Source organism: Lissotriton helveticus, chromosome 1_1 (assembly GCF_964261635.1).
Source record: "Lissotriton helveticus chromosome 1_1, aLisHel1.1, whole genome shotgun sequence".
NCBI lineage: Eukaryota > Metazoa > Chordata > Amphibia > Caudata > Salamandridae > Lissotriton > Lissotriton helveticus.
In genome coordinates, this window is record NC_136057.1 from 246,881,558 (window position 1) to 246,953,646 (window position 72,089).

The 72,089-nt window shown below is 42.9% G+C and overlaps 1 protein-coding gene across 1 annotated transcript; it reads right to left on the reverse strand.

The window, feature by feature from the left end:
• Positions 1-13,194: 13,194 nt before the first annotated feature.
• Positions 13,195-49,516, reverse strand: LOC144768938 (proto-oncogene Mas-like). Its single transcript, XM_078652945.1, has 2 exons — positions 49,413-49,516; positions 13,195-16,340 (listed from the first exon to the last, which is right to left on the reverse strand). The coding sequence occupies exon 2, from the start codon at positions 16,318-16,320 to the stop codon at positions 15,391-15,393; it is 930 nt and encodes a 309-aa protein (XP_078509071.1). The 5' UTR covers positions 16,321-16,340; positions 49,413-49,516; the 3' UTR covers positions 13,195-15,390.
• Between the last annotated feature and the right edge of the window lie 22,573 nt (positions 49,517-72,089).

Below are 72,089 nucleotides of genomic sequence, written 5' to 3' on the forward strand. Positions count from 1 at the left end.
GTGTGCACTACCGTGTTGCCTGTTGTCATTTTAAAGGCAGCACTGCTTTTCAGGCTACCTTTATATTAAATCTATATGCATATTAGCCTTTAGATTTAAAGGTCTCAAACTACCTTATGTTTACATAGAATACACCCCTATTGTCTCCCCTAGGTGGCCAAGGGGTAGGGTGCATTGTAACTATAAGCAAGGACATTTTAAAATATGTTTTATAAGCCCTGGTAAGAGAAAAACTGTCTCCATTGTAGAAAACTAGCTTCATAGACTAACATGGAAATATTTCATTTAAGTATACATAATGACAGGAGCAAGCTAGAAATGTCCTTCAAAGGCTTAAAATGAGAGTTCTAATAAATACAACTTTCCATTGTTAAATGTATAATTATAACAGAAAATAGTGTATATACCTTTCTTTTTTTGTAAGCCAAAATCTAGACTTCCAGTTACCCTCTCCTGATTGGCCAGCCTCTACCAGGCTGAGCTAATATGTCTTAAGGAGGTGTGAAGTGGCCTGCTAGAGAGACAAAGGATTTGCAGCTGTAAAGCAAAAGGAAGGATGGGATTGGAGTAGCCAGACTGGTCTTCAAAGGGAGAATGACACTTTATGACAGCACAGTCTCACCCCTACATCTTGGACCACAGTCACACAGGAGCGCCTGTTATTAGATTAGTGAAGGGGCTGAAGGAGAGCTTTAGAGAATCTTAGCCATACTAGTGGGTTGGCGTAGCCAGATCTAACTCTTTAGGAGAGCGTTTCTCCATTTTGGATTTTGGAAGAATAGTGTTTGCTGGGCAAATTGGAGAAAGTGGTCATATTTGAGGGTGGCACCCTGCATCCCATTGTTTGGTGGTGCCCTCCTGCTTGGCACCAAGGATCTCTGAATACATTTTGGAGATCTGCCCAGCAACGCAGTTCTGCTGCCTGAAATAATAAGGAGAATCGGACTGCCCTATTGAAACCCTGACCTGCACCCAAAAGACTGAACTCTGAAGGACTGCACCTGCTGCACAATCTGGTACTACAGCCCTAAGGACTTTGACTGGCTTCACAAGGATTAAGCAGTGGACTCCCTGAAAGCTACAGGTTAACATAGCCAATCTGCATCCTCTCTACCAAGAGTCTTCTTCCTGAAGTGTGTCCAGTGGACGTTTAAGGATTTGGGCTTGTGCATTGTGGGAATTGTAGTCCCAACAACCCAAGGACCATCTCAGAGATTCTAGACCCCTAGATTGGTGTTGTGGAGACTTTAAACCCACAAGAGGAACTTCAGGAAGAAATTCCACAAGTGTGGAGAAGTTTAGAGCAACTTTTGTAAAAAGCTCCATAGGTTGACCAGATGAATTGTGGGAGTTGTAGTCCCGGACCACAAGCGGCAAACCGGAGCATCTGAACCCTTGGCTGGTAGGTCAAAGGTCAAAGGTGAAAAAAGTTGATTGTATAATTAATTAAAATCATTACAATCTTCCCGTAATAAAAATAACTATATAGAAACGATTAATGTCAAGCAACATTAAATTACCCATACATTTTACTGCTAGCGTCCAAAAATATTATAAATACAATAGTTAAAATTTGGATCTAGGTCGGCTCCTGCAATCTCTGTGGGGGTCTTAATCGTCTTTAAATTCAGTTCGTGTATACCGTAAAAGTCCCAAGATAGGCTGGCCTGGGGGGCCTTCCTCCTCAGTGTTCCTCCTGCTCAGCTTGCCCCAAGCATTTTCTTACCTCTGCCAGGAATTTTACTCCCCGGCAGGCCAAAATTATTGAGGAGCCTCCCAGCCAACATATCACTGCCTGTCTGCATGTTCGAATTTTCAGTTCATTAAAGATAGGCTTCAAATTCTGTCTCCTCTGGACCATGACTGCTGGACATGCACATAAAAAGTGGGATAAGGATTCCGCTTTGTATCCACATAGACGGCATTGCTCCGTTTGATGGTTATGTTTCCAGGAAGGTAATAGATCTTTTGAAACAAGCTGTCCCATCTGATAAATATGCTTGCGGATTAAGTGATTTTTAGGAGGTGATGATGGTGCACCCATGCCGACGTTTGGAGATTGTATTTTTATCCTTCAGGATGGATTTCCTTTTAGCTGCCTCATTGACTGCTCTACTTATACCTGCTTTGTCTGCCTTAGTTTTCCATACTGTTTCCAATTCGAACTCGGTCAGACAGGTTTTCAAGTGCCTTCCCCAGGAGCTCGGAGTTTCACTGTCTGCCTGCTGTAATTTCTTCCCAGCACAGACTGTCCATGGTCTCTGGTTCGGCGGAGCGAAATTTTTGGCAGAGCTTCACAAAGCCGCTCATGCTCCGGAATTTCTGGTTTTGAAGTCCAAATTCGAGCCGCACTTGCGAAGGGGAGGCAGATTTTGGCAGGTTGAAAACGGCCTTGTAGATCTTTGTCTGCTGGTCGTTTAATAGATCAGCCTCCTTGCCGCACCAAGTTACTAGGCTGTAGGACAGAGTGGGCAGAATTTGAGCAGCCATAACCTTTAGAAGGTGGTTGTAATTTGGACAGTCCAGTTTTACTTTTAATAATTGATATGCAAAAATAAGTGATTGCGTTTTAGCTTTTATTACCGATTTATGCTCCTTGTGTTTTAATCCTTGTCCGATTGTAATTCCAAGGTATTTGTACGTTCATTGCTCTTCCACCGTTGCCCCATTCGCCGTCCATTTGTACTTGATTTTTTTTGGTTCCACTAGGCGACCAACTTTTGTTTTTGCTTTGTTTAATTCCAACAATTGGCTGGTAGTGTGGACCACTTCCTGCATCAATAAACACTTCTGGAAGTAAGTGTAAAAGTGTTACATCATGGTTGGCCTGAACTCTGGACTTTAACGTGGTCCATCGTGACTTTTTTCAACCCTTTTGAGTGCTATTTGCTTCTAAGTGCTAGATTTACTTCCAATCTTTAAAAAATCATATCTCTGGTTCCCTCCATTGGATGTTTGTCAAGTTGGTGTCAAATTATTCATAGAAATATGTCCCATGTTTTATACATTGGTGTTGGAGTTTTATTGTGGGTTGTGTCTTTTACTGTATTGTTGTTTTTAAATGCTTTAAACACCTGTCTCCTAAGTTAGGACTTCCTGCTTGTTGCCATCTACTAGTGGTAAGTCCCTACTATCTCTACTAAAAAAAACTCCCCAAAAAATCTAAGAGTGATAAAATAAATGTGAAGGGGGTAGGACAATTTAGAAATCTTGTTAGGGCATAAGACATGAGCAGAACAATAATGTAAGAGACAGATACAGAAGGAGAAGGAGAGGGAGAGACAGATAGAGATAGAGAGATTAACAGATGTAGTGCGCCATTACTAGTGCATCTCTACAACCTAGCTTCGTGCAAGCCGAGGCACTGCTGCTCTCAGCACCAGGCATCTTTCTCAACGTGTCTTTGCCATTACACCTGGGTGCTGGCCCTACTATTGTTATGCTTCACTTCTTTCTGAATGTTTGTTTTCCATTCAGCTGAGCATGGACCCTGGCACCACCCCTCCTGAAGCAGTGCGCATTTCTCAGTCCATCTCTGATCCATCCTGCAGGCGCATATCTCCTCATTAGGGTCAACAATTAGACAGCTGGCCCAACGTGTCAGTGAAGCAAAGACAATTGGGCCCCAGCACTAGTAGGGACCAATAACAGCAGGAATGAAGAAAAACAAGAATAGAGAGGCCCCTGCACTGTCCAAAAATGAGAAAGTAACCACGCACCAAGTAACGGGGAGGATAGCTACCGATAGAGGTCAAACTGAAAATCCAGATCATTCTTTGGGAAATAGGGAGAGGGTCTATTATGTAGAACTATAAAACAGCTTGAGAAGGTGAGGACTCAGGAGGGCCGCAGAGGAAGAGATTCACAAAGTTAGGAATGGGGCAAGGACAGGGGTAGGGAGATAGCGTACAAATATATCTAGACATAGATCTTCAAGCACACAGATGTGGAGTTTAGAAGAGTAAATTTATACTTACCTTTATAGGTACACACATTGATGATATAGCAGTAGTTAATATTCTGGAGACAAAAGAAATATGAGGAAACAGGAACCACTTCTGCATAAAATTCTCCTGTAAGAGCACTATCTGCACAAATCTGAATACTGTACAGACAAAATGCCCTTTTCAGTGAGAAACATGAGATGGTAAAAAAGTTTGGCGAAAAACCTGACACTTTGGGCCATATTATCAATCGAAGCCCAGGTTAGATGTTCACACATGAACATCTAACCTGGGCTTCGATTGAAATTCGAATGGCATATTATCAAGCCCATTATCGCCGCTTTATCGGCAGTTTCCTGCCGGTAAAGCGGCGATAAACTACCGCAGCTTCCTTGATAATATGGCCCTTTGTAACATCAACAAAGGCCTACACGTGCCCATAAAACGGTACTGCAATAATCAAAGTTATGAGGTTATGTGTGTACTAATTCATCAGAGAGAGAGGGGTGGTTGGAAAGAGAGCGATGCACTTGGAAAGAGAAAGAGGCAAAGAAAAAAATAGATGACAGAAGGAAAAACATAGAGAAAAATAAAGAGAGAACTACTGTGTGACAGTTGAACATCTAAAGATAGTGTGAAATAGAGATGAGAGAGTCTAAACAGAGAAAGGCAGAAAAGTGAGAACGAGAAAGACAGTAGGGTGCATAATTCAACATAGAGTATAGATAAGGGGCCACAGCATGGTTCTAAGAACCATATCTAATAAAAGTTTGAGGCCTGAATCAAGAAATACGAGAGGTAGAACAAGGAGAGGGAGGGAGAGGGAAAGAGACAGAGAAATCGAGGGAGGGGCACACTGTGTGAGGATGAGACAGAGAAATAGAGTATCATGGGACAGCAATATTTGCCCTGAATATTGAAGTGCCTCAGAGGTGTTTGACGAAGGTCTGGTGAAGGCTGCCATTGGGATCCTTGCAGGGACGGATTCTTTATTAGGGCTATGGGGCTGAGCCTCTCTAAAATTGCTACGTTACTGCAAAATGTAATAAATGGATCGATTTATTTAGAGATATGAGTGTATCTCAAAAAAATGTTATGCCTTTCAGTCTGGGCTTCGTCTGTAATGCTGCCTGCCCCACCTCACTCTACAATGAGCCAGAAGTCAGACTGCAAATCAACTTTCCTGTATGTGACCCACAATGCATGGCTTTCCTTTCTAAAGCCCCTCTGTGCCATTGTGGTCTATGGTGGTATCCACCGTAGACCAGTGGCGCTGTCAGTGTCATGGTTTTTGGGATTGCAGGCTCCATCCCTGCATAAGGCCAGTCGTTGTCCTTCATTCACTTGTATATATCCCACCCTTTCCCATTCATCATAGGATAGAACTGGATGGAAGCTCTGTACATGATATTTGGCACCTTGTCATCAGGAATGTAAGTCTTTTAATGCTACACTTGTATTATGTATATTGTGCTGAGACCCCTGGTCATGCTGAACCCCCCCCCTCCACCTCCCACTGTAACACCTCAGGCCATATCTCTAGGTCACTGACCCCTTTAGAAGTGGAGCTGCTGTATGCAAGTATATAGCAGAAGAGGAAATACACAAAGGTGAAAGGAAGAAGGCTTTCAGTTTGTCCGCCCCTGGTAATCATACAGGGTACCATCCCAACCCATGGTTTCTTTTGCCCATCATGCCACCTCAGGAACTGATTAACACAATTCTCACAGAGCAGCAGCTGCAAATGCTGCACTGTGTGAGAAGGAGAGAGCAGGAGAGTGCCATATTTACAGAAATATTGCACTCTCCTCCCCACCTAATAGTGTTGGCGAAAAAATATGCTGTTGTGCGCCACGGACACACCTTTGCAAGGGTGTCTCTGTGATTCTAGCATAGATTTTGTACTGGAAGGCCCTCACCAAACCACAACACAAGCAACCCAAGACTGTTTGTGCTCTGATAAGTGTTCATTACCCATGTTCAGCTTGGTCCAGTGGCACAGTGAGCAGGGGCCCCACATCTTGACATACCCTGCTATTGAATGTTGTGTGCTTAATAGCAAGCCTGCTTAGTCTTGATGTATGTATGTATGTATAACACACTTGTAAAGCGCTTGCTGTCACCCAACGGGCATCCTGGCGCTGAGATCTAACAGGTCCTGAAGCACAATCAAGAGAAGGATCAGAAAGGAATTATCCTAACCTGGGGAATAAATGAGTTTTTAAAAGTTTTTTAAAAGAAAGGAGGTCTCCCACACATCTAAGCGATAGTGGCAAGTCGTTCCACAATTTGGATGCCGTGAACCCAAAAGAGCGGCCACCCATTCGCTTTCTCTGGAATTTAGGAACAACCGCCAAGTAGGCGGAGGCAGACCGGAGAGCTCTAGCGGGGATGTACCATGTGAACATCTCCCGCAGGGGCAACGGTCCAGAATCATGTAGGGCCCGGAAAACCAAACAGAGCGCCTTAAATTCAATCCGTTGAAGGATAGGAAGCCAGTGTAAATCTCTGAGAGCTGCGGAGGAGGAATCAAAACGGCGTCGGGAGAGTGCTAACTTAGCTGCAAAGTTCTGTACTCTTTGCAACTTACCTATCGCCGTAACAGGTGCCCCCAGAAGTAGTGCATTGCAGTAATCCAGTCTGCTAAGGATAATGCTGCGCACTACTTCTGGTCTGGCATTAACAGGGAGCAAAGGAAGAATCTTCCTGAGAGAGCGCAAAAGGCCCATGCAGGTGGATACTGTTTTATCAATGAAACCGTCCAGTTGAAGACTTGGTTCCATTGTCACACCTAGATTCCGAACCGAGGTTGCTACTGCCGCCGTGCCCTGAAAGGAGGAAGGCCAAAAGTCCTGTGGCAAAGATCGAGGGACCCGGTCCACTGAGCAGTGTAACACCTCTGTCTTAGTGCTGTTAAATTGCAGCGAGTTGTTGCTCAGCCATGTTGCCGTGGTGACCATGCAATGGTGGAAGGTCTCCAAAGACACCGCATTCTCCCCTTCAAAGGAGAAAATGAGCTGGGTGTCATCAGCGTAGTTGGTGACTGAGATGCCAAATGTTTTTATTAACTTGATCAGGGGGCGGAGGTATAGATTAAAGAGGATGGGGCTGATGGCCGAGCCCTGGGGTACTCCCTGACCAATCCTCTTAACGATGGATTTATAGGGGGGGAGGGCAACCAGCTGGTGTCTATTGGCCAGGTATGAAACCAGCCAATCCCGGGCGGTGCCCGTCACCCCCACCTCCTCCAATCTCCTGATCAGGATGGCGTGGCTGACCGTATCGAACGCTGCCGACATGTCGAGCAGCACTAAAAAGGCTGCTCGTCCATGGTCGGCACGCGAACGAAGGTCGCTCAAGACAGTCACCAATGCTGTTTCGGTTCCATGCGCTGGTCTGAAACCAAACTGCGCCGCGTCCAGACACTGGTTACCTTCCAAAAAACTGGACAGGTGTCTTGTGACCAGTTTTTCCAAGATCTTGATCGGAAAGGGAAGTAACGATATAGGTCTGTAATTGGCGGGACAGAGGGGATCCAGTGAATCTTTCTTCAATAAAGGGGAAACCACTGCTAGTTTCCAGCTTTCCGGGACCTGGGCCGAGCTCAGAGATTGGCAACAAATTGCGTGGAGAGGAGAGTATAGCTCTTCTCGAAAAGCTTTCCAGATTTTGTGTGGGATTACATCCAGAGGGGACCCAGAGGAAACACTATCCACTAAGGCACCAAACTCCGCAAAGGATGGGAGCGGGAAGCTTTCCAGCCTGGCTTTCCCAGCCTCCAACTCCAATGAAGGAGTAGGAGCAGCCTCAGGTGTCATAGGATTTAGGTTGCTCAAGATGGTCGTGATCTTATCCTCAAAGGCCTTGGCCAAGGAGTCACATAATAGCTGAGAGGCTGGGATAACGGTAGTAGCACAGGCTGGTCGTGACAGCTCGTTGACAATTTTAAACAAAGTTTGTGCTTTGTTTGAGGCTGACAATAAAGTTTCCTCCAAATACCTCGCTTTAGCAAGCTTAATCTGCGCTTTATATGTTGCTAGTTCCTGTTTGAAGAGAGTTTTATCCGATGACAGATAATATCTCCTCCATCTCCGCTCCGCCTGTTTGCACTGTTGTTTAAGATGAAAAAGTTCCTTCGAGAACCATGGCATGGCGGTTTTAGTTCTGTCACGCGTTTTTCTTAGCGGAGCTAGACTATCCAAGGTGGACTTAATTTGCTGGGTAAGCGCACTCAGACTTTCATCCACATCACCTGCCAGCTGAAATCCCTCACCAAGCAGTTTTGGAAGGGTAGTGCCTCCAGAAGTCTAGACCATTGCCTCCCTATCCTAGTCGTTCCCGTACTAGTTTTGGAGCAGCCCGTCGGGAGAGCCACCGAAAAAAGAACAAGGGCATGGTCCGTCCAGCACTGCGGGAGAATACTGCCAACCTTCACCTGCCCGGCATCGGCGAATACCAAGTCCAAAACATGACCCATCCGATGAGTCTTAGATAGGACCAGCTGTTCTAGGTTGATACTACTACAAGCCTGTGTAAGATAGGTAAAGGCTGAGTCTGTAGGACCGTCTGACCACATGTTGAAATCCCCCAATACCATTAATCGGGCATGAGAGCATGAAAGATCATAGATTAGATCAGTAAGATCTGACACAGCCGCTATGCCGCCAGCCGGCGGTCTATAGCACAGGAGACCAGTTAGCAATACCCCACTCTGTCCCTTCATAGAAAAACCCATAAGTTCATAGTCCTTAATTTGCTGGATCTCTAGCAGGGAGAAGTCCAGTGAGTCTCTATAAATCAATCCTACCTCCTGCCTCTTTAACCCACCACCAGACACTCCCTGCCCCTTTTTCTAATTCCATCAGGTTTTTTTCTCAACTTCCAGGCGTATTGGCCCCATTATGTTTCAACATGTATATTAACATAACTTGAATGTGTAAAGTGCCCGTTCACCAAAACTTTGGGTCTCTTGCAGCTGAAATAACAGATGTTCATTGTTCATTGTTACTCAACCATGCTGATTCAATCTCACAACAGAAGGGCGGTGAGGCTGAGTGGATCCACCAGGATTCCACCCTGTGACAATCAGTTCAAACACAGATACCTGGAGTGAATACAATAGTCCACTGAGCCACCGACCCAACAATTTAAATCTCTGGTTAGAGCTTTGGTTTATCGTATAATCGAGCCCCCAGAAATGGGTGCCCTCTCTTACTATATAATGTTGGCATTGTATTACTTTCTTGTACCACCAAATATATAACAATGCCTACTGTCAAGTTAAAGAGATTATATAGATGCTCACAGTTTAACTAACTTTGTAATAAGGTGAAATTCTGTATAAATGTTGCGGGAAATCAATATTTATCCCATGTTTCCTGTGGTTTTTGATTCATGGACTCTGATAGGTGATAATGTTGATTTCTATGCATCTTGACTTCCAAAGAGACCCTAACTGTGAGAACGATCTTGTAGAAATATAATGGTGGTAACCTCAGACTCCATGCTTTAAGTGAACTAGACTAACTTAGCCTCTGTGTTCTGGTGTTAACCTGGGCTGCTATGGGAATTCACAAGGGCATATTATCAAGCCCATTATCGCCGCTTTAGCGGCAGTTTCCTGCCAATAAAAGCGGCGATAATGTATCGCCCTTTCTTGAAAATATGGCCCCAGTTTACTTAACAGAAATAAGATCTGACTTTATTTGGTATCAGCTGCAACTCATAGCAGGTCTGTCTCTTCTGTTTCTTAACAAACCGATAACCAATGCTTGGGTCTGAACAACAAAAGAAACATAAAATGTGTTTTATTTTTATTTATTTGAAGCATTTGATTTATTTTTACCTAGCAACATGAGCAGTGAAGGCCTTAAGAATCATACACTTTATATGAACACATGTTAAAGTAGGGGGAAGAGATTGTACAAGACAGGTAATTAATCACGAAGGGCTCTTTATACTACATTTCTGATAATAATTGGCTTCCAAATTACATAAAAGAGATCACTACTCTAGCCAAAACAATTTTAAATTGCATACATCATATCTGCTCTGTTCAAGCTCTAGTTTCTTCATATATATGCCTGGTTTGATCATGGCATTCAGTTAAAATATTTAAGTTGGAAAGGTCGACTTACACTAATATCGTGTTTTAAATATTGTGAAGAAGACATATCGACAGCAAGAATTTGTGGTCAAGAATATCGACTTTAAGGTCCGAAATATAAAGTTTAGAAATATATGTTGTTTAAAATATCCATTTTTTTTGTGTTATATATTTTAGATTGAGATTTTATAATGTTAATTGTATTTTTTGGGGGGTAAAAATCAGGTGCAGGATGTGGGGCTTATAGGGGTATAGGGTGGGAAGTAATTTATTTGTAATCAACAAATAATTGGTTATTAATTAATATTAAATAATTAATTGACAATCAATTACGGTAATTGTGTAATTAATTTTAGGTGTGGGTTGAGGAATTTATAGGGGTAAAGGGTGGGAAGTAATCTATTTTTAATTAATTAAGAATAAGTTGTAAATAATTAATTAATTGAAAATTAAATATGGAAATTGTACAATTAATTTTAGTTGTGGGTTGTGGGGTTGTTAGGGTTTCAGAGTGGGAAGCAATTTATTTTTGATAAATAATACTTTGTTGATTAATTAATTAATAATTAATTACGGCCATTGTTTATTCATTTTTTTGTGTTTGGATTTTGGGTTTATAGGGGTGAAGAGTGGGGAAAAAACGATTTTACTTAATTACGGTAATTGTGTAATTAATTTTAGGTGTGGTTGAGGAATTTATAGGGGTAGAGGGTGGGAAGTAATCTATTTTTAATTAATTAAGAATAAGTTGTAAATTAATTAATTAATTGAAAATTAAATATGGAAATTGTACAATTAAATTTAGTTGTGGGTTGTGGGGTTGTTAGGGTTTCAGAGTGGGAAGTAATTTATTTTTGATGAATTAATACTTTGTTGATAATTAATGTTAATTAATTAATTAATTAATAATTAATTACGGCCATTGTTTAGTCATTTTTTTGTGTTTGGGTTTTGGGTTCATAGGGGTGAAGAGTGGGAAAAAAACTATTTTACTTACTTTATAATTAGGTATTAAACACTTAGGGGTCGATTACTATGGCGTCCGTCCGCCACCCCCGAGGTGGAGGGACCGTCCCCAGGGACAGCGGCGTTCCCTCCATTGCAAATAAGATGTGACCGCCACCCTGGCGGTCACATCCCGTATATTTAACATTGCGGCTGGTGCTGCTTTAAGCAGCACCCGCCGCAAAGTTAAAAGTGCATGCTGTGCATTTGCATGCACAAAGCGGCAGGCACCGCGCGGTGCCTGCCGCATTGTGCATGCAACTGCAGGGGGGCCTAGGGGCCCGCAGGTGGCCCCCAGAAGCAAAGGTCCACATGCTTTTCCACGGCGGAAAAGCCGCCGCAGAAAAGCATGCTTCTGCACCCATCCTAATTGCGGTCCACACCCTGCGGATCAGCGGCGACGGACCTGCTGTCTGCCGCTGATCCCACCGCCATCATAATCTGGCGGTGGATGTTTTCTATGCCGTGACGGTGAATCCGCATCCTCCGGGCCGGCGGTGGCTTCCACCGGCCCGGAGGATGCGGATTCACCGCTATCGTAATCGACCCCTTAGTTATTTAATTGAAATTATCTTTAATTAACTTTTTTTGCTGTTTAATTTTAGGTGTGGTTTGTGGGGATTATAGGTGTAAAGGGTGGGAAGTTAATGATATTTTATATATTTTAATTTGTTTTTTAAATAATATTATATGTCGAATTGATAATTAATTATTTTAATTGTGCAAATAGTGTATTTTTATTTTTGAAGTGGTGTGTGAATTGTGAGTATTGATGCACTGACTGGAGTGGGAATAGTAAATTTACCCCTCCGCTATCCAACACATTCCCTACTGTTGCACTCACTGGAGTGGGAATAGCAATGTTTACCCCTCCGCTATCCAACACTTTCCGTACTGTTGCACTGATTGGAGTTGGAATAGTAATTTTTACCCCTACGCTATCCAACACTTTCCCTACTGCTCCACTAACTACAGTGGGAATAGTGAATTTTATCCCTCCGCTACCCAACACTTTCCCTACTGTTGCACTTACTAAGTGGGAACAGTAACTTTTACCCCTCCGCTATCCAACACTTTCCCTACTGTTGCACTCATTGGAGTGGGAATTGTAATTTTTATCCCTCTGCAAGCCAACACTTTCCCTACTGATCCACTGACTGGAGTGGGGATAGTAAATTGTATCCTTCCGCTATCAAACACTTTCCCAACTATTGCACTCTCTGGATTGGGAATAGTAATTTATACTCTTCCGCTATCTAACACTTTCCCTACTGTTGCACTCATTGGAGTGGAAATAGTAATTTTTACGCCTCGGCTATCCAACACTTTCTCTACTGTTGCACTGACTTGCGTGGCGAATTTAATTTTGAAGATTTTTAAATAGTTTGTTTATTGTTTTAACTTATAATAGATTTTATGTTATTGGTATATGTATATATATATATATATATATATATATATATGTTAAATGTGTAAAATATTTTAACATTATAAAATACATAAACATTATTAGTTTACTAATTGTTCTATATTAAATATATATATATATATATTAATTATTATATATGTGTGTTTAACTTTTTAAATTAAGTGTATTTGTTATATTTGTTAACATGTATATTAAATATATTTAAATTGTTTGAATTAATTTTAATTTTTAATATATTTAATATTTATTAATTTATTTTATATAAATATAAAGGCAATATTTTGTACAACTATATTTATGGCATTGATATATTGTTTTTGATATTTTTTTACTTACCATTATGAGTATAGGATGTAGATATTTTTGACATTGCTATTTTGGTCACAATGGTTTTGCATGGGGATATTTTGAGTGTCAATATTTTGTCAGTGTACCTTTATTTATATGTTTCAACAGAGGTGGGACTGCATCCAGTCCCCAGTGAATGCACAGAGAATATGCCACTTTCGGCTAATCTTACTCAATTCCTTTTATTCTTGTCCTTTTTATCCATTTCATCAAAAATCCTTTTAACCATACTTTATCCATGTTTTTACCGGGGCCACACGCTGCGTGTACACGTTATTTCCAAGTTTCTACTGCTCATGGTGTCACATCTGACTTATTCCAGAACATGAAAGATACGTGAATTCATGTAAGGCAGTGTTTATTTCAATAAAATCACCCAATGTGGGATAATCATAAAATCATACAATTAGTCTGCTGTTAACATAACTTCTCAACTACTACATCAACATGAGTACTGTGTATAGTTAATTACCCGGTCCAGAAAAAATTCATAGTGGAGTTAATGAACCAGCGCTGTGTTTCTCCCATCAAACCTTAATAATCTATTTTACAATCCAGCGGCTTGTTAATGACATTATGCCCCTTCTAACTTCCCATCGCATTTCTCTGTTAGAAATCTACTTCAACAAGTGGTGCTAAAGAGATTTGACTCGTGTTATGCTCTCAACATTCCTTCCTTGTAAACCATCCCCGAGAAACTAATTATTATTTCGCTCTGATGTGTTCACAATAATACTGGCGGTGCTAACACCTTTCTGTTTATTCCCAAGAAATCAAGAATTCTACAAGAGCTCTGACCGTGTTCTTAAAGTACGTTGACTATTCTCGAGTGTCACATACCTGGTGTTCATCTTTAAAAACACACCGCTTCCCTCATCGTTCTCTCCAATCCCCCTTCTACCTCCCACAATCCTTCTGCATTTTTAACTCATACCAATGGCCCTGATTGGTTCATCCTGTTGACTTTCCCGCTCTCACCACGTAACTTTTGATGCCTATCTTTATTTCTATGTGCCAGTTAGGTAGAGACTCAGGTCTGCCAGAACTTCTTTCTTAAAGACAATTGCTTATTTACTATCCTTTAACAACACCAAACGTAGAGCTCTTGAATAGTGAATTCCCTTAGATCATGCACATATGTGTATGAAATGTGCTGTAGCCCAGAGTTGTACCAACTGCATTCAAACATGTGAAAGTGAGAAATTTGCTGGTTCCATTTAGAATTTGGTTAACTGCCGACTGTCTATTAGTGGAACAGATGACAGTACATGAAGAACAAGAGCTTTAATCGAAGTGATGATCGGCCTCAGTTAACTAATATTCATTCTATCTCTACATGTAAATTTTAAACACTGAGCCAAATGTAAAACTTTACTCCTACACAGAGCCATAAAACGAAACCTGCTTATAACATGCTTAAGTTAAGGCGTACAATGTCCATAACTGCTGAACTGTTGGTAAGATTTATGTAAAACCACCTAGAATTGACATATCTTCTTTATGTGGTGTTGTTCTATGTCCTCAGTAGACCTCTTTTGATTTAATATCAAGAATGTGTTTCTTAATGTCCTACTATCATTTCACAAATTTTTGTTGGAACTTGATTACGCATTTCAACATGTAATAGTTGATTGTAGTGTCATTTTATGGTTTATGTATCAACTGCCAAGTAAATATATTTGATGTACAAAAGTGAGAACAATAAAATGAAGCAGTTGTAAAGGATACAAAGAGAATGGAGATATGTACCATTTGATTTCAAAAACATATAAAGCTGCTACGTTAATCATACAATTTCACAGCTGATACAAATAGGGTTTAGTCATCACATGTTGCAACCACTCTACTGTCCACGGTTTCTCCCGCCGTGTTTGTGAAAAACACACAATAACTCCAATTGCATATATTTCTCTGTGGCTACATAAGAAGACATTTTCATTGACACAACTGGCTTCCAGGATAAGTCTTGATCCACATTGTTATACCAACACTGCAGCAAATTCTCTTCATAAGCAGATGCTCAAGTATGACAACCTCATTAGAGTATTCTTATCAGACAATATTGAAACTAAACTAAACCAATAACTCCTTTTTGGTTTCTGAAGCACTATACTAGCTGTCCTTGCATGGGATGCATTAACTACATTGGCATACTACTAGCTCAATTATATGAAAGCCTATTCTTCTTTCCATAGTCAATACCTTCACTACAGACTGTTCTTCATTGGTGATCCAGTTTGTTTACATGAAGTTTGTTGCTTGTCACTCATTCATCACTTGTGCATGCTGGTAAATGAAATTAGAAGTTTTATGCAAGACAAGTTGATTTGTTATCTAATTGCGTGTTTTGCGCCACACATAATTTCCTGGCAATTATTTTTTAAATGTCAATAACCATTTTCAAAAATTAAAATATTGTGTGCCCATAATCTGTCCAGACTGCCCCTCTGAAGTTGTTTTAACGTCAATCTCAGGGTATCTGGGTGAGAAGGGGGGTGATTGTTATATGATATATATGGACAGTATGAAGGATGCCTAGAAATGTGGGGCACGGCGTATTATTGTTGCTCGAGTGACTCAGAATGTTCTTTAAATGCCCTCTTTAGAGCAGTAGGGATGGAACATTTGATCCGTTGACTTCTGAAACTTCCCACAAGGAAGTAAATAACAGGGTTTAGGCTACTGTTGATGGTACAGGATAAAATGGCTATGTGTAAGTATTGAAAATAGTAGATATCAAACCGGAGCAGGAAGTTGAACAGCGACATAGGAGCACAAAGAAACAGAAAGGCAGCAGCAGTGCTGATGATGAGTATGTACACTCTTGGTGGATGATGTCTTCGAGATTTCCTGCAGATCTGAATGACCAATGCCAAGTTGGACAGAAGAATCAATGGCAGGCAAATCATTAAATTTAAAATTGTTTGTAGTGCAGAAAATATTAACCAAATCTCCTCACTATCGCAAACATACTGCACTGCCATCGGGACACAAGTAAAGACCCAGGTAGCAGCACATACGATGGTGGACTGGTGCTTGTTCCTGCGGCATCTATACCAGATGGGGAACATGACTGAAAGCCACCTCTCCAGGCTGATGGCTGTAAGGAAGTCTTGGCTGGTGATGTACCCCAAAAGAAACAAATCCTCCTGAACGTCAGTAAAGAGATATTTCTTGATGATTCCATGAGCACGCAGTATAGACAATGTTATTAACAGGATGAACATGAGAAGGTAGATCAAATCTGCAATTGCCAGGTTTAGAATATAGACGGTGAACGGGCTCCTACGTATCCAGAAAGCAAGGTACCAGAGAACCACAGCGTTCCCGAGGACTCCGAAGAGAGCGATGCCAGCAAAGAAGCAAAGGAGGATCTGAAATTTGATATCAGTTTTGGGTCCGGTGGCATTATATCCCATATCATACATGTAATAATCTTCCAAGTCTGGAGCGTTGGTAGTGGTGGGATGAAGGTAGGACATGGTCATAACTCTAGGGCTTCTTTTACCTGCAACCAAGAAGGGAGAATAACAGAGGTAAGGAGAACTGCAGAACCACAAGCAGGACTTCCAGGTGTTCCTCCTTAGACAATCTGCTACGTCACATATACATGCAGAACATATTGGTGTCACAGGGATGGGCAAAATCAGTTTTGCATAATTCATACATTTACAGAAGTCTGTAATACCAAGACATTTGCAAATTCAAGTATATCTTTAAACTTCTGCAAAGCGCCAAGTTGGGGAAGTTTCCTTTTATTTTAAGACATACAAATTGTAATACTGGCCACTGCTCCTCAACAAACATACATCTCACTCAACTCACTGTCAATTCCTATAGGGTGTGATTTCTGGCGGTGGCGGAGGGGATAGATGTGTTAAGCTTCTATTCCTCCCGAGGTGAGGGCGATTTAAATTTAAATCTGTGGCAAGCAGATGCGAAATCTGCAGGCAGTGGAATAACACAAAACGCAGAATGTGGTGAGGGCCCCCGGAGTCTCCCATGTCTCACAGCTATTCATTGGTGTTAGCTTGAATGGGGGCCCCCCTAATGTTTTCGGAGCCCCTGAAAGGGTGGGGGCTGCAATATTTCCCTGCATGGAGGCAAAGGACTAACACAGTCTCCCTCGCCTCCCCCCTGGAAAAGTTGCGTCATGAGCGCTTTCTCAGTCCGGGTCATTGTAATTCCCCTAATGCAATAGGCATCATGATAATTACCCGACAGGGCCAGACAAGGCTCTGCAAAATGTTTTTCATTTCCTTTTGCAGTGTCTGAGGAGTAACTTTGATTTTGCTCTACAAGTGGGGGCAAATTTCACACTTTTGATTTTAAACAAAGCCTTTACCCTAATTGTGCTTACCATTTCTTATGGCAGGCCTTCGAGAGGGAGAGAAATGTAAACCGTTCCAGTATTTCCTGTTGTCACTCAAGGCAAAGCAGACTCCTGAATGGTAGTTAGGAGAACTCTGCAGTCAGATCTCTGTGACCTCACATGCCAGCTATCTGGAGCTAGACAATCCAATGCAGGGAATGCGGACCAGAGAAACTGGACTTAGCCTCAGGTAAATTCCAGAAACCTTACCACCTAGTAATATAGTTTAAATATCTCATACTCCTTACCAGAAGGGGCCCATTTCAAGCAACACTCAAATATGACACAATAGTAAGCCTATGATTACTTAGTTTGAAGGCATATTATTTGACTGCATGGTCCAACCACCCATTATTGAGCTGCCTGTTGATATACATGAAGAAACATGGGCAGGGAGCTGCTGATATCAACTAAGACAACAAAAGTAACTTTGTAAAACAGTGCTGTCTGTACAGAAACATTTCTTTTGCAGTCAGCATTGTGTAGTTTGAGACATTCAACACCGAATGGTCAGCAACATTACTGATGGAAATCAAAGGATGTGACAAAGCATTTCATCAGCTCCAGAACAATATGGGGCTCAATGCAGCCCAAAATTCCAGCTTCAAACAAACGTTTGACTGCTGGTTTCCTAGAACCACTTGGCCCAAGTTAGTCAGTGTGGTATAGGAAGACCTGGAGTATACAGACATAGAAACGAGTCTGTGGACCATATATTGTCAGTATGTAGTTTCCCTCACAGCACTGCACCGTCTGGTAGCTGTTGCCCCTTGGCCTTTCCAGGTCCTGAGTTCAACGCCCTTCTCCACCACATGCACCTGCCTGCACCTCAGCCCTGGTGGTCGAGTGGGGAGCATCTCTGCTCTGGCCTCTATTTCTCTGCCTTGTGACTTTTCTCCTCTCTGTCTTCTTTTCCTTAATTTCATCGTTTCTGCCTTTCTGGCACGTTCTTTCTCATTCTACACATCTGCACTTTTTGCACCTTTCGTCTTTCCTCACCGCGGCTCATCCCCCATGGACCTGCCACGTCTCCAGCTATGTTTTCTCACTTCCTGCTTTTCCCGCCTCCCAGCTGTCCAGCCCTTCCCCGCATGCTACTTAATGGCAGCCACCAGCATGCTGAAGGCAAGCCTGTCTGTGCCCGTCTGCTTCTGGACCACGCCCAGCACTACAAACTCTGGTCCTCAGGCCATCCACCGCAACAACACCAGCACCCTCCACACCCTTAACACTGGACGCCACTCCTCCTGCCACTTCACATCACTAGGAACACCCAAGCCACACTTGCAACTGCACCTTCGCTGGCCTCTGCACACCCAGACCGACCAACTGCACGACCCTCTAGAACAAGACCCATCCACCTCAGATGTATCCTACACAACACCCACTCCCTCAAAAGACACACCATGGAGATCTGGTACCTGCTTGACTCCACCTTCCCAGATGTCACCTTCTTCACAGAGACTTGGATGAACTCCAGCTCAACTCCAGACATCGCAACCTCTATCCCGATACATACAAAATCACCAACAAGGACAGTGTCAACTGCCCAGGAGGAAGGATTGTGCCATGGAGCACAAAAACACCATCTACCTCACAACCAGCTCCAATAACCACTCTCCCGACAGAGATCCAAACCAACCCGAACGCCACCGTCTGTGGCACCCTCATCTACAGACCTCGCAGGCCCTGCCTCCCTTAATCGAATCCATAGCCAACTTCATTGCTCACCACGCTCTCGCCTCAACGGACTACATCCTCCTCACCTCAATGGACGACATCCAACCTCGAAGACCACAACACCTAATCCCTACTGGAGACCCTTGCCACCATTGGACTCAAACATCTGGTCACAATGCCAACCCACTCTTGAGGTCACACCCTCAATCCCATCTTCTCTGCAAGCAACAACATCACTGTCAGCCACACCTCTGAGCCACACTTGACCGACCACCACTTTGTCCACTTCTAATTCACCAAATCCACCATACGCCACCACGCCTACCATGATCCTTGAAGAAGGTGAAACAGGGACACAGAAGACCAGCGCACCACCTCCCTCAACAACACCCCACCAGAGACATCCACATACGCCAACACCTCAGCACTTAATCCCCACTGCTAGATCTCTGAATGTGCCAACACACTGGTCTCCCCTGAAAAACCCCTCAGGCAAGCAGTCCTCGAAGAAAACCAGGTGGTTCTCCCCCACCCACCAAGAGTCCAGGCGTACCTGCAGATGGCTCAAGAAAAGATGGAGGAGCAGCAAGATCATGGCAGACCACGCAGCCCTCAAATTCACTGTCACCACAAACCACCACCTCATCAGAACAACAAAGAAAGCCACCATTGAGGAACGCATCAATATCAATGCACACAACAGCAAATAACTCTTCACCGTAGTCAAAGAATTTGCCAAACCCAGCACAGAGAAAGCAGACATTTCCTGTCCCAAGACCTCTGTGACAACCTCGCCACCTTCTTCCACCCCAAGATCAAGGAGACCTACGACACCTTCGCAACCAAAGACTCATCCAAACAATGCACAATTACTGCACCCAATGGCTCCAGCTCCCAGCAGACCTTGACCAACTAGACTACTCTCACCTCTCATGACACCTTCAAGATCATGAAGAGCATCCACTCCAGAGCCCCCTCGGATCCCTGACCTCACCACATCTTCAACAGAGCCAGCTCCTCCTTTGCACCAGTACTCTGCCGCACCATCAACTGCTCTATCGAGTCCACAACTTTCATGGAAGACTGGGAGCATGCAGAGATCAACCGTCCACTGAAGAAACCTACTGCCGACCCGACGGACCTCAAGAACTACAGACCCATCTCTCTGCTCCCCTTCCCAGCCAAAGTCATTGAGAAAGCCATCAACGCCTTACTCTGCGAGTTCATCGAACAAAAACATCCTGGAACACTTGACATCCGCATTCTCCTTGACTGAGGCGAGACTGCAGCCCTTCTCCTCCTGGACCTCTCAGCAGCCTTCGACACCGTCTCCCAACACACCCACTGTACAAGACTCCACAAGGCCAGCATCTGCGACAAAGGCCTAGGGTGGATCTGCTCCTTCCTCACCGGCTGAATGCAGAGAGTCAGACTTCCACCATTCAAATCACAACCCACAAAGATCAGCTGCATTCTCCGAGCCTCACTCTCTTCAGCATCTACATGGCCCCACTTGTATCCATCGTCAGAAGCCACGGATTCAATATCGTATCCTGATGCTGACGACACTCAGCTGATTCTCTACCTCACAGACAAACCCACAGCTGCCAAAAACAACTTTCATTACTGGATAAAGGCAGTCAACACCTGGATAAAGGACAGCTGCCGCAAACTTAACTCCGACAAGACCAAAGTCCTCATCCTGGGCTCCTCCCCCTCCACCTGGGAAACCTCTTGGTGGCCTGCAGCGCTCGGAATCCCCCTACACCCACGGACCATGCAAAAACCTCAACATCATCCTGGACTCCTCACTCTCAATGAACCGACAACTAAACGTGATCTCATCCTCCTGCTTCCACACATGCTGCCTCCTTCATAGGATCTTCAAGTTGATTTCCATTGAGTCCGGAAAAATGTTTACCCATGAACTTGTCAGCAGCAGACTCGACTGAGGCAAGGACACTATGCTGGCACCACCCAAAAACTCAAAAAAAAACTGCAGACCATCCAGAACGCCTCCGCTATACTCATCTTGAACATCCCACGCCACAACACCAGCCACCTGAGAGACCTTCACTGGCTACCTGTCTACAAGAGAATCACTGTCAAGCTTCTCATGCATGCCTACAAAACCCTACACAACGCCGGACTTGCATAGCTCAAACACCGCCTCTCCTTCTACACCCCCACTAGACATCTCCACCCACCCAACTGGCCCTAGCCACCATCCCATGGATCTGCAAGTCCACGGCTGCTGGAGGAAGATCCTTCTCCTACTCACTGTGAAGGCCTGGAACTACCTGCCTCTGCACCTCAGGCAATCACTATTGCTGCTGCATTTCAGGAAGTACTGAACGACATGGCTCTTTGACTGAACAACAGACCCCCTCCACCCAGCGCCGAGTGCCTTGAGACCCTCACGGGTGTGTAGTCATGCTTATAAGAAACTGATTGATTGATTGACAAATTGAACCAGAGAGTCAACAGGTCTGTGGTGAATCCCGCAAGTGGGTCAGCCAACCGAAAAATGAATTAAAATAAACAGAGTAATTATAAACGCTGAGGAGAAGCCAAATGATGGGTGGTGAATTGGGCCCATGGCCTTGCTGCCCAGCAGGCAGTTCAGCCAAACCTCACTACACATGTCTGAGAGCCATGCCCGGTTGGTATTTGCCACAATAGAGGTTGGGTGCAGGATGTGTCCTTGTCCTTAGCAGGCAAACCAGGCTATGTGAGCAACCTCAACTGTTCACAACCTTTAGCTGTATAGAGCGACATTTGACTACATGGTTAGATTAGGATCAAAGCATGGCAGCATAATGTACGTCTATTATTGTTAAGAAACAAAATCAAAACAGTCATATCAAAAGCTATAGGTTTGGCTTACAGTCGCATTTATAAGCCACTACACCTATTGACTTTCTGAAATGCACCTGTCCCAACTTTTGAGAAAGGAAAAGAAAAACCTTAAAAGCATCCCTTGGTTGTATGGCCGATGTCTGTGGCCAAATAAAAGGGCAACAATTGAAGGCATTGTACGTTGGTGGCGTGGCTGACTGCTACAGAAGAACAGGAGTAAGCACAGGATACTTTATAACACCAGCCTGAAAACTACATTATGTGCATATTATGATATATCATCTTTGTGTCTTGTTCCAAATCACTTCAACAGGATTTTGATTACTTCTAAGTAAATACTTACTGCGAATTATAATGTGTATTCATTTCCTGGCATTATCATTGTTTGCTACCTGGTTACATCTATTATTCTGTCGCCCTATTTGTTGGTTTTAGAAAGTGAATAACAACATTGTAAAGAAGATTCATCTAAAAGGAGCTCATGTCATTCCCCTGTCCAGGGTGGGGAGTGGAAAGGATCACACCAGATTCACTGCGGATGTAGAGGAGGGGGTTCTCTATAGGTGATATAGTATCCACTTTAGAGAAAGAACAAATTTGAGCTTCCACTTTGGCGTTCTCGTCTCGCTCTATGGAATTCTCAGATTCAGAGAACTCAAGATAATGGGAATAGGGCCCTGCAGGGAAAGTCACATAACTATCCCCGGAATATGTATTGAAACATACACCTTGTGCAGCTTTCAACACCATTTCATTGCAATCTTTGTGAATCGCAAATCCTTCACATAGGTGTAAATCTGAAAATATAGATGCCCTTGTTTGTTAACCTTGCCCATTTTTTTGTGATCATTTAGGCTTTAGAAAGCTAATGTAATTGCATGACTGGCCTCTTTGAAATGAATAGTGTGCAACATTTAATTTCATAAAGCATTGACTTTCTGCTATGACCTATGCCATACCTACTTTGGGGACAATTCGGTTAAGCATTTATGAGCATGGGAAGTAGTTCTACAACAAGTCTTTGACATACTTTTTCATTTTTTTGTGAATAGGCCCTGAAATATCCAGCTCTGTATTAGTAAAAGTACAAAGAGAATAACAGTCCTTCCATATCCCCATTTAACTCCAAGTGTACATGTTTTGTGCCAATTCACAAAGGCATGTAAGAGTAGGTAAACGATTTCTTACTACTTTATGAACTCTAAAATGCTTGTGTAAATAGGCCCCCCAACTAAGAATGTTAATTTCACGTGTTTAATTGCCAGCAATGTCAAGTATATTTTCGTGACTTTTCAGAGTGCTATTCTATAATGAGAACTACCTTTTCCATGTCAAGGACCCCAACTGAGCAGATGGCTAATATTATTTTTGTAAAGCTTAACCAAGCACTTCAGTGTATCACCAGAGTCAGAAAACTCTGCATAAAGGCTGCAACAATACAGTAAATTCCATCTGTACATTAAATTCCGTGAGCAAATAATTATAGGATCCCTAAACTTAGAAAACATGGAACAGACCATGGGTCGTATCATGAATATGGTGCACTTTCCCTATGTGCACCACAGCACATATTTCGAAAGGTGCACCAGGCACAAACAGGAACAGTGGGCCTGATTCACAGAATGAACTTAAGACTCAATCCTAAACTTACTAAGTCTTAAGACAAACTTAAGACAAAATCCTAACTTAAGTGAATACCAAAAGTAGTAAGTTCATTCTGTGAATGCCAAAAGTAGTAAGTGCATTCTGTGAATACCAAAATAGTAGTAAGTTTAGGATTGAGTCTTAAGTTCATTCTGTGAATCGGGCCCAGTGTGCCCTACTACAAAGACTGTGCTGTCCTTAGGGCAGTCGCAAACTTCCGCAGCCCTTGTGGAAGCACATTCAAGTTAAATATGGAGCGACTGCTTCAAAGTTGCTCCATTTCTCACAGTGTAGGAGGCATGAAGTGGAGAGAGAGATCCCCTTGCAGGCAGGTGCAGTGAGTGATTGCACCCTCCTCCAGGGGGATCTCTGGGAGGGGGAACCCTCTTTCTCCACTCAAGAGGGCTGCTTTTAGGAGGCACACTGCAAATGCACCACCTTTTTGTAGCACACTTTCAATGCCCATCCCTATGGCAGGTTTGCCTCTGCGTCCACATCCAAAATTCTGCGCAGGCACAGAGGCAAAGTGATTCCCTCATTTCCATGGATCCACACCCCCATAATAATGAGGGAACACCCTCTCATGATAGCGCTGGCACTAGATATGTGCCAGCACTATCAGTATGAGAGAAGAGGATGAACACGCATATGCAAGCACTTTTGTAATATCATTGTGACCCAGGGGCACACAAAGCAGTGCAAACACCCTTTGGGCCCCCAATCTCAATGGAGAATATGGACCGTGGAGGCGTGAGATTCATTGTACTTTTATTCTGTGCTGCAGACATGCTACAATCTGTTAAAAAGAACCTTGTTTTAAAAATACCATACAATAAAAAACAACATTAGAGCCGACAAGCAACCCCTTCATTGTTTTGTGCAAAAGCATGAAAACACTTCAGATCCGTAGGATCTGCACATTTGCAGACAACATCAAATTTGGGTGAGGTTCCTATACTGGTTCCAAGCAACCACACAGGATATGTTGGTGTAGAGACTAGCTAGCTCACAGTGCCACAACATGCCCCCTAACACTACCAGGGAGCAAATGGTTTCTGGACAACCGTGAGCCCTCAGGATCGTGGTAACAGATCAGAACCTCTCACTTAGTCATTCATGCTCTTTTGTTCTCAGAGAAATATACAGGGAATGCACAATTAGACGTTTTCATTATATTTATTGAACTAACGCTCTTCTTGTATAATACATATGCCGTGAAAACCAGTAGACAGAAGCAGATGAAAGTGATTACAAGCACCAAAAGAGTAAACAGTAGATAAAGTTCTACTAAGGTGCTAAAATATTGTGCAGGCAAATAAGCAAGGCAGTAATCAGGTGTGCTCCTACTATGCAACCCCTTCTCTGTGGGTACCTAGAGTGAGTGAGGTTTTAAGCTGAGAATCCCCACAAGGGAAAATCCAACCCCATTAACTGGTGGGAGAGAATGTACGACCCCGTCTTGGTTATAAACTGGACACCTCTCATGGAGATGTCAGACTGCTGTGTGTTGAAGTCTCAGCATGCAGAGACCTTCGGTGTCAGCTGAAATGCTTCTTCTGTTAAGCCCATGAGAGCATCCTTGCGATATGAGTATAGATTAGCAATGTTATGAATATGTAGATATGAATATGTTGTGTCGCCCCATGTTTGAAGATAGAACAACATTTGTACATATGTGCGTAAAGGCCTTGTACTTGGTATTCGAGGCACTGTGAAAAAGTAATGCAAAGCCTAATGTGTAAACAGAAGTCGTTTAGAGAAAATAGTCCAACATTGTCACATACGCAAATATGTGCAAAAGGACACAGCAGAAATGTTATTGTAGAAAAGAGGACAATGTACGAAATGAGCAGCTTCACTACATGGGCCTAACTCAGGCGCATTACACTTTCAATCAGGAGAGGTACTCTGCAACAAGAATGCAATCACTACAGACGACCATAAATGAATGCTTTACAATCAGCCTGATGTGTATATTGAAATATACCAAACAAGAATTACTCTATGAAATTCAAGTCCATGTGAAGGGCCCTTGAGCACTGACACCGCCACTGAATCCTGTGCGAGTATTCTTTAGCCTCTGCTCAGAGGACTCTAAAAACTTTACCTGCCCTTTTAGTTATGTTACTTCACACTACGAGTACTTTTACTTAGCCAAGGCTTTCTAATCAAACTCTGACTGCTAGGGCTCCCTTGAAGAAAAAGGGGAGAAAAATTAAAAGCGCCTGGTTAGTGCACTAACCTGAGGTCCGTATAAGGGTCGCTGCAGCATTGAACGGCAGTGAGAGAATGATGGTCGCAATCAAGGTGATGAGGGCATGGTGGTGCTGGCTGAATGACCAAGATACAAGGTTGTTGGATGCTATCACAGAGGACAGAGATTCATGAGGGGCTGGTGATCCCCAGCTTCCAAGCGAAGGTGACTGGGTTACTTTTTGTCTCACACAGCAGGGCTCAGAACGCAAAGACAGTACTGAAGAGAAACACAGCAGACAGATTGACGAAGCTTAACAGGGAGCTGTATTTGAAAACAGCATTTATAGTCTGTCATGCAAATGTTAACCTGGAGCCTTCTACAAGATTACTGAGTGTTTGGTCTCAGTTAAAAGACAGTCTCCTGCAGGAGACAGGGGCAGGAAAAAGAGTGCTGAGTAAACAAATACATTAGGTACCTAATGGTTACTGAAAACTACTAAGTGTTTTCTGTAAATTAGAAGACTGTCTTTGGCTGATATTTGGGGCTGGAAATGGAGGCCTTTAGTTAGATGCTAAGCAGTTGAACAAAAAAGCAACTATCAAGAAATTCAGGCAATATTTAGGTCAGCAGAAAACAGAGGCGTTTACTAATCATGTTTTCTCAAACCACAAATTCCAAGCATTTACACTTGGCTAAATAGGGCTTTTAACAGTGCATAGCAGAGCGTCCGACCCCTGCCTTACTGAAAAAGAGTGATGATAAATAAGAACAAACAGCAAAGGCAGACTCGGGTATGACAGGTAGTTTAAGTATTTAAGTGCATGTGATAGTGGTAGTAATGAGGGTACTATTCATGGTAAAGTGGCAGTGAAAGTAGTGCTATGAATGATGATTGGTAGTGGTATAACAGAGATGATTGTGGTGGTGTTAGTGATAGTAGTAAAATGGTTGGCAGTGGAGATAGTGGTGATAGTACTGGTGGTAATAGTAGTGACATGGCATTAGTGGTGACGTTTGTGATAGTGATGACATTGATCTTTTTTTAAAATACTAACCACTACTGCCCTACGGAATGATTCCGGTGGGTCACCCCCTTGTAATAAATAATTTGCGAGTCTTAAAAATTCAGGACAAAGTGCTGTAGAAAATGCTTTAAACAATTCTGCAGGAATGCCATCCTCTCCAGTAGCTTTACCATTAGTCAAGGAGTTGATAACCAAATCCAATTCTTCCCTCGTGAAATCGGCTAGCAGCAACTCCTTTTAGTTATTTTCCAAACTTAGAATTGGCAATTCCTGCAAAAATTGATCAATCATCTCTATAGGGACCTGATGCGATATTTGATAGATGTCTTTATAAAGTTCAAGAAATACTTCACCTATTAGTGGCGTAGTTTCTACACAGGTTTTAGTTACTTTGTGTTTTATACATTCAACTCTGTTCCTGACTTGTTGTTCCTTTGCCTGCCAAGCTAACAGTCTTCCTGTATACTCACTATCTTCATAACTTGTCTGAAGACATGTTCTACTTGACCTATCCCTTAATTCATAATAAAATTCCCTCATTCGTGTTTTGGCATTTGCTAATTCTTGCCTGTTCTCTGAAGTCCTGTTTCTAAAATATTCCTGATTTGCAAGAGTCAACCTATTTTCGAATGCCATTCTTTCCTCCTTTCTATCTTTTTGATTAGGTATCTCTTTTGAGGTGATTATGCCTCGTAGTGTAGCTTTAAAGGCATCCCATGTGATGTTAATGGGGGCAGAATCCTTGTTTATAGAAAAAAAGGAGATAATCTCATTCTCTAGATCTGTGCACCATTGCTTATCTGCTAAATGTATTTTATTAAAATACCACCTCCTCGATGCTTCCCCATCTTTATTCCCTAGATTTCCATCCTAATGAGGGCGTAATCTGAGAAGGCATTCACTATATGCTCATATTTGCTGATTTTCAAACTATGTGAGATTAGAAAAAAGTCCAACCTTGATGATGAATCATATTTTGCCGAATAGCAAGAATATTCACGTGTGTTTGAGTTATTCAGCCACCATTTATCTAGATCTGTTTTACAACTCAACAGCGCATTAGCTACTTGTTGTTTATTTTGCCTTCTGTCTTTTTAGTAGAATCAACCCCTGTGTTATGCAAAAAGTTAAAATCACCCCCCCCATATAATCTGACCAGGTATACCTGACAGTGCTTGTTTTAGCTGCAAAATCGGGAGCGGGTCATCTACAACTGGTGCATAGATTGTAGCAAGTATCACATTTGTGCGATTTATCTTCCCATGTAGGAATGTCCATCTGCCCTTTATATCGGAATAAGATGCCTCAACCTGCAATTGGACATGCTTACCTATGTAGATGCTTATGCTCCTCTGAGCTGTCCCTGACACAGCTGAGCAATGAAGGCCCGCCCAGTTTTTAAACAATTTACTAGCATCTGCTGAGGCTCATAGATGTGTCTCTAGTAAAAAGATCACATCCAGATGGTGGCCTTTTAGCCAGCTTTCTATTGCACAAGTTTTATGTCTATTGTTTAATCCATTAACGTTGAGAGACAGAATTAACAATTTGCTCCTGTTCATAAAGTCACTGGGAAGAGAAAAATATGGGCTGTATTATACATTAACACCCTATAGGATCCATTTTAACATGCAGTTTATACTATATGTGCAAAAACGCGTTTTTAAAGTGCAATTCAAACAAATATGCAACGCATATATAAACAACCACTTAATTTCTTGAATCGCTTTTTCCAAAGAAACAACAATAAACTAAAATACATATACCCCCTAGGGGTATTGATCTTAGCATGCAGTTTGTACTATATGTGCAAAAATTCATTGATGAGAGCAATGTGTTGCGGCAGTGACAGTAGTACTTATAGTGACAGTGGTAGTAGTGGTTATGCTAATTATTGCATTGGTGTTGATAGTGGATACCGTTATAGTGGTGGCCAACGCAGAGTTGGCATTGAAGGCAGTAGCAGCAGTGGTGGCAATAGTGGTTGTGAAGATGATGATAATCATGGTGACGGTAGTGATAGTAGTAGTGGGGATCATAATGCTCCTTGTCCTAGTTCTTAATGTAGTGAGGATTTAACAAGCATCAATTATTTGCAAAAACTGCAAATTGATGGTAAGAGCCAATAATTATTTCATTGCTGAATTCAATATTACAGGCCATGTAAGCTCTGGTGACAGATTTAAATCCAACATAGGAGGGTTTATTCAAAGATATTGTGAAAATGTCCACATGGCCACTCTACATAGTTCCATGAGGGAAGCTCCCCCTGACTCAAAGATATCAAAAATGGATCCTGTAGACTTCCCTGGAACATTAACTGGTGTATTCGAAGTTAGTTGTTCTATAAGCCTGTTTAATTGCCAACTTGACTGATTGTGTGTGTTCTTCATAAATAACCTAGGTGCAAGAATAATCTCTTGGGATATATGGAACTTGGAATGTATTTTTTATACAAATTCCGTGTCTGTTGTTAATACCACTTGAGCAAGGAAAAATCTGAGATAAGAATAAGATTTTACTAAAGCATGAATTCTACCAGTCTTCTCACCAAAGTTATGGCAATTAGGAAAGCAACCTTTGCTTACAGCCATGTATGTTTAGGTCACTCCAATGGTTCAAATGGTGCTGGCTGGAGCTCATTCAATGCAACTGATAGTTACCAAGTTGAGACTTGGGAAGATGCCACTAACTTCCTAAGTCTAAAACTTTTAAGTAGTGAACTATCCAATGGAGATTACTTTATTTAATCATCCGTTGGAGTTTGGAAAGACATTATTGCTGTCCATTGTGCTAATAAAGTTGCTGGGGTTGGACCTTTTATGAATAAATCCCTTAAGAAAGCAAGAATTTTATAGGGATCAATTGATTCAGATTTTAATCTATTATCCAAACGCCAAATTTGGAAAGAACCCCAATGCTTATTATAAGATGTTAATATAGACTGCTTTCTCAAAGTTGGGATATCCAAGACTGCCTAATTTGAATACCCTAGCTGCTCTAATGCTACCCTTTTAGGCTCTAAGCCACTAAGCTTAGCTGTTGAAGAGGTTCCGATGGTAGACTAAGAGTAATTGAGGAGGGTAGATTCCAACTGAGGGCATCTGCTTGAAAATGTTGCCCTGAATATAAACCACCTTCACAGCAAGAAGAAGTTTTCCTCTCAAAAAAGATATTTGTCACAGGTTGTTGAGCTTGAATCTCTTTGATCCTTGTTTTCTGTTGAGATGACATCTGGCAACTAAATTGTCAATTCTCACTAAAAGTTTCATCCCTTCCAACTGGACCTTGAAAGACTGAATTATTTTCCAAATTGCAATCAGCTCTCTCCAGTGTGACAATGTAACCTCTCTAGATCACTGGCCCTTTACCTCCAAATGTTGGATAACATCCCTGACCCCAAAGGCTCACATCTGTTGTTAGCAGTAACGGGATAGGAAGATTTAAAGGAATCCCTTCCAACAAGTTCTCCTCCACTAACCAGCACTGAAGGTCTTGGCAATGTGAGGTGTGATTTGGACAAAAAACCCACAATCTGGGAATGCCTGATCCCGATGATGTAAAAGGTGATTTAAAAAGAACATTTTTAGAGATTGCAGGAGCTCTCAGACGGAGGAACAATTGGGAGAGATTCACTCGCAGGTTGGATATTATTTTCTGCAGAAACACTCAACCCACTCGTATATCCAAAAGGTTCCCATGAAAGTTACTCATTGAGCTGGAGACAGATTGTATCTTGTCTCCAGTCCCCATTTCTGAACCAAGTTGCACACCATTGTCAGGTTTTAGTGTGCCTTAGAAAGAGAGGAATGCAAAAAGAACAATTGATGGACAGAATGCAGAACAATTTCATGTCAATGTCATACATTCTCCCCAATACAGAGATCTGGGCCTAAATCCATTTTTTGTTTGCTCACCATGCCATTCCAGTTTGGAACAGCCATGTGCAAATCAGTCTTGACCCTGCGCCCAACGGAAACAGTCTAGCCGGAACTGCCAGGCCAGGTCTTCCCTGGACTGGAAACAAGCATCCTAGGACCAGTTTAGGGCTTTCAGCCCTCATCAGCGAGGATAGCTTGACTTCAGTGGCATAGAGAGCACAGGACCCACGTCTAGGCATACCCGTCCCACTTGAGGGGAGACAAATGCAAAAAGAACAATTGATAGACAGATGGGGATTGGTACATGAGGCGGTGATGGCTTTGACTTGGGGAGTCATGTCGAGTTTGCTGTTGATGATGATGATTAGGAGGTTTTCAGCAAGGGTGGTGAGTGTGGATGTCGGTCCCAAATCGGTTGGCCACTAATTGGAGTCCCACAGTGCTCTTCCTGAAGATCACAAATTTGATCTGGTTAGCTTTAGACAGCTGGTTGTCATCCAGTGGGTGATTTCAGTCATGGAGCATTTAACAATTATTCAGGTACTGGGCTTCTTGTCTGTAAGGGAGGTAATGAGTTGCATGTCATTGGCATAGGAGAGGACACTGATGTTGTGAGAGTGGATGATGCTAACTAGAGGGATGATGTATGTGTTGAAGAGGGTTGGGCTCAGGGAGGATATGTGTGGAACTCTGCAGATGACGTTGTGGGCATCTGAAGTGCGCAGTGCCAGGCTGACTGACGGATCCCTTCAGTCAGGAAGGGACAGATCCATCAGAATGTGTGTCCTTGGATTCTAATGTTGTGTAGGTGTTGGATGAAGATGGAATGGGAACGGTGTCAAATGCAGCAGATAGGTACAGGAGGATGAGAGTTGCCGTGTCTCCTCTGGCAAGATGTCATTCATGGCGGCGATGAGGGCAGTTTCCTTGCTGTGATTGGGTCTGAAACCAGACTAAGGGGTCGATTATGATGGCGTCCGTCTGCCACCCCCGAGGTGGAGGGATCGTCCGCAGGGGCAGCGGCGTTCCCTCTCCGTTGTAATTAGGATGTGACCGCCACCCTGGCGGTCACTTCCCGTATCTTTAACATTGCGGCGGGTGCTGTTTTAAGCAGCACCCAAAGCAAAGTTAAAAAAGCATGCTGTGCATTTGCATGCACAAAGCGGCAGGCACCGCGCGGTGCCTGCCGCATTGTTCATGCAACTGCAGGTGGGTACCCCACACCCCCTTCACCCTGGGGGCCCGCAACGGGCCCACAAAGCAAGGACCGTATGCCTTTTCGTGGCGGCATTGCCACGACGGAAATGCATAGCCCCCACCATCCTAATATGGCTGGCGGTGTCTGATAGACACCGCCACCATATTAGAGCTTTTCCGCCGCGGTCATAAGGCGACCGCGGTGGAAATGCAGCGGACAGTCTTCCCGTCTGCCATGGTCCCCCCGCCATTGTAATATGGCGGGAGGAAATAGGTGGCGGGCGGGCAAGGAAGGGCGGACAGTTCGCCACCGCCTGCATGGCTATGGCGATCCGTCCGCCATCCTAATTGACCCCATAGTAATGTTGAGGAGTCGGTGGGTGTTGAGGTATGAGATGCTGTGTCTGTTAAAGTGCTGCGGCATTAAGTAGAGTGGTGCAGAGCAGAGTGGAGCGCAACAGCATATAGTGCAGTGGTATAGAGTAGAGTAGACTGCGTAGAGTTCAGTGGAATAGAGTGGAGTGGTGCAAATTAGAGTAGAGTAGAGAGGCATAAAGTAGAGTGGTGCAGCATAGGGTTGAACAGTAGAGAGTGCAGTGGTGTAGAGCAGAGGTTTTTAAACTGTGATTCAGGACCCCTGGGGTTCCACAAAACATGCTAAAAGGGACTGTGACAGCTAAGAAAATGTAGTAATATTAACACATTAATAAAGTCAGTATTAAAAAAGAGGCAAAAGTCGGACCTTATCATATCCAGATTAGATTACGGCAATGTGTTATATCTGGGCACTGCTGAGACAGCAATTCACCAGTTATAGGTAGCACAGAATGCTGCCGCTAGGCTCCTGTTCCAGCTCCCTAAATTTGCCTCAGCCTCCCATCTTTTTTTGTGAGCTGCACTGGCTCACCATCTCCAAGTGCCTTACATTTAAAACCTTATGCTATCTGTTCAAGGCTAATACAATTCAAATACGTTATTTGAATATGTATTGTATCCATAAAAGTACAATTAAAATTCATACAATTGATTACATTAAAAGTGATCATAGACATAACAAATACAACATACAATCATTAAAATACGCCCCCCTCAAAAGTGCATAAAGTGCATAATCAGACTTCAGACCTATACAGTAGTCATGGAGCAACCTGCTCTTACAGCTGATTTAAAAAAGGCACTCACAAATGGTTTCATCTTCATCTACCAGATGAAAAAGCAATTCTAATGCATCTTTCAGATGTTTGACTCTTCTTTTCTTTAAAAAGAGGAATAGAAAAAGTTTAAAATACCGAAGATAAGACACACATAAAAACATAGGACCTCATTTATGAAGGTCTTGTGCCACTGGTACGTCACTTTTTCCTATTTTGAAAGTGACGCACGGGCGGCGCAAGACCTACATAAATAAGGCCCTTACAATGTGACATTGATTGTCCGGTACATGGTAGAGAGTCTAGAATGTGATTATAACCCAATGGGAAACATAACAAATATTTTTCTGACTAGCCCTATTTTGAAACAAAAGGCTGTGTTCCCACCACCCTTTAGGTTTCCAAGCTCTTCTTCACAGATTCCTCGTGCAGTCTTTTGGAGGTTGCCTAATCGTATAATACCTGCTGCAACTGTTTTTATTGATATCTAAGGTATTGAGTAGAATGGCAAAAAGCCTATTGAGTGGAGGAGCAAAAAATGTTCAAGGCTAAATCTGTATGAGGGACACGCTACATTCAGGACTTGGTGGTGCCCTATCAGCCTACACGAGTGTTGATATCTATGAAACGAGCCTTGTTTACAGTTCCTAGATTGAGTCTGGCTCACATGAAAAAACACTCCTTTGCCTACTGAAACCCGACGCTTTGAAATTCCCTTTCAGAATATCTGAAAACTGGATGTCACTAATTGCGTTCCACAAGGTACTGAAGACATGACTCTCTAAATCGGATGCACCTAGACTACCCTCCTTTCTTGCTGTGTGCCGGGAAATCCTTCTGGGTAGCTGTGAGCATTACAAAATCTTAAATCAAATTAATAAAGATTGAAAACTGAACATTTTAAAACATCCTGCAAATGTGGAGGAATTTGAAACTGGAGAATAAAAATTCTGTTAGTTTCCTCAGAAAAATTTGTGGGAGCAGTGCAAGTGCATCAAACTAAGGGCCTCATTTATGAGGCCTTGCGGCAGTTTTGCGCTTCCGATGCGTCACTTTTTGTGACGCATCGGCAGCGTAAAACATGCCTCCTGTTGCGCAGTATTTACAAAGTGACGCATCTAAGCAGATGCGTCACTTTGTAAACCCCTGCGCTACATTATACCTGCGTCAGGTATAATGTATGCAGAGGGGGCGTTCACCCGCAAAAAGCCTCGTAATAGTGACGCAGGGAAATCTATGAGATTTTGCTGCGTCACTTTTAGGACGCTGTTGCGTCAAAATCTTGCGCCTGCCTCACAGCAGGCGTAAGACTGACGCAAGCCCTTTCAAATGGGGCATTCCCCATGTGAAAGGAAGCTTTGCTGGAGTTGCGTCACTTTTGTGACACACTCCAGCAATGCGTCACTTTTGCGCCTACAGATACGTCAGAAATACTGACGTATCTGTAACTCCTTGCGACATGATGCGTCATATTATAAATATGACGCATCAATCATGTCGCAGGGAGAGCGCAGTGAAAAGTGACGCATCGCTGTTTTCACGCAGCGATGCGTCACTTTTCATAAATGAGGACCTAAATGTATTATGGGCAATGAGTGTCTTGGAAATTAGAAAAGCTTCAATGTTCCCAGTAAAATGTGTACCTATTTGCAGTTTGTTTACAAATAAAATATATTATTTTATCGTTTGTGTATTTGTTTGAGGAGTGCTTGTTTCTGTATTTTGTGTGTATTGTTTGTGGTTCAAATCAGTGAAATGCTTAGGCCGGGGTCTCAAGATGTCAGCAATGTCACATGTCTACAATATTTTAAAACAATAACATTCATATATGAATTTTAGCACGAAAAAATGAATAGATTAACTAAAGCACACTATAATATTTAATAAACAATATTTATAACAATTATATTGCAGAAAATTATGTTAAACACATCAATGGACCACATGTAAAACATATTTTACTGGCTGGTTAAATGCATTTTCAAATGTACCAACCCTATTTTGAAAGTCGGTAACCTAATACCGACTCGCAAAATGGGGTTTGCGAATCCCTATTAGGAAAGGGCGTGCCAAAGGTGTCCCTTCCTAATAGCGAGTCACACTGGTATGTGGGAATGTTTTGAGATGTGAGTGTGGTTGTAAAACACTTGAGTTTACCACCAATTTCAAATTGGTATTTAGCCATTCAAACAGGACCCCTTTCCCTTTGTGAATAGGGCTTGCAGCTTTTTTCAGAGCATGCAGTGCTGCTACGGATCATTGTCAAAAAATGAAAAGAAAACTTTTAATTATAATTTTTGAAAAACATCCCATTTCCCTTTAAGAAACACATGAGGTATTTTTTTAAAACAGCTTTATTTATTTAAAAAGCAATAAACACACAAACAGAAGGGACAAGAGATAACGCCTTTCCTTGTTCTTCCAAGAAATCTTTATCACTCACTAAACGACAAGGATTCTGGACATGGGGAGAAAGAGAGGCTGGTCCCTGACTTAATTTGGGCCAGCTGTTCCCAAAAGGATGAATGGAAAGAAAAGGACAAAGCATAGAAAAATAAGAGAGGAAACCTAATTGGGATAAACCCAAGAGGTTGTAAATACTGCCTTAACCCGTTATAAAGTGCCATGATTTATAATAGTGCTGCTGCAATACCCTGGCGCAGACCAACATACAGGGTGGAGCACAAAAGAAAATCTTTTTTTTGTATAGAAAAAAGAGTCATCCAAGAACAGGGATCCCTGTTGCAGAAAAGAAAAAAACTGTCTGAGTAGGTACCATCTACTTTATTCTGGATCTCACTTGGCAGGGTTAAAAGAAATATGGGGTATATAAGCGAGGCAACGTCCCCATTACCCTATCTGCTGTATAAACATGTTTCTGCCCTTATTTGTCACCCGGTAGGGTCGATGGCATTCATCAGGATACAGATCCCTGAAATGTCTTATTAGTACTTCCCTTCTAGTATTATCACTGTCTAGTAGGGAATCCTTTGGTGGCAGTACTTGCCCTTAGTGGACACACATCATCTGTATTACAAAGTTCCATCAATGATGCTCCAAATTCAGGGGTAGAGTGGGGACACTGCCCTGCAGTCACACTTTCATCAAGGTGCGGGTGTTGCCTAATCAGCCACTCTACTCCTTATTATTTAAACAGCAGTCACAGACATGGTGGTCTGCTGACCCCTGCAGGCCATCATCCTTGTGAGTTCTGGCCATTCCCAATGAGTCGCAAATTGTGAACTGCCTCATGAATATTAATGAGTCAGGTCCCTTGCGACCCATTAGGCAATCATAAACAGTGTCTCAGACACTGTTGTACATCAGGTTTTACGACTAGCAAATTGTGAGTTGCTAAAAGTCACGATTTGCAAGTCGCAAACCCTGATGGTTGTACATCTGGCCTAATATCCTTTAAAACAGTATTACTTACCTCAAAAAACAATATCCTTGTCAACGATATTTGTGCATCATGATATTTGTGTGTCACGTTGTTTAATGTTTGATAGTTATGTCTGCCAATATTTTAACCTTGATATTTTGTCTGAACTTCACTTATAGCAAGCACAACTTTAAATACCCATAAATTGAAAGAAAAAAAAACTGACAGTAAATGCCGATTCCCCCTCTCTCATTACTCTAACAGCTGAATCTGATGAAAATTGGTGAAAAAATCTGGAATGAGCCCCAAGATTCCTGAGTCCCGGAGTAATAGCAACCACTGTGAAAATTACCATAATTCAGCAAAAATTGAGTCTCACTACTAGCCAACTGGTACTCTAGGCACCCTAGACTCATTTTCACTACATCAGAAAATGGGAAAAGTATTCAGTACAAATCCGAAGGGAACTTAAGCTTCTCACTGTCGTAAAACTCACTGCAAGAATATGAGACCCAGAGATCTAAATCATGAATAATCAAAGTCCACAAAAAGGAAAACATTCCAAGAACACTTGCACCAAAGTGAATTTGCTGCAATTTCACTTGTATTCACCTTCACATTTTGCAAATGTTTACTACCAGAATGACAGCTTTTAAACCCCCTACTCAAATGTTTAGAAATGTTGTCTCGTGATGGTGTGTATTTGCACGTTTACATTGTTCCATGCATTTAGTTTGGAGTTTCAATGAGCTACTGTTAGAGATTGGGTTCCTGCTTCACTGGTCAAGCAGTAATCAAAATCCTAGTCAGGGTAAGGCACAAGCAATCTCCTAAATTAACCAGTGCTCGCTTTCTGGTAGCTTGGCACAGAACAGTCAGGCTTTATTTAGAGGCAATGTGTAAAGTATTTGTGCAATGCTTCAAACAGTAAAACAGTAAAAACACCACACAAACAATTCCACACCATGTTAAAAATATATAATTTGTTTTAATAAATAAAATATGGCCAAACCAACAACAATCCAATAGGTAGAACTTTAGATATTGATTTTTAAAGCTTAAAGTAAAAAGTAGCACCAAGAATATTGCAGGATATTTGGCCACGCCAGACCAGAGAAAGTCTAAGGTTCAGGCCGACCGTGATGGAGATGGGCTGGCTACAGGGACCCAGTTAGGTCCCTAGACCAAAAGTACCTTAATTTTTGTTGTGGAACAATGAATGAATCTGTGCCAAAAATGATTTGCATAGTAGAGGCAAATCCTCGGTCCCAAGGCTGCTGTGCGAGGTCCTGATGCTTCTACAATGTGGATCCTCGCAACTTGGACTTCTGATTTGAAGTTTCGAGTTGAGGATGCCAGACCTAGCTGAGAAGATGTGCCAGTTCCTATGAGTGGTACAGCTCTGATGTGTTGGTTCATCCTTGTCGAAGTGGCAGCGGATGAGGGATGTGAGGAGCTTCTACCCAGAAAAGCATTGCACAGTGTCAGTTCGCAAGGTGATACGTCAGTTCTAGATGCAAGATGTGGCAGCTATGTGAGTCTTTTGCTACGGGTCTAATCCATGCAACAGCAGCAATGTATCGGTTCTGCTCGAAGATGTGCCGCTCAGCCAAGGAGATACACCGGTTCTCCTCAGGGATGCATTGCTCAGCAGAGGCTGTATCAGTTCTGCTGGAGAAACACCTTAGACTTACTTCCAGGTGTTAAGGACTGGGGTTGTACCACATGGTAGCGCAGACTCACAGATTGCAGAGTCCAGGTGCAGAAGCAGGTTGGCTGGTTCCTGTGATTTCAGATCAGGAGGCTAGCCAGTTACCCCTTGGAGTAACTCTGGATTCAAGTGATGCAGGTCCAGTCCCCTTACCCACGCAAGAGGGCAGCAGGCAGCAGGTCAGCACAGCAAGGCAGGAGTACAGCAAAACAGCTGTCCAGCAGAGTGGCAGTCCTTTCAGCAGCACAGCAGTCCTGCTTCTGGGCAGAGTCTTAAAAGGTCCAGAAGTGTACTGAAGTGGTGGTTTCAGAGGTCAAGTACTTATAACATGTTTGGACTTTGAAGTGCACAGAGGTCCTGCCCTGGTTCCAGACTCACAACAGGGGTTATGCAGCCCTTCTGTGTGAGCAGGACACAGCCAATTCAGGTGTAAGTGAGGTTGGGTCCAGCTCCTCCCTCCCATCCTACCAGGATGGTCCATGGAAGTCACACCTAAACTCCCATTGTGTGTAGCTGTCTAGGGGGAATACACAAAGCCCAACTGTAATTCATGCCAGACATATGATTAGAGACTGGCTGCAGGACCAAAATGGCTAAAGTATGAAAATGCCAACTTTCTGAAAGTTTCATTTCTTCAATTGGAATTTAAAATATGACTTTACCATAAATTAGGATTTCAAATTAGGATTCCAGAGACACCAGACATGGGGGTTTTATCTGTTCCTAACTGGAAAATACACTTATAAAATGTAATAAGGTAATCCTAATATATTATATGGGAGAGATAGACCTTGCTGTGGTGAAAAATAATTTTGAGAGTTTTTTATTACCAGGACATGCAAAACGTTACATGTTCTGCCTTTTAAATACATTGCACCTTGCCATCTGGGTTGTCCAGGGCCTAGTTTAGGAGTGACATAGGTATGAAAAGGGAAGGTTTAGCCCTGACAAAAGGTTTATTTTCACAGGTTGAAATAGTAGTGTAAATTGCACACAGAGGCTCTGCAGTGGCAGGTATGAGACATGGTTAAAGGGCAACTTACGTTGGTGGCCCAATCTGTGCTGCAGGCCCACTATTAGTATTTCATTTAGAGATTCTGGGGGATATCACTTTATTGGAGACTTAAAAGTAAATTAAATATGCCAATTGGGGATAAATCAATATTACTGTGTTAAGGGGAGAGAGCTCAAGCACTTTAGCACTAGTTAGCAGTGGTAAAGTGAACACAGTCCTGTTACCAGCAAAAACAAGGAAAAGAAAGGAAGAAGGCAAAAACTTGTGGGGTAGACCATCCTAAGTCTGTCAGGTGTAACAGTTACTGTGACTTGACCATACACAATATCTGACTTGTGAAGCACTGCTCTGACTGTGCTCTGGTTGGATCACATGTACTCGGAAGAGCTCTGTGTGTGCTTAATAATAATTTGTCAAGAGTTGGTGCTACGTAAAAGCTAGACCTGGGCATAATTTAAATGAGGCTGGAATAAGGAGGATCATTTTGGTAATTCTGTGGAAATTCTGCGTTATTCTTTGATGCAGAATTACCATTAATAACGCAATTACTTCTACTCACATAATTAAGAGTGATTTGGGAGAAAATAATCACAAGAGCACATTTAGCAATCGCAGGCACTTGATTTGTATTCTGATGTCTTGTATTCTGATGCATTTTTTGCTAATTCTAAATGCAAAATACATCCACACATTCATTTTTGACACAAAGATACATTTTACGCGAATAAAATAGCACTAGATGCCAGGAGTAAGTTGTGAGGGAAATTCTACACTGACAGCACTTTTAACTGTATTTCTTAACACAAAATGCCTTCTCGCTGGCATTTTGGACACAAAGGCATGAGCACATTTAGCAATCGCAGGCACTTGATTTCTATTCTGATGTATTGTATTCTGATGCATTTTTTGCTAATTCTGAATGCAAAATACATCCACACATTCATTTTTGACACAAAGATACATTTTACACGAATAAAATAGCACTAGATGCCAGGAGTAAGTTGTGAGGAAAATTCTACACTGACAGCACTTTTAACTGTATTTCTTAACATAAAACGACTTCTCGCTGGCATTTTGGACACAAAGGAGGCAGTTTGTGATAAGAAAATAACACTAAATGCCGGGGTTAATTGGGTGAAAATCCTACCCCAAGTGCACATTTAGAGAATGGGAGCAGCTATTTGTGATTGCTAATCATGTTAAGTTGCATTTAGCACTATTTCCTAGCACAAATTTCATTCTTGTACCAATTTTGCGCATGAAGGGGTATTTTTAAGTTAAGACTTAGCGCTAAATGCAGAATTACTTCTTGTGCAATTATGCATGATCTTGCAAATGTTTTAGGTATTGCAGCAGTGCAGATTAGAGTAGAGTGGCGCAGAGTGCAAAGTGCAGTGGCATACAGTAGAGTGGTGCAGAGCAGAGTAGGCTGCAATGGTGTAGAGTGCAGGGGCAAGAGTCCGGTGGTGTAAAGTAGAGTGGTGTAGACTTCAGTGGCATAGAGTGGAGTGGTGCAGAGCGGAGTGTTGTTGAGGAGAGTGGCTTAGAGTGCAGCAGCATAGAGTAGAGAGGTGAAGAGTAGAGTAGAGTGATGTAGAGTCAGTGGCATAGAGTAGAGTGCTGTACAGTAGAGTGGAATATAGTGCAGCAGCATAGAGTGTGGTGGAGTGGTGCAGCCTAGAGTTCAAAAGCATAAAGTGCAGTAGTGTAGAGCACTTGTTAACCTACGGTCTGGTGACCCCCAGGGGTCTGCGAAGCCTACTCAAGGGGCCAGCAACTGTTTACATAATGTAAAAATAATATTGATTAATAATGTGTATAGAAATAAAGAAGCAAAAACTAAAATTTAAACTTTTTAAATGTTCTGTAAATATGAAGGAATTTGAAATTGGAGGCTGGGAATTCAGTTAGTTTCATCAGATAGATGTGTGGAAGCACTGCAAGTGCATCAAACAAAATATTGTATGGACGATTAGTGTTGTTGAATTTAGAAAAGCTTTAAGTGTCCCATTAAAATGTTTACCTATTTACAGTTTTTTTATAACTAAAATATGCTATTGTTTGTGTACTTGTTTGATGAGTACTTGTTTCAGAATTTTTTTGTATTGTTTGTGGTTTAAATCATAGGAATGCTTAGGCCGGGGTCCCAAGATTTCGGTGATGTCACAGTTGGACTCTGGATTCTAATATGATTAACTGGGGTGTGGGGGGGACCCTGATTCCAGTAATGATTAAATAGGGGTCCACAGAAGGCAAAATTATATTACTACTGGTATAGAGTGTAGCAGAATAGAGTGGCTTAGAGTCAGTGTTAGAAGTGGGCGGGGACGGAAGGGCACGGTGTGCCCCTACTTTTAAATATTATTTCAGTCCGTTCCCCTACTTCTTTGTTTTTTAAAAGCATACCGGGACTGCAGGAATAGCACTTTTTTAAAATTACATCGTTCAGCCTGTGTGGTGCACCCTGCACATCGAGGAAGGCCTCTGCAGTGCCCCCGACCTCCTCCCCTTCCCCTCTGTGTCTAGGGTCCTGCAAAGTGTCACTGAAAGGGCCATCAGTCTAGCATAGCGTGAAAACGGCTGCCTCTGATAGCCCTGCTGCTGCAGATATTCACACCTCATTTTGTAAGGACTCCGCCTGCCTGCCCCCACTGTGACCAATACAGTGGTCACATCAGGATACTTTGGTGTCCCCGCCCTTGACCTCCGCTGCCATTTATTTTCGGGCTCACGCAGACCGAGGGACGCCACCTGGAAAAGAAGACAAACATTTGCAATGCAATAAGTCTGGCATTTCTGATACTTAGAGATATTGGCGTTGTTAATAATGTTTTTAATTAGGAGTTTTTGTTTGCAGTGGAGGGCTTATTCTGCCGGTTTTTGTTGTGTAGGTTTTCTACTTGATATAACGTGTCAGAAGGAGTGGAGTATAATCCTAATGATAAGTAAACTTCACTAATTATTAATATTTGGAATATAATGAGCAGAAACAGGTCCAAAAAGGTATATGTAGATAACAATGTAACACCAAGCAGGTGAGTCTAAAAATTAAAAATACTGCAGGACTATTACATATTTCATGGAAGATTGATTAAAAAGCATACTATTGAGCTAGGCAGCACAAACAGTGGTTAAAAACGTAAGCAATAAGGAACAACATGGGAACACAGCTATTTTCCTGATCAGAAGTGCACTGAGTAGCGGAATATAGTATTGTTATAGGAATACAATACGTGCAGGAACGATAAGCAGCTGAGACACAGATAGTAGCGGGAGATGGGTGAAGGACCCCAACCCCGCAGTGAAACAGATACAGTGTGATCTTCTTGTGATTAGTATAATTTTACGGGAGGGTATCCATGATTTTATCAATAAAAATGAGTAACATAGTCTATTGCAATTAAAAATCTGACGTAAATCTCACACATCTCAAACGGCACAGATATATGTTTTTTCAATATAACTTCATCACATTTATGTGGAATTTATTAACAACTTAAGAGTTACCACTGGACTATCATCAGCACAGTCCTGATTCACCCTAAACCCTAGGAAAGATTCCACTTGAGCAAATAAAACTCTTAATTTTGTCATCATTTTGCAAGCCAGAAACCATAGTTGAACGTACAGATAATTGCCAAATAGCTGGTATCACCGGGTTGTAAATATGTTTAATTTGTTAACTTTGCCACAAAAGGGTATAAAATGCTAGTGGCCTTAATCATAATAAGGGAGTAGCAGAGGCAAAGGTCCTTGATCAAGCGGCTCTGGATCATGTAGTGTAACCACAAATGTTGAGATGTATCAAAACTGCCCCTCAATAATGCAAAGCTCTCTCAATGTATGCGAAAATACTGAGCCCAGCTATAATGAAAATGTGTACTAACTAAGGTCCAAGGCAGGTTTTGAACGGTCTCATTGGACAAAGATGATACCAATGGGGATGATGGACGGAGCGTTTGAGCAAATCAAACACTCACCCCCAGTCAACTGATCTGGGTTTATCCATCATAATTTTTTAGCTCACTCCACCACCCCAGTTCAGACATGGCCATATGCAAATCAGTCTGACCCTGTGCCTCATGGGAACAGTCCTGCCCAAACTGCCAAGCCATGCCTTCCCTGGACCGGAAACAAGCATACTGGGACCGGTTTCTGGCTAATCAGGCGTCATCAGCCAGGCTAGCTTGAATCCAGTGGCAAAGTGAGCAAGGGACCCACATCTGGGCATACCCTGCCAATTTAGGGTGGACAAAGTGATACCAAAGGGAATCAAGCTATGCTGGCTGAAGAGGGGTGAAACCCCGAAACCGGTCCTAGGATGCTTGTTTCCAGTCCAGGGAGGACCTGGCCTGGCAGTTCAGGCTGGACTGTCCCCATTGGGTGCAGGGTCCTGACTGATTTGCATATGGCTTGGTCCAAACTAAAATGGCATGGTGAGCAAAAAAACTATGCATTTAGGCCCAGATCTCTGTACTGGGGTGAATGTATGACATTGTTCTGCATTCTGTCCATCAATAGTTCTTTTTGCATTAGTAGACAAAGATATCGGATGCCATGCCTAACCTGTAGTCAGTCACGCAAGTGTGCTTTTTTAAACGCATAAAATAATATCAACTCCTTAAGAAATGCAGCATTATGCCCACAATGCACAGATTTGTATACATATTTTTATCCAAATCTATTACGGACGATGTGTAACAGAGTATGAAAGGATGATAAAGAGCATAGGACTCTATGAAGTGCACACAGTTGCACGGTTCAACTGCAGATTTTTTTTGTTTACAGCATCATAGTCATAATCTCTATAGTTAAGTATTTGCAGACAATGAACCGTCTTTTGCTTTTTCGCTAAAGATAAACAGATTGCATTTTATAAACTCTATAAAGTAATATATTTCAATCCACACATGCATCTCAGGGGCAGATTCTGTGTAACCCTCCACTATCATAAAATATGATCTGCTTGTTACATCAATAAGTAAACCGGACGAGTTGTGTTACAACGTTTCTCCTCTATTTGTTAATTTTTTTGGTGGTTGAATATGTAAATATTGGCATTTGTACAGACAGCCCAGAGGCTGTCACTGACTCCATCCTACATTACCCATATCCTCCCACTCAAATTTATTAGGCGGTGCTGCACTGGCATCAATACCTGCGGATATCATAGTAGTTGTTATGACTAGACATTGATAGGTTGGGTGTCGGTTCAGTCTAGAAGCTCCGTGGTCGCAGATCTAATGCAGTCAATTCTTCTTCAACGATGACCAATGCTTAGCATAATGTGTCCACTGATCCCTTTACTGAAGAGACAGGCCACTTCAGAAATATCAGCACACTTGCCACCACAATTCCTCTCTTTGAACAGCACATTTTCTCTAACGACCTAATTTATGAACCTCTGTACAGCGATAAGGAGAAGCTCATATATACCCAAGCTGAAAAGAACTCAAAAATAGGTGTACGGCGACCAATTCCCAGCACAATTCTAACCTTTCTAATGACTGAGTTGCAGGAGCTTGGTGCACTAGTCCTGCTGGTTTACCTGTAGGTGTTCCAACAGGCTGTATCTCTCTCCCTGTAAGTGTCCCGACCAGCTGTATCTCTCTCCCTTCCACTGCTCCACAGGCTCATATGTTGATTGGCAGCCAGCCTTTCAGGCATTTCTGGTTTGAATCGAAAGCCGAAGGCGCACATGCAACCCAAACAAGATGGATCACTGAGCTATCAAACGTCTATTGCTGCAGAACTAATGTATTGTGAAGTTGGCGTGATAACACAAGTTGCAGAATGTATATGCTGTGCGTGACGTACTGCAGGACAAACAGCTTTAGCACCCAGCGCATCCCATATTCTCAGGATGGTGGTGAGAACTTTTTTAGGAAAATATAGCTCCTGGGTCAAAGCAAGTAGAAGAAGATCAAGGTAGTATAGAGAGAAATAGAACACACCCATGCAAGACCGGCATAGATAATTGCCTATTCTTCAGGTTTATGACAGGCTCGTACTTTCTCCATTTCCGATAGTGCATCCAAGTGCAGGGCTGAGACATCAACATTCACAACGAACCCTCCCAAGTCACGGGAACAAAGATAGTGTTGGGCTGTCCAAATGGGCCGTCCTTAAAGTGGACAAGACGGAACCCAAAAGCCCGATTGCCAATTACGCGCCATCATTTTAACATAAAAGCTGATGCAAGCCAATTAAAAAGAAGGACGTGGCCTAAAGTCCCCTTCTCAAACTGTATCGATTCCAAAAGGCCCTCGCATGGTGAGTGCAACACATGCCAGGCGAGACCTAAAAAGGGCTTCACTGAGGACTTTGTTGCTTGCTGTAAATCTGCTCCCCACCCAGCCAGAACTGAAAAATAGGGGGACAGCGGCTGCTGTAGAAGAGGCCCTCAGCTGGCCCAGCCCCACTAGCCTCTCCTGAAAATTCTTCTCTGTGCCTGCCCAGAGGTCCTGGGCCCCTCCTTTACAGCTCTGCTCTTTTCTCTGTACCAGGGCCTGCAAGAGGAGCAAGAGGAGCCTGGACTGCTTCTGAACTCCACAACCATCAAGTAAGTTGGGAAAATAAAACACCTGGTGCATTTTTTTTAAATAACCGGAAAATGTTGAATGGCTTATCTGCTGTTTTGTTGTTATTTTTTTAAGGTGTACCACTGCTTTGTCTGTGTTTAGGGATGTGGTGTATTAAAACAAGCATTTGCAATGCAATAGGTCTCGCATTACTGAAAGCTTGACCTATTGGCGTTGCAAATAATAATACAACACCAAAAGCTCAAACTTTCAGTAATGCGAGACCTATTGCATTGCAAATTGTTGCTTTTTTAGGCAAAAGGAGATTAAGTGATTTGCCCAGAATCAAAGGATGCTTGAGCCTCCTGCCAGACCCGAACGTGGTTACGTTAAATAAGAAGACTAGGAAACAAATGGTTTATGATTCCACTTATAAGCGTATTTGTAATATTCTGTGATTGAAAACATGTCCCTCATTGTAAATGAATTAAATGTCAACAACTTATATATTAAACCTCAAATAAACATGTTTATTGATTGTTTGAATTAAATACCGTTATAAGCTGTAACTGGTCAGTGAAATGCCAAACGTACAAAAAATTGGTATGTTTTGCTATTTCTAGCCACACCTCTGACTCCGCCCACTGATCCAATCCTCTGTTTATTCCCGCCCCCTGATTCTCGGCCCACAGTTCCCCTACTTTTTTTCCCCCACTTCGACCACTGCTTAGAGTGCATTGGCATGAACAGAGTGGTGCAGCGTATAGTTGAGTGTTGCACAGTGCAGTGGCGTCAAGTGCAGTGGCGTCAAGTGCAGTGGTGTAGAGTGCAGTGGCTTAGAGTACAGTGGCATAGAGTGGGATGGTTCAGAGTAGAGTGGCATAGCGTGCAGTGGCGTAGAATGGAGTGGTACAGAGCAGAGTAAAGTGGCATGGAGTAGAGTGGCATAGAGTGGAGGTGCATAGAGTGCAGTGGTGCAGAGAATATTAGAGTGGTGTAGAGTGCAGTGCTGTAGAGTGCAATGGAGTAGAGTGTTGCTATTATAAATACTATTAGTAGTATATCACTAGTAGCTATGGTGTTAGTGATAGTAATAGTAATAGTAGGAGTGGTAATGATGTTTTTGGTAGTAGTCATATTAGAAGTAGTAGCAGTAATAATGGTGTTAGTGGTACTACTAGTAGCAGTAATGTTTGTAGTAGTAGTAGTAATGGTGTCAATGGCAGTAGTAGAAGTAGAAGTAGTAGTAATGGGTTTAGTGCTAGTAGTTGTAGCAGTAATGGTGTTAGTGGTAGTAGTCACAATAGTACCACATAGACGTACCCTATGCACACACACAATATTTTTGTACACGTAGGTGGTAGTACATAAAATTCATAGAAATGCAAACATGCAGAAAAACAGTTATTATTGACAAAAAATGGAGAGAAAAAAAGGAGTGTGACCTGGTAATGGAGGTCCATTACCAGGAACACGGCGACCCGGGAACAGCTCCTCTGAGTACAAGAAGAAACTAACAAAGACATTCCACGAGGGTATAGAGCTACCTCTGATCCTCCGTCTTTATTCAGCGCTTCATTAGACCCTAAGAATTTCGGAGTGACTGGCTCCTTTTAGATATTTATTACAGTTCCCGGGCATAAGCAAGAAGCGCACTTCGCTTCAAGTCCACTTCCTCTCATCCATATTGGAAATTTAAGACGGTCTTGGGCCCCACCGGGTCGGAAGTATCACCGGCAGAGCGACCTTTGGCTCAAACACAGCTACCTAGAGTCCACTTCCTCTCATCCATATTGGAAATTTAAGACGGTCTTGGGCCCCACCGGGTCGGAAGTATCACCGGCAGAGCGACCTTTGGCTCAAACACAGCTACCTAGAGCCCTGAAGATTCGCGTGAGCGATGAAACACGTGTCGGCTGGCTGTTGTTAAGCCTTGAAAATTAAAAAAGGACCAAAGGATCATCCCTTGTCACACTCCTTTTTTTTCCATTTTTGTCAATAATAACTGTTTCTCTGCATGTTTGCATTTCTATTAATTTTATGTCGCCGTGTTCCTGGTAATGGACCTCCATTACCAGGTACACGGCGACCCAGGAACAGCTCCTCTGAGTACAAGAAGAAACTAACAAAGACATACCACAAGGGTATAGAGCTACCTCTGATCCTCCGTCTTTATTCAGCGCTTCATTAGACCCTAAGAATTTCAGAGTGACTGGCTCCTTTTAGATATTTATTATAGTTCCCGGGCATAAGCAAGAAGCGCACTTCGCTTCAAGTCCACTTCCTCTCATCCATATTGGAAATTTAAGACGGTCTTTGGCCCCACCGGGTCGGAAGTATCACCGGCAGAGTGACCTTTGGCTCAAACACAGCTACCTAGAGTCCACTTCCTCTCATCGATATTGGAAATTTAAGACGGTCTTGGGCCCCACCGGGTCGGAAGTATCACCGGCAGAGCGACCTTTGGCTCAAAGACAGCTAGCTAGAGCCCTGAAGATTCGTGTGAGCGATGAAACACGTGTCGCTGGCTGTTGTTAAGCCTTGAAAATTAAAAAAGGACCAAAGGATCATCCCTTGTCACACTCCTTTTTTTCCCCATTTTTTGTCAATAATAACTGTTTCTCTGCATGTTTGCATTTCTATACTACCACCTACGTGTACAAAAATATTGTGTGTGTGCATAGGGTACGTCTATGTGGTAATTGTAAGGTTTTGCCAGCTTGCTGACACAACCATTGAGTGGTTACATGGTTTTTCCGCTCACCCAGTTGCACCACAAATTACTGTCCATTAGTGCTTCCATACAGGCAGTGCACCCATTGCTAGATTGACCTCTAAAAACCATTCTCTCCTTTTCGTAGTCACAATAGTAGTGTTAGCAGTAGTAAAGATGGTGGTAGCTATACTTGTAGCAGTAATAGTAGTAGTAGGAATAGGAGTAATGGTGTTAGTGGTAGCAGTAGTAATGGTAGCAGGAGTAGAGCTGATGCCACAGGCTTACTTAGCCTCAGTTTGAGTTCTGCGGGGTCTTAAAGAGAAGCCACTTTCATGGGTTTGGTCAATGTTTCACAGAGGCCCTGCACTGGCAAGGAAGGTATTTTGGAGAGAGAAAAACAACTGGGCAGACACAAAGGGCCCTATTCACAGAATGAACTTAAGACTCAATTCTAAACTTACTACTATTTTGGTATTCACAGAATGCACTTACTACTTTTGACATTCACAGAATGAACTTACTACTTTTGGTATTCACAGAATTTAGGATTCTGTCTTAAGTCTGTCTTAAGACAAACTTAAGACAGACTTAAGACACACTTAAGACAGACTTAAGACAAAATCCTAACTTCTGTGAATACCAAAAGTAGTAAGTGCATTCTGTGAATACCAAAATAGTAGTAAGTTTAGGATTGAGTCTTAAGTTCATTCTGTGAATCGGGCCCAATGTTGTACTTGTTAAATGATATTTGGGGATAAGAGATAATGTTGCAGTGTTCTTTATTTAGAAGGCATGCAGAATCACGGACACAATTTACAGTAAAATATATGTTTTCTGTACCACAACAATGGACCTATCGGCTGTTATAGATCATCCGATTTTCTTACATTTTTGGGCAGATGGGTGGGAGGGAAAAGAAGCAAAGTGTAAGGCATGGCATATTTATGTTTCTAGGTTTACTAGTTCTTAATAAATCTGGGAATGCGCCAAAGACTATGGGTTGATGCATCAGAACGCCCAATCTCCACACATGGAACGCCTTCCCACCGCAGAGTAAAGCAAGACAGTGACTTGCACTGTCTTGCTTTACTCTAGATATACTATGCCCCGATGGGCCACGTAAGGTGGCTCTGCGTGGCATAGTGAACTTGTCTTAAAGGATTGTGTCACTCATGTCCCTGATAAATAATCTAGCCCTTTTTTAAAGCATGCCTCTCACCACCACTTACCGTCTAAGGCAGAAACTCTCCGGCTGGAAGCCGGTAAGGCCCTGAGGTCTGAAATGAGAGAATCCCAAAAAGTCCTAGAAGAGAAGGATGAGGCTGCTGCTGTCTGTCCCAGTACAAAACCATCTCTAGCCGGAGTCACACCCTGAACCCTAACATGAGAAGATATATCAGCCTTGAGCGGACGCCTCTGCTCCTGATACACATCAGGCCTCCCAGAGTGAGACCATTAACTCTCACCCTTCCGGGGTGGGCAGCCTTCAGACACAACGCCTGGTCTGCCTTCTTCAGATTAAATTTCTCTTCAAACAAAACTTTCTCTTCCACAGTGTGGGTGAATTTGCTCAGCGTGCCACGTTAAAGCGACTTTATCAGCCAAAGAGATTGTAGACGATCGGACGCCAAGATTACTCCAGACTTAGATCATCTGGTGATGTTTCCAGTTATATTAACCGCATGCGTGCGGGCGGAATTCCGCCCGTACGCTGGGTTTTTCGTAATCGCACTTTACGTGACGAGCTGGGCTCGTCATGAGCGTGCGAGGAGGCTACGCCATGACGAGCCCAGCTCGTCATGAGCGTCGAAGGGGTTAAAGTCAGGGCTGCAGAAACCGACATTGAAGCATCAGCCAATCATCCTTCCTGAGCTGATGCACTGACAGCAAAATGATTCATAAAATGCGCTGCACTGACCTTGGGCAATGACACACGCCCTTATTCCCGTTTGTGCTGTTAAATACTTATATTTATTGTCACTATCATTGTGTATGTGTGTAATTACGTGATTATATGTTAATTGTTTTTCTACACAGCACCAACTCTCGATAAATTGTTATCACTAGTATTGCTATTATAATTACTATTAGTAGTGGTAGTAGCTGTGGTGTCAGTGGTAATAGTAGTAGTGGTAATGATGTTAGTTCTAGTAGTCATATTAGGAGTAGTAGCAATAATAATGATATTAGTGATACTACTGCTAGCAGTAATGGTAGTAGTAGCAGTAATGGTAGTAGTAGCAGTAGTAGTAATGGTGTCAATGGAAGTAGTAGAACTAGAAGCAGCAGTAATGGTGTTAGCGCAAGTAGTTGTAGCTGTAATAGTAATTGTCTTAGTGGTAGTAGTCACACTTGTAGTGGCAACTGTAGTAGAGATGGTTGTAGTGATACTCATAGCAGTATTAATAGTAGTAGGAATAGCAGTAATGGCGTTAGTGGTAGTAGTAGTAATAGTGTTAGCGCTAGCAGTTGTAGCAGTAATGTCTTAGTGGTAGTAGTCAGGCTAGTAAGGGTGGCAGTAGTAAAGGTGGTGATAGTGATATTCATAGCAGTAATAGTACTAGTAGGAATAGGGGTAATGGTGTTAGTGGCAGTAGCAGTAGTTATGATAACAGAAGTAGAGATGGTGTTAGTGGTACTCGTAGCAGTAATGGTGTTAGTGTAGTAGTCGAACTCGTAGTGGTAGCAGTAGAGATTGTGTTAGTGGTGCTAGTGGCATTAAGAGTAGGAGTATCAGTAATGGTGTTAGTGGTGGTAGTGGTATTATCATTGCATTCCTATCAACGCCTTCATCCACCATAGTGTCATTAGACCATGTGTTAACATTATTGGGCACACACAGAGCTCTTCCAAGTGCATGTGATCCGACAGGTGTACAATCAGGGCAGTGGCTAGACAAGTCAGGTATTGTGTATGGTCAAGTCAAAGTAACTCATTGAAACTACATACTGGAAAGCAATTGACTATGTACAAAGTGCAAAGAAACACTATTATGATGCATTGCTTTTAAACATCTGATTGGGGGTTTAAATGGTGTCATGCTGATGACCAACGTTTGCAATACGAATGGTCAATACAAATGCAATTGAATGAAATTCACTTTTTGCGTGTGCTCTCGGATTTTTTTTCCTATTTGTGGACCTTGATTACTCGTGATTTAGACATCTGGGGGCACATTTATAAGAAAGTCACGCTGCATGACAGGAAAAGAGCAGGAATGCTTCATATTTAAAAGAATACGGAGCATCCTTGCCTTTTGCCCTGCCCTGGCGCCTTTCTCGCAGCCTTGCAACAACCAAGGCACAGACACCCTTGCACCAAGGGTGTCTGCATTGCATGCAGGATTGTTTTTATGCAGGAAAACACACCTTCTAACACAAAAACAGTCCTGAGAGGCATAGTCCTCTTTCTATGTGTGCCACAGAATGCAGCACTCATAGAAAGAGGAAGTAACAAGGAGAAATAAAGATATTTCTCCTCATTATGCTTTCCCTGATAAGGCATAGCTTTTTTTGGGCATTGCTGTCGTGTAGTTCCTATAAAAAGTATGCAGGATCTCTGCATTTAGACAACATACATTGTAGGATTGGTGTCAGACGAACTCTAATCACCCCCACCGGGTATGTTGGCCCTTTTGTACAAACTAGTGCCGCTAGAATGTCCTCTTACCAAGGAGAGAACCATTGAACATGACAACACTGATCCATTACGACTATGGATTCAATATACTACCTTTTGCTCAGTTACTCGTGCTTACTTAGTTTGTCTCAGAGATATACAACGAATAAAACAGGCTGGGAGTTTTAAACGAGCATTTATTGAACAGTTGTTATTCTGGTTTAAAATAGATGTGCTGCAACAACCGTTAGACAGTATAACATATAAATGATTAGCAGTATTATAAAGGTAATAGAATGGTATAGTTCTACCATCTTACTAAATTCATTAATACAGTCAAGTATATAAAACACATGATAAAAGATGCATACTCATACGATGCCTCCCTAACTAGATGCACCTAAGTGTACCTTGCATGGGTGTAGGTGTTAAGTCAAGAATCCCTCTAGCATTTAGTCAACCCCATTACCTGAAGTATGAGACTGTGGGACCCCATCCTGGTCTCGAGCTGAACACCCTGCAAGGAATGTTAGACCACTGCAAGCTGGAGTGTCTGCATGCAGGAACTTCAGCATCTCTGGTCAGTGTGTCGGTTGAGAAGTCTCGGTCTCCTCTGTCTATCTTAGCAAGATTGATGTATATATACCCATTGGTCTCCCCAGGAGTCCTACCTTGCTGTATTATTGTGTCGGCCTAAGGATGACATTGGGCATGAACTTTATACGTAGACATTACACAGGAAATGGCAGTCCTTCTGTGCTCCCAATAATCCTCATGCATAATGTATGAGAGTTCAAACTAGGGAAAACACATGTTCTGAATGCAGTGTACTATCTAGGCAAAAGGTCAGTCCCTGTAAACCGTGACAAGTTTAATGTAGGGAGAGAATATTGGTGAAGGGTAACGAGTTTACCGAGGCCTATATTATGGTACCTATATGAAATATAACATTGCCAGGTCTACCACTTTTGTTAAATCTGGGAAGGAGTCAAAATACATGGGAGCTGCCTGTGAACACCCACGCAACCTCCATGGAATGCCTTCCCAGGTAAGAGTAAAGCACGCCCTGTGTTGTGTCACTCTGGATTTATGAAGCCACTCAGAGTCATGCAAAGTGGGCTTGCTTGGCTTCATCAATCGGATTCTGGGCTAGTGCCGTGCATTCACAATGTTGCGTGGTGCAAGAGCATCAAAACCGCAGTCATAAATATGTCCCTCGGCTCCCATGTGCTTTTAGTGAGCTGTTGGGCTCCAGGAATATGCAACCACTCTCCGATTTGTACTCAAACTTTTGCCCTTTTTCGGATGTAGGGGAAATGATTCTGGAGAACAAGTTGGCTAGGAGTAAGACTCAATATATGCAGAATTTGGGAAATTTTCAGTTTGGTTGCTATTACTCAATGGACTCTGAGAAATGTGGGGCTGGCTCCAGATTTTGTCATCAATTTGTCATCACATTTGGCTTTGGTAATGGGTGAGGGATGCTTGGTGTTTACTGTAAGGTTTTTTTTCCCTTCAAATTATGGGTATTTTCAGTGTGCGTGCCATAAGTCTGAGCAATGTGGGTAAATTGAAATTGCCCTCACACTTTTTTCAAATTGTATATTTAACTGAGGGTATTAATAGTCTGCAACATAGTGAATAAGGGCCCGATGTAGGTAATTCTTATTTAACACTTCTTAAATACCAAATTTTACCGATTCGGTATTTAAGAAGTGGTAAATATGAAGGGGGGAGATGTAGGTATTTCCAGATGTGTAAATACCGAATCTTTAAGATTCGGTATTTACCGAATCGGTAAATACCGATTTTCACAAGGGTGCAGGGGGTGTCACTTTGACAACCTCTGGCCCCCCCAAAACAGGCTTGGGTGCCATGTGGCAGGCATACATGCCCTAAGGGCAGGTCTGCCTGTCATATGGCATAGGTGTGCATGCACACATGTGCATGCACACCGGAATCGGTATTTTACCATCAAATTGGATTTGATGGTAAAATACCGATTCGGTAAGGCTTTAGGGACTCAGAAGAGTCCCACCTACATCTCAGGTTTACCGAATCGGTAAAAATACCGATTCGGTATTTTACAGAATCGGTAAATTTACCGAATCGGTAAATTTACCGATTCTGTAAAAATAAGCCCCTACATACCATTTCTTCAATACTGGTCCGTAACGGCCGAAAATACCGATTTTCGGCCGTTACCGACCAACCTACATCTGGCCCTAAGTCCTGTCTCAAAATTTTACCTCAAATTCTCTACATATTCTGCTATGGGTAATGTGCTATCAGCAGTTTAGGCAAGACATGACAACCATCTTTAACTATATATTTCCTAGACCGTTCTGGATGAGCAAGGGCTAATTAGGAATGAAAGGCCTACTTTCAGATATAACATTACAGGTAACTTGTCAGGCTAAACACATTTTTGAAAAATTCTGTGATATATCTACATTGCATTTTATCTGTTGCATTGGTAATGTCCAATAGAGGCAGAGATTTGGATTTCTTATTCAGTTTAGCCTGTGGTTTCTTCCCTGACCTGAGAGAAGTTTGAAAAACTGAAGAGGGTCCCAAAAAGAAGATGCAAAAAAGTGGCCGCTACCAACAATGCTTCCAATACTAATAATGTGCCACTTGTGACCAGATTTTGTCTGTTCTTGAGGAGACTATACATCAGAAATATATTAATATCTTCCTGGTAATTTTTGGAGTCTGTCAAGAGTCTGTCAAGAGCCGGGGAGTCCAAAGAAATATTATCTGGGACAGAAAAAATAGTTAAACCTGTGGGAGAAGAACGGCACCCTGCTTCTGCTGAAGATGCAAGTAGTGGTCAGGAAAAGGATAAAAGTTCTGCTGCACCACCTTTACCTTCTCTTTTAAGACCCCTGCATCTCCAAGCACCCTTTCGGAAGATGGCTCTTGAACCTGTGATTGCTTGGCGCAGTTTTCCTTTAACCTTGTGCCTTCCTTCATCCTGTTTTTGCTGACATCGTTTTTGCTGGCCTTAGGACTCTTCACACTTTACTGCTGCTAACCAGTCCTGAAGTGCTTGTGCTCTCTCCTTTACACATGGTTACATTTAGTTACACCCAATTGGTACATTTAATGTACTTGTAACTCCCTAGTAAAGTGCTAACACATATACTTGGAGCCTGTAAATTAAATGCTACTAGTGGCCAACAGCACTGATTATGGCACCTACTTAGGTAGCCTTTTAAGTATGTCTCAGGCCTGCCATTGCAGCCTGCATGTTCAGTTTGAGACTGCCATTTTGGTCCGGAAAAATAAAGCTTTTGCCAAGCCGAAACTTTCCTTTTTACATATAAATCACCCCATATTAATCAATAAACAGGCTAGAGGGCAGAGTGCAGTATATTTAAAAATGTGGCTATGTACTTATTAGGTTTACATGTCCTGGTGGTGAAAAAACCCTTAAATTTGTTTGTATTAAGAAAACTCTGAAATTAGTTTTCACTACTGCAAGGCCTGCCTCTCCCATAGTATGACATTGGGTTACCATACTAAATTTAATACATGCTAACTTTCAATTGAGAGCAAGTGGGTATGCAGTGTTTGGTGTCTTAAAGAATTGTATTTTTAAACCCTCTTTAATGGTAACATGACTAGGTGAAGCTGGCAGTTGGTCTTTGTGTATTGCTCCAAGAAAGTGAGACAATGGGAGAATGTGTGTTGGCAGGAAGGGCCATCTCTGATTTGATAGGGGGGAAAAGCTGTCATCTTCCATGCTTCCTCATCACAAAGAATCTGCTTGAGCGCACTCACAAAGGGTTTGACACTAGTCTTTTGTACCCCCAGACAAGCTGGGGCAGGGAAGCAGGAGGTACCAAGTACCTCTGGGAACAGGGAGGCAGGAAATTCCAAGCACCTCATGGGGTAGAAACGTCCAGAACCTTCTCCTACTTCAAAGCTGTCATCAAATATAAATATTGGAACCTCTCAGTCAACTCTTTATTACAACGCTAGACCTGTGGAAGACTTAGAATAACTGTTGCGTTGATCTGCAAGAAGCAGTGCTGCTCAATTTCCTTGCTGACCTGATGCCTGAGTGAAAAGGACTGGGCAGGCGATCTCGTGGAGGCTCTGGGGCTGCCCGACCAGGACTCCTGCTGGGCTCATGTGGCTCGGTGCTCAGCAGGGGCCAGAGGGCGGTGGCTCGACGCTCCATCCGGGGCGGCAAGGGTGGCTTGGGCAGAGGCAGCACAAGCGCGGGAGACGCATGCTCTGGCAACGTAGAGAGTTTGCCGGTGTTGCGTGCTGGACAGGAGTCTCCTGAGCCCGTGGAGCCCTCTAAGACCGAGAGGACTACTAGGTACACATCACAAGAGGCAGGTCAGTCACACTTAGGTGGGAGAATTGATGTGGGAAGAAGTGCTGGGGAAATCTGGAAGGGGAAGGTTGTGATGTTAACAAAGCCAGGATACACCGTGTACTCCAAAAGAAGCATAAAGCACCTCACTGAGCATAAAAGCTAGCGGTGACCCAAGTGTGGAAGAGCTAGGGGAGAAAATCACTCTGCTTGGCGGATATACTTTGAGAAGGTTTGAGGCAAGAAATTGTACAACGAGTACTCTGAATAGAACCCATAAAAACATTTGTGGGTCAGAACCTGCCCCTTCTTTGAAAACTAATGAGGGAGAGTGGGTGACACGAAAAAGAGAAGGTCGAGAGGGCTTAAAAGGGAGCTACAGACATTGAACTTAAAAATTACCCCCTCATTAAGTGGTACTAAAGACTTTACAGCTAAAAAACCTGACTTTGGTTTATCTGGGGGAAAAGCTTGAAGGAGAACAAGATATCGTGAGTCCAAACAGATTTCTGGTGTTGGGAAATTTTTGGGAGTCCAAGATAATACCCTGCCCAACCCCCCAGGAAGACAAAAAATATTCCAGGAAGGCTCAGGGGTGTCCTTCCCTTGCGGCAGTATGGATCCTTATGTCTCCAACCCAGAAATAATAGTTAGCGAAGGCCCACCGGAATCTCAGGAGTGTGGAGAGGGACGGTGCACGAATAATGCATGCCAAATGCAGACACAACACAAGCTCCAAGGACAGCCACAACTTCAGTCAGTTTTGGATCTTATTCAGTTGTTAACCACTGAGGTTAGGAATAGATTTGAAATTTCCGAAACTAATCAAAAAGAGATTAGAGTCTCCTGTGATAGTTTGGAAAAAAGCTAGATGACATCGCAGTTAGGATATTGCAGCTGGAGAGCTCAGTAAGAGACTTAACATTGCAGTCCAAGGCCAACTCGAAGGAGATCACTGTCCTAAAAGGGAATGAGATTCTGCTGAAGGAAAAGATGAAATCATTAGAGAACAACCAGAGAAGAAATAACCTTTGTATTTTAAAAATCCCAGACGGTACAGAGGGAGAGAATATTAACCCCTTGCATGCTGATGACGGCCCCCATCCATCATGCACTACGGCTCTCGTGTGCTGATGATGGCTGGGGGCCGTCATGAACCCGCCCACTCGTGATTTTGCCGCACAGGCGCAGAATCGCGGCCGCATGCAAGGGGTTAAGGCCTTTATGGCACGATTGATTAAACTGGGAGTGCATATGAGTGAGTGCATTACTTCTACTCACATAATTAAGAGTGATTTGGGAGAAAATAATCACAAGAGCACATTTAGCAATCGCAGGCACTTGATTTGTATTCTGATGTCTTGTATTCTGATGCATTTTTTGCTAATTCTAAATGCAAAATACATCCACACATTCATTTTTGACACAAAGATACATTTTACACGAATAAAATAGCACTAGATGCCAGGAGTAAGTTGTGAGGAAAATTCTACACTGACAGCACTTTTAACTGTATTTCTTAACATAAAACGACTTCTCGCTGGCATTTTGGACACAAAGGAGGCAGTTTGTGATAAGAAAATAACACTAAATGCCGGGGTTAATTGGGTGAAAATCCTACCCCAAGTGCACATTTAGAGAATGGGAGCAGCTATTTGTGATTGCTAATCATGTTAAGTTGCATTTAGCACTATTTCCTAGCACAAATTTCATTCTTGTACCAATTTTGCGCATGAAGGGGTATTTTTAAGTTAAGACTTAGCGCTAAATGCAGAATTACTTCTTGTGCAATTATGCATGATCTTGCAAATGTTTTAGGTATTGCAGCAGTGCAGATTAGAGTAGAGTGGCGCAGAGTGCAAAGTGCAGTGGCATACAGTAGAGTGGTGCAGAGCAGAGTAGGCTGCAATGGTGTAGAGTGCAGGGGCAAGAGTCCGGTGGTGTAAAGTAGAGTGGTGTAGACTTCAGTGGCATAGAGTGGAGTGGTGCAGAGCGGAGTGTTGTAGAGGAGAGTGGCTTAGAGTGCAGCAGCATAGAGTAGAGAGGTGAAGAGTAGAGTAGAGTGATGTAGAGTCAGTGGCATAGAGTAGAGTGCTGTACAGTAGAGTGGAATATAGTGCAGCAGCATAGAGTGTGGTGGAGTGGTGCAGCCTAGAGTTCAAAAGCATAAAGTGCAGTAGTGTAGAGCACTTGTTAACCTACGGTCTGGTGACCCCCAGGGGTCTGCGAAGCCTACTCAAGGGGCCAGCAACTGTTTAGATAATGTAAAAATAATATTGATTAATAATGTGTATAGAAATAAAGAAGCAAAAACTAAAATTTAAACTTTTTAAATGTTCTGTAAATATGAAGGAATTTGAAATTGGAGGCTGGGAATTCAGTTAGTTTCATCAGATAGATGTGTGGAAGCACTGCAAGTGCATCAAACAAAATATTGTATGGACGATTAGTGTTGTTGAATTTAGAAAAGCTTTAAGTGTCCCATTAAAATGTTTACCTATTTACAGTTTTTTTATAACTAAAATATGCTATTGTTTGTGTACTTGTTTGATGAGTACTTGTTTCAGAATTTTTTTGTATTGTTTGTGGTTTAAATCATAGGAATGCTTAGGCCGGGGTCCCAAGATTTCGGTGATGTCACAGTTGGACTCTGGATTCTAATATGATTAACTGGGGTGTGGGGGGGACCCTGATTCCAGTAATGATTAAATAGGGGTCCACAGAAGGCAAAATTATATTACTACTGGTATAGAGTGTAGCAGAATAGAGTGGCTTAGAGTCAGTGTTAGAAGTGGGCGGGGACGGAAGGGCACGGTGTGCCCCTACTTTTAAATATTATTTCAGTCCGTTCCCCTACTTCTTTGTTTTTTAAAAGCATACCGGGACTGCAGGAATAGCACTTTTTTAAAATTACATCGTTCAGCCTGTGTGGTGCACCCTGCACATCGAGGAAGGCCTCTGCAGTGCCCCCGACCTCCTCCCCTTCCCCTCTGTGTCTAGGGTCCTGCAAAGTGTCACTGAAAGGGCCATCAGTCTAGCATAGCGTGAAAACGGCTGCCTCTGATAGCCCTGCTGCTGCAGCTATTCACACCTCATTTTGTAAGGACTCCGCCTGCCTGCCCCCACTGTGACCAATACAGTGGTCACATCAGGATACTTTGGTGTCCCCGCCCTTGACCTCCGCTGCCATTTATTTTCGGGCTCACGCAGACCGAGGGACGCCACCTGGAAAAGAAGACAAACATTTGCAATGCAATAAGTCTGGCATTTCTGATACTTAGAGATATTGGCGTTGTTAATAATGTTTTTAATTAGGAGTTTTTGTTTGCAGTGGAGGGCTTATTCTGCCGGTTTTTGTTGTGTAGGTTTTCTACTTGATATAACGTGTCAGAAGGAGTGGAGTATAATCCTAATGATAAGTAAACTTCACTAATTATTAATATTTGGAATATAATGAGCAGAAACAGGTCCAAAAAGGTATATGTAGATAACAATGTAACACCAAGCAGGTGAGTCTAAAAATTAAAAATACTGCAGGACTATTACATATTTCATGGAAGATTGATTAAAAAGCATACTATTGAGCTAGGCAGCACAAACAGTGGTTAAAAACGTAAGCAATAAGGAACAACATGGGAACACAGCTATTTTCCTGATCAGAAGTGCACTGAGTAGCGGAATATAGTATTGTTATAGGAATACAATACGTGCAGGAACGATAAGCAGCGGAGACACAGATAGTAGCGGGAGATGGGTGAAGGACCCCAACCCCGCAGTGAAACAGATACAGTGTGATCTTCTTGTGATTAGTATAATTTTACGGGAGGGTATCCATGATTTTATCAATAAAAATGAGTAACATAGTCTATTGCAATTAAAAATCTGACGTAAATCTCACACATCTCAAACGGCACAGATATATGTTTTTTCAATATAACTTCATCACATTTATGTGGAATTTATTAACAACTTAAGAGTTACCACTGGACTATCATCAGCACAGTCCTGATTCACCCTAAACCCTAGGAAAGATTCCACTTGAGCAAATAAAACTCTTAATTTTGTCATCATTTTGCAAGCCAGAAACCATAGTTGAACGTACAGATAATTGCCAAATAGCTGGTATCACCGGGTTGTAAATATGTTTAATTTGTTAACTTTGCCACAAAAGGGTATAAAATGCTAGTGGCCTTAATCATAATAAGGGAGTAGCAGAGGCAAAGGTCCTTGATCAAGCGGCTCTGGATCATGTAGTGTAACCACAAATGTTGAGATGTATCAAAACTGCCCCTCAATAATGCAAAGCTCTCTCAATGTATGCGAAAATACTGAGCCCAGCTATAATGAAAATGTGTACTAACTAAGGTCCAAGGCAGGTTTTGAACGGTCTCATTGGACAAAGATGATACCAATGGGGATGATGGACGGAGCGTTTGAGCAAATCAAACACTCACCCCCAGTCAACTGATCTGGGTTTATCCATCATAATTTTTTAGCTCACTCCACCACCCCAGTTCAGACATGGCCATATGCAAATCAGTCTGACCCTGTGCCTCATGGGAACAGTCCTGCCCAAACTGCCAAGCCATGCCTTCCCTGGACCGGAAACAAGCATACTGGGACCGGTTTCTGGCTAATCAGGCGTCATCAGCCAGGCTAGCTTGAATCCAGTGGCAAAGTGAGCAAGGGACCCACATCTGGGCATACCCTGCCAATTTAGGGCGGACAAAGTGATACCAAAGGGAATCAAGCTATGCTGGCTGAAGAGGGGTGAAACCCCGAAACCGGTCCTAGGATGCTTGTTTCCAGTCCAGGGAGGACCTGGCCTGGCAGTTCAGGCTGGACTGTCCCCATTGGGTGCAGGGTCCTGACTGATTTGCATATGGCTTGGTCCAAACTAAAATGGCATGGTGAGCAAAAAAACTATGCATTTAGGCCCAGATCTCTGTACTGGGGTGAATGTATGACATTGTTCTGCATTCTGTCCATCAATAGTTCTTTTTGCATTAGTAGACAAAGATATCGGATGCCATGCCTAACCTGTAGTCAGTCACGCAAGTGTGCTTTTTTAAACGCATAAAATAATATCAACTCCTTAAGAAATGCAGCATTATGCCCACAATGCACAGATTTGTATACATATTTTTATCCAAATCTATTACGGACGATGTGTAACAGAGTATGAAAGGATGATAAAGAGCATAGGACTCTATGAAGTGCACACAGTTGCACGGTTCAACTGCAGATTTTTTTTGTTTACAGCATCATAGTCATAATCTCTATAGTTAAGTATTTGCAGACAATGAACCGTCTTTTGCTTTTTCGCTAAAGATAAACAGATTGCATTTTATAAACTCTATAAAGTAATATATCCCAATCCACACATGCATCTCAGGGGCAGATTCTGTGTAACCCTCCACTATCATAAAATATGATCTGCTTGTTACATCAATAAGTAAACCGGACGAGTTGTGTTACAACGTTTCTCCTCTATTTGTTAATTTTTTTGGTGGTTGAATATGTAAATATTGGCATTTGTACAGACAGCCCAGAGGCTGTCACTGACTCCATCCTACATTCCCCATATCCTCCCACTCAAATTTATTAGGCGGTGCTGCACTGGCATCAATACCTGCGGATATGATAGTAGTTGTTATGACTAGACATTGATAGGTTGGGTGTCGGTTCAGTCTAGAAGCTCCGTGGTCGCAGATCTAATGCAGTCAATTCTTCTTCAACGACGACCAATGCTTAGCATAATGTGTCCACTGATCCCTTTACTGAAGAGACAGGCCACTTCAGAAATATCAGCACACTTGCCACCACAATTCCTCTCTTTGAACAGCACATTTTCTCTAACGACCTAATTTATGAACCTCTGTACAGCGATAAGGAGAAGCTCATATATACCCAAGCTGAAAAGAACTCAAAAATAGGTGTACGGCGACCAATTCCCAGCACAATTCTAACCTTTCTAATGACTGAGTTGCAGGAGCTTGGTGCACTAGTCCTGCTGGTTTACCTGTAGGTGTTCCAACAGGCTGTATCTCTCTCCCTGTAAGTGTCCCGACCAGCTGTATCTCTCTCCCTTCCACTGCTCCACAGGCTCATATGTTGATTGGCAGCCAGCCTTTCAGGCATTTCTGGTTTGAATCGAAAGCCGAAGGCGCACATGCAACCCAAACAAGATGGATCACTGAGCTATCAAACGTCTATTGCTGCAGAACTAATGTATTGTGAAGTTGGCGTGATAACACAAGTTGCAGAATGTATATGCTGTGCGTGACGTACTGCAGGACAAACAGCTTTAGCACCCAGCGCATCCCATATTCTCAGGATGGTGGTGAGAACTTTTTTAGGAAAATATAGCTCCTGGGTCAAAGCAAGTAGAAGAAGATCAAGGTAGTATAGAGAGAAATAGAACACACCCATGCAAGACCGGCATAGATAATTGCCTATTCTTCAGGTTTATGACAGGCTCGTACTTTCTCCATTTCCGATAGTGCATCCAAGTGCAGGGCTGAGACATCAACATTCACAACGAACCCTCCCAAGTCACGGGAACAAAGATAGTGTTGGGCTGTCCAAATGGGCCGTCCTTAAAGTGGACAAGACGGAACCCAAAAGCCCGATTGCCAATTACGCGCCATCATTTTAACATAAAAGCTGATGCAAGCCAATTAAAAAGAAGGACGTGGCCTAAAGTCCCCTTCTCAAACTGTATCGATTCCAAAAGGCCCTCGCATGGTGAGTGCAACACATGCCAGGCGAGACCTAAAAAGGGCTTCACTGAGGACTTTGTTGCTTGCTGTAAATCTGCTCCCCACCCAGCCAGAACTGAAAAATAGGGGGACAGCGGCTGCTGTAGAAGAGGCCCTCAGCTGGCCCAGCCCCACTAGCCTCTCCTGAAAATTCTTCTCTGTGCCTGCCCAGAGGTCCTGGGCCCCTCCTTTACAGCTCTGCTCTTTTCTCTGTACCAGGGCCTGCAAGAGGAGCAAGAGGAGCCTGGACTGCTTCTGAACTCCACAACCATCAAGTAAGTTGGGAAAATAAAACACCTGGTGCATTTTTTTTAAATAACCGGAAAATGTTGAATGGCTTATCTGCTGTTTTGTTGTTATTTTTTTAAGGTGTACCACTGCTTTGTCTGTGTTTAGGGATGTGGTGTATTAAAACAAGCATTTGCAATGCAATAGGTCTCGCATTACTGAAAGCTTGACCTATTGGCGTTGCAAATAATAATACAACACCAAAAGCTCAAACTTTCAGTAATGCGAGACCTATTGCATTGCAAATTGTTGCTTTTTTAGGCAAAAGGAGATTAAGTGATTTGCCCAGAATCAAAGGATGCTTGAGCCTCCTGCCAGACCCGAACGTGGTTACGTTAAATAAGAAGACTAGGAAACAAATGGTTTATGATTCCACTTATAAGCGTATTTGTAATATTCTGTGATTGAAAACATGTCCCTCATTGTAAATGAATTAAATGTCAACAACTTATATATTAAACCTCAAATAAACATGTTTATTGATTGTTTGAATTAAATACCGTTATAAGCTGTAACTGGTCAGTGAAATGCCAAACGTACAAAAAATTGGTATGTTTTGCTATTTCTAGCCACACCTCTGACTCCGCCCACTGATCCAATCCTCTGTTTATTCCCGCCCCCTGATTCTCGGCCCACAGTTCCCCTACTTTTTTTCCCCCACTTCGACCACTGCTTAGAGTGCATTGGCATGAACAGAGTGGTGCAGCGTATAGTTGAGTGTTGCACAGTGCAGTGGTGTAGAGTGCAGTGGCTTAGAGTACAGTGGCATAGAGTGGGATGGTTCAGAGTAGAGTGGCATAGCGTGCAGTGGCGTAGAATGGAGTGGTACAGAGCAGAGTAAAGTGGCATGGAGTAGAGTGGCATAGAGTGGAGGTGCATAGAGTGCAGTGGTGCAGAGAATATTAGAGTGGTGTAGAGTGCAGTGCTGTAGAGTGCAATGGAGTAGAGTGTTGCTATTATAAATACTATTAGTAGTATATCACTAGTAGCTATGGTGTTAGTGATAGTAATAGTAATAGTAGGAGTAGTAATGATGTTTTTGGTAGTAGTCATATTAGAAGTAGTAGCAGTAATAATGGTGTTAGTGGTACTACTAGTAGCAGTAATGTTAGTAGTAGTAGTAATGGTGTCAATGGCAGTAGTAGAAGTAGAAGTAGTAGTAATGGGTTTAGTGCTAGTAGTTGTAGCAGTAATGGTGTTAGTGGTAGTAGTCACAATAGTACCACATAGACGTACCCTATGCACACACACAATATTTTTGTACACGTAGGTGGTAGTACATAAAATTCATAGAAATGCAAACATGCAGAAAAACAGTTATTATTGACAAAAAATGGAGAGAAAAAAAGGAGTGTGACCTGGTAATGGAGGTCCATTACCAGGAACACGGCGACCCGGGAACAGCTCCTCTGAGTACAAGAAGAAACTAACAAAGACATTCCACGAGGGTATAGAGCTACCTCTGATCCTCCGTCTTTATTCAGCGCTTCATTAGACCCTAAGAATTTCGGAGTGACTGGCTCCTTTTAGATATTTATTACAGTTCCCGGGCATAAGCAAGAAGCGCACTTCGCTTCAAGTCCACTTCCTCTCATCCATATTGGAAATTTAAGACGGTCTTGGGCCCCACCGGGTCGGAAGTATCACCGGCAGAGCGACCTTTGGCTCAAACACAGCTACCTAGAGTCCACTTCCTCTCATCCATATTGGAAATTTAAGACGGTCTTGGGCCCCACCGGGTCGGAAGTATCACCGGCAGAGCGACCTTTGGCTCAAACACAGCTACCTAGAGCCCTGAAGATTCGCGTGAGCGATGAAACACGTGTCGGCTGGCTGTTGTTAAGCCTTGAAAATTAAAAAAGGACCAAAGGATCATCCCTTGTCACACTCCTTTTTTTTCCATTTTTGTCAATAATAACTGTTTCTCTGCATGTTTGCATTTCTATTAATTTTATGTCGCCGTGTTCCTGGTAATGGACCTCCATTACCAGGTACACGGCGACCCAGGAACAGCTCCTCTGAGTACAAGAAGAAACTAACAAAGACATACCACAAGGGTATAGAGCTACCTCTGATCCTCCGTCTTTATTCAGCGCTTCATTAGACCCTAAGAATTTCAGAGTGACTGGCTCCTTTTAGATATTTATTATAGTTCCCGGGCATAAGCAAGAAGCGCACTTCGCTTCAAGTCCACTTCCTCTCATCCATATTGGAAATTTAAGACGGTCTTTGGCCCCACCGGGTCGGAAGTATCACCGGCAGAGTGATCTTTGGCTCAAACACAGCTACCTAGAGTCCACTTCCTCTCATCCATATTGGAAATTTAAGACGGTCTTGGGCCCCACCGGGTCGGAAGTATCACCGGCAGAGCGACCTTTGGCTCAAAGACAGCTAGCTAGAGCCCTGAAGATTCGTGTGAGCGATGAAACACGTGTCGCTGGCTGTTGTTAAGCCTTGAAAATTAAAAAAGGACCAAAGGATCATCCCTTGTCACACTCCTTTTTTTCCCCATTTTTTGTCAATAATAACTGTTTCTCTGCATGTTTGCATTTCTATGAATTTTATGTACTACCACCTACGTGTACAAAAATATTGTGTGTGTGCATAGGGTACAACTATGTGGTAATTGTAAGGTTTTGCCAGCTTGCTGACACAACCATTGAGTGGTTACATGGTTTTTCCGCTCACCCAGTTGCACCACAAATTACTGTCCATTAGTGCTTCCATACAGGCAGTGCACCCATTGCTAGATTGACCTCTAAAAACCATTCTCTCCTTTTCGTAGTCACAATAGTAGTGTTAGCAGTAGTAAAGATGGTGGTAGCTATACTTGTAGCAGTAATAGTAGTAGTAGGAATAGGAGTAATGGTGTTAGTGGTAGCAGTAGTAATGGTAGCAGGAGTAGAGCTGATGCCACAGGCTTACTTAGCCTCAGTTTGAGTTCTGCGGGGTCTTAAAGAGAAGCCACTTTCATGGGTTTGGTCAATGTTTCACAGAGGCCCTGCACTGGCAAGGAAGGTATTTTGGAGAGAGAAAAACAACTGGGCAGACACAAAGGGCCCTATTCACAGAATGAACTTAAGACTCAATTCTAAACTTACTACTATTTTGGTATTCACAGAATGCACTTACTACTTTTGACATTCACAGAAAGAACTTACTACTTTTGGTATTCACAGAATTTAGGATTCTGTCTTAAGTCTGTCTTAAGACAAACTTAAGACAGACTTAAGACACACTTAAGACAGACTTAAGACAAAATCCTAACTTCTGTGAATACCAAAAGTAGTAAGTGCATTCTGTGAATACCAAAATAGTAGTAAGTTTAGGATTGAGTCTTAAGTTCATTCTGTGAATCGGGCCCAATGTTGTACTTGTTAAATGATATTTGGGGATAAGAGATAATGTTGCAGTGTTCTTTATTTAGAAGGCATGCAGAATCACGGACACAATTTACAGTAAAATATATGTTTTCTGTACCACAACAATGGACCTATCGGCTGTTATAGATCATCCGATTTTCTTACATTTTTGGGCAGATGGGTGGGAGGGAAAAGAAGCAAAGTGTAAGGCATGGCATATTTATGTTTCTAGGTTTACTAGTTCTTAATAAATCTGGGAATGCGCCAAAGACTATGGGTTGATGCATCAGAACGCCCAATCTCCACACATGGAACGCCTTCCCACCGCAGAGTAAAGCAAGACAGTGACTTGCACTGTCTTGCTTTACTCTAGATATACTATGCCCCGATGGGCCACGTAAGGTGGCTCTGCGTGGCATAGTGAACTTGTCTTAAAGGATTGTGTCACTCATGTCCCTGATAAATAATCTAGCCCTTTTTTAAAGCATGCCTCTCACCACCACTTACCGTCTAAGGCAGAAACTCTCCGGCTGGAAGCCGGTAAGGCCCTGAGGTCTGAAATGAGAGAATCCCAAAAAGTCCTAGAAGAGAAGGATGAGGCTGCTGCTGTCTGTCCCAGTACAAAACCATCTCTAGCCGGAGTCACACCCTGAACCCTAACATGAGAAGATATATCAGCCTTGAGCGGACGCCTCTGCTCCTGATACACATCAGGCCTCCCAGAGTGAGACCATTAACTCTCACCCTTCCGGGGTGGGCAGCCTTCAGACACAACGCCTGGTCTGCCTTCTTCAGATTAAATTTCTCTTCAAACAAAACTTTCTCTTCCACAGTGTGGGTGAATTTGCTCAGCGTGCCACGTTAAAGCGACTTTATCAGCCAAAGAGATTGTAGACGATCGGACGCCAAGATTACTCCAGACTTAGATCATCTGGTGATGTTTCCAGTTATATTAACCGCATGCGTGCGGGCGGAATTCCGCCCGTACGCTGGGTTTTTCGTAATCGCACTTTACGTGACGAGCTGGGCTCGTCATGAGCGTGCGAGGAGGCTACGCCATGACGAGCCCAGCTCGTCATGAGCGTCGAAGGGGTTAAAGTCAGGGCTGCAGAAACCGACATTGAAGCATCAGCCAATCATCCTTCCTGAGCTGATGCACTGACAGCAAAATGATTCATAAAATGCGCTGCACTGACCTTGGGCAATGACACACGCCCTTATTCCCGTTTGTGCTGTTAAATACTTATATTTATTGTCACTATCATTGTGTATGTGTGTAATTACGTGATTATATTGTTGTATAGCTCCTATATATCCATATTTCGTGTTAAGTTAGCATAGGTACATTTCAGATTTAAACGCCATTTTTCCTTTCTTGCAACTTCTGCACACGACCCTTAATTGTTGACTTAGCTTTCAACCTAGTGGTTTGCCGTGGTGAATGTGAGAATAATATGTTATTGCTCTGATATCTGCTTTGTTTAATAAAACATGTCTGCACGGAGAGTGCTGAAGTTTCAGGAGCAACACGATATGGAATTGTTATGAGGTCTGATCTCCACGCCTTCATAGTCATAACACAAGTGCAGCCTTTGCCAACTTGGGCTTGAGGCGGGATTGATATTGCTTTGCACGAGAATTGTTAACACACTTGATGCGGTGCACATGCAGAGAGAGCTGGTGTATGCTGATGTGATTCCTTCATGCTAGGACACTAAGGTATGGGCCCGCCCTAAAACAACCCAAAGAGACCTTCTTAGATAATAATATAATATATGTGTTAGGGAGGGTGAGATATAAGTGTTGTTAACTCTTATTCATTACAGCATGTTAACATGCTGTCACCATTCGCTTTTTATGTCTTAGTAACTATGCTGATAATTTTGCTACTGATAATAAGTATACTTGTATTATCAAAGATACTGCGCCTGAGAAGACGGCATTAGTAAATAAACATTTCAAATGCACATGTGTCTTCTTTACTCCATGTTCTGGTTTGTAATGATAATATAACGAAAGAGTGTTCATGAGTCCCACGTACCCTGAGGTACTGTAAGTTCATGTTCTGGTTTGTCTAAACATTGGGTGTTTGATATGTCCAATGAGACACTGTAGCTAGCTCGGTAAGGGGTGAGTTGGTTGCTAAGGTAAGTTTTGGGACATCCTAATTTGCCGAGGTTCCACTCCTCTGTGCACAGTTCTGTGTGAGTACAGAAACCCTGCAACATGGCGCCCAACGTTTTCGGTGGTCTTATATCATGACACTCGAGTAGTTTATCATTCATGCCTTAACCCCTTCACATCCGTTTCCGGAAAACGGGGTGTTGGTGAAACCTACCTATTTTTTGAAATAGGTCTTTATTCAAGCTTGATTCTTACTTAAACGGTTTCTTTGAATTACTACCCAGTTGTGCTACAAAGTATTCTTTGTGTTTTCTTGTTTCCAATTCTGTGATGGCGGCAGCGGTGGCTATTGCGCAGCATAGTCGCGTAGCGATACGCAACCATCTTCAGACGTACCAGGTCCCAGTAGATGGGATGGCTGTGATTTTCGTGGTGAGTGCGGATCCGGCGTTTCCTTACGAGTTGTTTTACTCTTGGGTTACGTTTCCGGCTGTGGACGCTAATTCTGGTTTGTACCACTCCTACACCGCCTCGGATGTCCCGGCTGAATATACGCCATACAGGGCATTGGAAATACCTATTGATCATTGGCAGCATCGAGTTTGGTTTGATGGCGCCCTCCCCCACTCTTTGTCCCGTGCGAGGTTAGGTCCACTCTCAATTCCAGGTACTAATTGGCCTGCGTTGGGTGGCTTTACCCCGCACCCGAATCACGGGGCTTGTACCCTGGCAGAAATTCGCCGGCTACATGTAGTTTCCATTTCCGTGATTCGTGCATTAGTGCAATACATCGGTCGACATCTTCCTGGTGGTCCCCAGGGGGGTGCGGCCGCTCCCTTGGAACGAGGCGGAATGCGTCTCAATCCAGTGATGGTAAATTCGGTTTTTGGTGCGCGTCCTGTTGACAACGATGACTTCCCATTCTGGCTAGCAGAGAAGTTTGATCAACTGGAAGCGGTTTTTCCGAATTCCACTCCTGCTGATAAACATAGAATGTTGACGATTACTCTCCCGAAGGATATTACTCCTGAACTTGCTGACTGTGACAGCTGGGGAAAAACATTTGCGGCAGTTTATACAAGGTGCTTCGGCACCCCGTCTATGACTGCCCTGCCTGAAATCGTTCGACGTGTTCAGAATGATCACGGTCCAGAGGCAGCGGTTGAATTGGGTATGCGCCTGTGTGGTTCTTTTGAGATTGTAAGTGATCTCATTCTCTCCAATGTTAAAGGAGATGCAGTTAACTTTCAGGTGTCGAATGCTTTGGCTGCTCTGCCCGATGCCGACAAACCCCGCCAGTTAGCAAAGATTGTGGTGGCCGCTTATAAAACGATTGGCCGCACGAGTAGAGGTCTGAAATATTTTCCAGTGAAGGAGAAAAAACAACCACAGGGGCAGTCTGCAGTGACAGATGCCCAGCCAAAGTCCAAGAAACAAAATTGGCCTAAAAAACAGACACAGGGGAAGCAGACAATGCAGACTCAGGGTTCTTTTCCTGCAATAGAAGCTCCTGCGCCATCCGAAAAAGTTTATGATTTGCGCGACCGCGCGATGATTAAATCACCTGATCGTTTTCAGGTTTCTGATCAACGCTCTCCTCGTTCCTTTCAGGACGCATCGGCACAGAAAACCGGTGGAGGAGGAGGGGGTGGACGTGGACGTGGTGGCCAACAAGGACGTGGTCAGTCCCGCCAGACGGACGGCGCAGTGAAGCAGGAGGATTCTACGCCTAGGCGTCCGCAGTTTGCGAAAAAGAAAGTCGCAGCCTTAACAGCGCATCGATATGCCACAGATAGTGAGAACGCGGCTTCGGAATCTGACGTGGGCTCTGACCTTGCTGGACAGCGCGGCGGAGATAACAATAGTCAGAGAGGCGCTGCGTCCACTACTGAGGGTGACAGCGACTGATGTCTACGTTGTGATAGAAACAGCGGATACGAGACTTGCTCCCCCTGAAAGACTATATGAAATCGTCCTGTTAATTGAAGGTGACATACAGCGTACCGTTAAAGGTGTATTTTGGGAGAATCTGTCTTCCACATATGATATTTTACTTTCGGAGGCTGACTGGCCCCCACCTTTTGTGCTCGCGGCGCCGCGAGGGGAGGAGGTAATCCTACCCAGTTTCGCGAACACTGTCTCGAAAGAGCATGCGCAGCATTTTGCAGAAGAGTGGGCTCGGGCTCTCGCGCCGGCTCTGTACCGTAACCAATGTGGTTGGGATAAATTGTCGCCTTGCCACGAAATTCCGTTGCGGTCTCAGCCGCAGCCTCAACCTCAATATCCCATTCGACGTGAAGCAAAATCTTCCGTCGCAGTAATCCTTGAACAATTGGAATATCAGGGAGTTATTGAAACGTGTGTGTCACCGATGAATAATCCCCTTTTTACTGTGAATAAACCTGACGGATCATATCGTTTGGTTTTGGATTACCGGCATTTGAACTCGCATTGCCGTAACTGTGCAGTACAGAATACCCACGGCTCTGCCCTAGTGGATAGTCTCGTGCGTAAGCGTTTCAAGACAACGCTTGACATATCCAATGGTTTTTATGCCCACAGATTGGACAGCTTTAGCTCCCAATGGACCAGTTTTACAAGCGCTGGAGTCCAAAAGCAATTCCGGCGTCTTCCAATGGGCTACAAGAATAGTCCTGGTGTATTTACCGCTCGAATTGTCTCTATTCTGGAGGCACTCGACCCTGATGCTTTTTCGTATGTGGATGATATATATCTCACAGACGACGATATTTGGGAGCATCTGTGTCGTGTGAATTCTCTTGTTTGCAACTTCGCAGACATGGGTTACAAATTCAACTTTGCAAAATCGCACATTGCTGAACATACAGTGTTGTTTTTGGGCTATGAGCTCAACAATGAAGGTAGAGGTTTGGCTCCTCACTTCTTGGAGAAGTGCGCACAATTGCGCGCACCAACAACACTGAAGAAATTACAATCCTTACTGGGCTTTTTGAATTTCGGCAGAACTTACATTCCGGAATATGCCCAACGTGTCAAGCCTCTGTATGCTTTGATACAACCAACTTTCTCAAAATCATGCTGGCTGCCTGAGCATTCAGCCATTTTGCAATCCTTGCAGGCTGATCTGCTCGCTTCTAAATATTTACTGACTCGTGATAACCACACCAACCTGGTAATAAGAATAATTCCTGGGACGGTGGGTTTCACCTACCTCACTTTTAATGAAGGTGACACAGTACCTATTGCTTACAAGTCACACTTGTACACCTCGGCTGAGATGCGGTTTCCCACCATAGAAAAGGTTTTAACTGCTGTACAGATGGCAATTCTAAAAGAACGTGCTCTGTCACAGGGGAAACGCATGCTAGTGGTAACACCCTGTCCTCATTTGGAGGCAGTCACGAAAGCCAGTGTACCAAATTCAAAGGCTTTGCACCCTCG

Bases quoted from the DNA above. Each gene is read 5' to 3' on its own strand.
- LOC144768938 (XM_078652945.1), bottom strand. From the start codon at position 16,320: ATGACCATGTCCTACCTTCATCCCACCACTACCAACGCTCCAGACTTG.